We start from the raw sequence: 72,089 nt of genomic DNA on the forward strand, positions 1-72,089 counted from the left end.
CCAGTTCAGAGTCGGCTGGCGGGAGCACCATTATATGGAGGTTCTGCTGGCAGCAAGAAGCGTGGGGGGTGGGAGGGGGGGCCTTTCAAAGTCATTTAACACTTGGCATTTGAGAGCATTTTGGTGCTTGTATTTAATCGTGGGTGTGTCTGGCATTTCTATAATTCACAACACATGAGGGCCCAGTGTGAGGAGGTGGAGAGCTAGTCCCTTTCCCGTCTATTCCTGCCCAGTTAGCCCCTGATTCCACAGGGGGAGGAGTGGTGATGGCCAGATTCCCAGCTGGGGACAGTAGCCCAGGAGCCTGCTAAGAAGAAACAGTCCTCTCTAAGGTGGGGAGGCTCCTTCTGTCTTCTACCAGGAGGGACAGGAGCAAGAGAACAAATGGACTCAACTGTCCTTCCTTCCTGGAGTTGAGCCAGGACAGAAGAAGTTAGGACCCACACTAGAAGATCTGGAGGCCCCTGAGATGTCCCCATGCCAAGGAAGTCCACGGAGACAAAGCAGGAGGCCTGTTTTGTTCTCTGTTTGGGTTGTCCTCTGTCCTAAAGGCTCAGCACAGCCCAGGAACCCCGAGTACCATGGAGTTCAATGCAAGGAGATGCCCACTCTTCCGGAGATGGGATCCATGTGCTCCTAAGGAGAGATGAGGAGAGCCCTTTCCACATGGCCTCACTGGCAGGGAGGAAGGGAGCCAAATCAAAATGGCGGGCACTCCCAGACATTCTGCTCACTTCTGGAAAATTCAAGGTAGACTGGGCGGGCCAAAGCTACACAAACGACACCCGTGGATGTGTTCATAGACATAGGCTAGGGAGATTGGAAAAGATAAAAGGGAAAAGAAGTACAATAGCCAGGATGATTTATATATGAGCACATAAGGGTACACAGAGAAGCCCAGATTTATTCCTAAAGACAGTAGTTCCAGCCCCACATTGGAAGCAGAACAGGGTCAACTCTCACACATCCACAATCAATTATAAATAGAAGGAAAAGGGAAAACAATTTCATATACATTTTACGTATAACCAAAATACATGTGTGATCTCTATATGTTTAGGGACAAGTGTTCTTTTCTAGTAAAGATTGATTAGTCCTTGTGGCATTTATCTTTTTTTAAATGATAATGAGAGAAAAATGAAACCTGTGTATAAACAAATTTACTTGGCAAAAAAAATCCTACCTTGCCAACAATTCTGATTTTTTTTTTCAACTCTGTCTCTAAAATTGAACTGTTCTAGAGCCTAGGACGTGAAAATGCAACACAATTTCTTTTATAATTTCAAGCCTCTTGGACAGATGTGAATTTATATTATGTAGTTTTGTCTCTTGACAGTCAACACTAGGCTGGTGACAAGGGAAGCTGATGTCCTCCAAATATTGTGTGCCACATGTCGTTCCAGACTCTATCAGGGGTCATTAAACTCACAACATTTTTGTATGGTAAATATAAGTTGACCCAATATTTTTTCAAAAAGAAAATGTCTTCTGTTTCTTCCTCTCCCCAGCTTGCCTCACTCCCCTGTTTCACCTCGAAGCAAGGAACCTCTTGGAGGAAACTGGAGCCCCACTAGAGGTGACAGGAGGCTAGAGCTGATAGGCCTGTGAGACGTCCTCCCAAGGTTTGAGAGCTTCATTTCACCTGCATCGTCTCCTGGGAGCTTTATAACTTGAACACAATCTCGTGGTGATGAAGTTAAGATTCAGCTGAGGCCCCTCTGACTTGGAAGCCCTCTGGGTTTCCTGTCTCACCTCCCCTCAGCTATTATTGAGAGTTTCATACACTGAACTTGACAGTCTTGGGTCATCATCCCCAAGATTCTAACTTCCCAGAGCAGAAGGAACCAAGGGAAGGTAGGTGACTTGCCAAGGCTTGCTCAGTGAATTTGATGACGGAGTCAGCCATGCCCACTCAGCCCCCCACCTCCAGCCCCTGTGCTTTCTCTGCTGCCCTTCAAGTGACCCCTGTTCCTCCTTCCTGCCTCCAGACACCAGCCACACAGGGGAAGTGACAGCCACCCTCAGCAACAGACCCGAGTTGAGAACAGTGGCCGTCTTTCCAGAACCTGCCAGCTTGGGTCCCAGGCTGCCGAGGAGGCTCACCCCACATGGCTCCTGCGTGCACAGGCCTGGGAGCTGAGCTGCTCCCTGACAATTGCCAACTCAGGCCATGCCTGCAGGGGTGGGGGCCCAGGGACAAAAGGGCATTGTGCAGGAGAGGGAGGAAGGGAGCCTGGTGGTGAGGCACACACTGGCAATCTCCTCCTCTCCCCAGCCTGCCTCACCCAGCTGTCTCAGGGCCAAGCAAGGAGCCTCCTTGAAGAGGCCAGCCACTCACTGTAGGTGACAGGAGGCTGGCGCTGACTGATTGACTTATGAGATTTCCTCCCAAGGACTGAGAGCTTCATTTCGCCTGCATTGTGTCTCTGGATGCAATGTCCCCTGAGTGTATAGACGCTGCCTTATGGCATTGCCTTTAATTTCCTTCGAATGGAAACCTTTAAAAAGAGTCCAATGACATTTTTTCTGAAAGTCATTCCCCCTGTCTTTTTTTTTTTTTTTTTTAAGAAGAGGAACAGAACCATTTGTTCCCAAAGGGGGTCCTCCAAAAGAAGGGACCATGGGGTGGACAGGGGGCGAGCAGAACCCATTTTAATAGCATCTTCTCTGCTGAATTGTGTCTTCATTTTACACTGTGGCTTTATTCTCTGCCCCTTTGACACTGCCAGCTGCCTTCACATTCCAGCTCAGAAACAGGCTGGCTTCAGGCGGTAACAGGCACCAGCTTCCAAAGCCCTTTCTCTGGATGACTCACATTAGCCTGTGTGAGCCTGCGAGCCCCACGCTGCTCCGCCGAGGTCCTTAGACCTTTGTTCCCTCTGCAGAGCGCACTGGGGGTACAGGGAGATCCTCACTGTCCGCCCAAGTCGCCTGCCTGACAAGGGCCCGAAATAAGCGATTTTGCAGTGGAATGTCTGGATCCTATCTTGTTCAGGTTCATCCTGTTATCAACTTGGCAGACGGAGGAAGTGACATCATGGGCCCAGCTCTCCTTTGAAGCTGGAGGTGCATACCAAGACATTGTGGTAGTGCTCACTAGGGGCAGGAAGCATCACGCTTGGACGTCGGTTAAACTATTAAAAAATAATAATAATAATAGGTTGGGCCATCAGTTTCTGCATTAGAAGTTTAAATGCCATTGTTCAAATGGTGAAAAAGGCCTTTTGTGAATTCTGTTCTTAGCCTGGGAGGTCACAAAAGAAGTGGAGATGAGTACCCCCAGGTGTCATCCATGGAGCAAGCTTCCAGGTAGCAAAGCTGTTTGACACCAGGTACTGGGGATTCTTTCCCGAATATTCCCAGCCCCCAGTCTGTTCCCAGGCTGCTTTTCGACTCCTGTGCTCTCTAAGCCGGCTATCTTGGGTCTTTCTTGGTGAGTGGCGGCTCTGGGAACTTTCCGTGTGGATCTGAACAGCATGCAAAATAATTTCACTTTTAAGACAAAGGACATTCGCTTCCCTAGGTTTCTTCACCATCTCTACCCCTCTTTCCTTTCCACCCTGCTTTCCCTCCCCTCCCCTTCCTCCAACCCCACCGCATTAAATAAAATGCTTAGAAAATGAAGGGCACAGCTGCCCTTTCTTCCCATTAAAACAATCAAGAATGATGGCGAATTTAATATATTTGATTAGAGAAACTCCAATTTGGTGCACTTGAATCAGCTGCCTTTGTCTTCGGCTCCCAATGGCCCGATTTCAGCGGAATGTCCTCTGCTGTCCACTGCCAGCTCACTCGGGCTGGGAGGACACTCGGGTTTCTGGAAGGATTTTGCCTGGCACGCTCAGAAATGGGGTATTTATGCTGCAAAAGATGCCAGACCCACTTTCCCCTAATCAGAGGGAGCGCCACTTTATTAAATCACGGTCACTTACTAGTTATCTTCAGAGTCGTAGCCCCCGGGGTTTGGGGTGGGGGCTGGGGTTCTCTTTAGCAATATTAATTTTTCATGGACTTTACTGCTTTTCTTAGTTGATATTCACCGCTGAAATTCAAGCCTGAATCCTGTACAAACAACCCAGGAGATTCTGATGCTCAACCTGTTTAGGAAGAAATTCAGAGAATAATAATCACATTTACATATGGAGTCTGTTTCATTCAAAAAAAAAAATAGAAAGCTAATGGAAAAGAAGAAAATGTGTCATCATTTTCTCTATAAGGTATGATTAGAAGATTCTGAAATATTGCCCAGGCAGCCCCTATCTTGCTGGATGCTTAAAAAGGAACTGATCTCACGGGGGCTAGAGGCTGGAGAATGCGGTTTATTTGCACTTAAAAGTTTCTAGGGATATTTAGAAGGACTCTCATTATATATTCTAAATAAATGTGTGCGCCACAAGAAAGTACAAGAATGAATTAAGGAGGAGAGTTTAAATTGCTATCAAAGGCATATTAGCGTTCTACAGGCTTCGTAGGGCTTCCTTTGAAAGTATTTCCAACCCTACCATTGCCAAAGTCAGATTAGACTGGAAGGCACCATTTCACAAAGGCTGTTGAACTCATTTGCTTCACTTTTATGAAGAAAAATATCTCATATCTTCTGGGATCCACCCCACAGGGCTGCCTCACTAAGCCCCTGCCCAGTGACTTCTTCCTCTGGGGATCTGTGGTAGGAAACCAAAGCCCAGGGACCAGAGCCAAGTTAGAAATAGCATCCAGATTTCTGGGTCCCAGTGTCCACACTCAGTTTATTAGATGGTCTGTCAAAATCATGGACAAGGGATGCAGAGGATTCTGCTAGACTCAGGAAGTACAGTCCAGGGAGGAGGGCACCCTGTCCCCCCCAGCCCTAGTAGAAGCATCATGCCTGTACCTCTCAGTTGGGGGCCAAGTGCTGCAGGGGAAATACTGCACTTGGAGACCAATGTTGCCATCAGCTCTGCAGGCCTTGCAGGCTGGAGTCCTTCAAGGAGGCCTGATTACCCACTGGCTGCACATGCAAATGCACTGTGGTCATGGGGCAAGAAGAATGAGCATGACCTTCCAGAAGGGAAGATTTCCCAGTGCAGCAGCATCTTAGGGCCACACAGCAAAGGCCTCCAGAAGATGATCTGAGCCTGTTGGGGTGAGAGAGCTCTGGGCTTCTCCTCAGGCAGAACACGGCTCTGTCAGTCGCCCGAGGGAACAGAGCCCAGGCTACAAAGTTTCATAGGGCCCTGCTGACCAATAAGGTAACTTTGGTTGCAAAAACACAACAAATGACTGATGGCATTTTACCTTCCTTGTCGGTGCAGAGTGGAGTCTGAAGATTCCTCTTGTAGAAGAATTAATATGAAAAGAATTTTGTATCCTATTATGGCATTGTGTTATATTAATGGAATGCTCTCCCCTCCCAATCTGGCTTACTGTCTCCCCAACCTTGCCAACAATTATTCAGTTCCACAGCGTGTGAGTGTTGCTGTGGGGACAGCCTCTTGGGCCTGCAATTAAGAAGCCATGAACACTTCAAGCTGGGCAGAGCTGGCCCTGGCCCCGGCCCCCGGCTACACTCAGGCAGACACCCTAGGATAGGCACCCCATGCTCAAACGGTTCTACCCTGCCTCCAGGGCCGAGGTGGACCTGCTCGGGAAGTCGAACACTTGGACAACACCCGCTTTATGAACCGGCTCATTGTCTTTGACGCAACACACAATGAGTTCCAGAAAAGGAAAACAGAATATTCTTTAAACACTGTGGTGCATTCTGTGTGGAAATTGAGAGCCCACAGCAAAGGGCTTTCCTGGACAGCCCAGAACAGGGACACCATGGCCACGCTTTGATTTTACTGCTTAACTACAGTGAAGCTAAAGATCTGACGAAGTTTCTCCAGCATTTTCCAATTAGGTGAGAAGTGCTAGGGAAAAAAAAAAAAAGATTTGCTGCAAAGCCATTGAGTGTCTGAAGAATTCTTAAGGAGGAAAGGGTGACGGGTTCTTTTCTACTTCCATCGGAACACAGCAAGGAGAAATGAACCTTAGCTGCAGCACGAGGGATTCCAGTTAGATACAAGAAAGATCTTCTGGAATGTTTGGCCCTGGAATGTGCCAGTGGAAGAGGATTCTGAAACAATACTGAAGACGGAATGTGTCTGGATGTTTGGCATGTGGTGAGGGTGGAGTCCTTAGGTTCTCCAGAAGTCCCTGGCTGGTGAGGTGCTGATATGGTATTTTTTGTCGGATTCCCAGTTGTTAGGCTCTCCTCCTTGCATCTTTCTCTCAGAATGGCCGTATTTGGAGGGAACGCACTGATTTCCATTTCCTCTTGACCATTTCCAGTCTCCCCGGGCTGTGTGTAATCTTTACTTAGGAAATGCCTTTCAGAGTCACCTCTTCCTTTCCAGCCGTGGCTGGGAACCGCACATCCCCAGTGCTGAACAATGGCCACAGAGGGCGTGTCTGGTTGAATTAGCTGGTGTGCGTGTGTGTGTGTGCGTGTCTTGTGTGTTTCCCCTTAATAGAGTCCAATCCATTGCACGTATGTTTTCAGAGGCCAGGTGGATCCTCCTCCACACAAGTGATATCAGCAAACCCAGGCAGCTTTCAGAGCCAAGAAAGTCCGAGGACCAGGAGGAAGTCATTATAGGTCTCTGTGGCTGATGTGTCCAGGGCATGCACAGGCTTCCCACCCAGCAGCATGGAGGGCGTGACATGGCTCGGGGCTGCCGGATGCTGAAGGCTGCCAGCCAGCCACAGCCAGGTGGGGGCATCAACATCTCCAAAAAAAAAAAAACAGGTGAAAAATGACCTCCATTCTCCAAGATACTCTTGGCACAAGCCAAATGGAAACCAATTATTATTCCTTTGCCTCGAGTAAATCTGGGCTAAGAGAAGGCTTGTCACGCGTCCTTGCCCCAGCCCCTCACCCATACTGGCTCTGTTCAGGGGTTTGTACCCAAGCCCCCGCACCCAGCTTTCTCAGCATTCACCACAGACCCTGAGTGCCAGGCCTGGCAATCGACTCCACTAGCCTGGAAAACTCAAAAAGTCACCCGAACATCTGACTTCTCTCCTCTGCCACTTCCCTCCTTTCTTCTCACCACCAGTTACAGCATCAAAGTCTCTGCAGCTGCTCAGACACAAAGAAGCTAACCAGAAAGTGATCACACCCACTCCTGTCTTCCCCAGGCTGCAGGCCTGCAGTGATTCCATTGTTTACAGGTAGCAAACCTTTAAATGTGTGAAAACATGTTACATTTGCACAAACAGACACACAGACCCTGTTACATACAGAAGAAAAAAAAAGGAATTGTGTAGATGAGTTATCTGAATTAGTAATTGCCAGCGTTGAAGTGGGTTTAGAGGTGTCCCCCCTTAACATAGGGATATGCTCCAAGACCCCTAGTGGATACCTGAAGCCTCAGACAGCTTTAAACCCTACCTATCCTAGGCTTAAAACAGAACAATTATAGCAATAGACGGTAATAAAAGTACAATTGTTTATTGTTGGAATTTCCCATATTTGCAGACCAAGGTTGACCACAGAAAACTGAAACTTCAGAAAGCAAACCCAAGGCTGAGAGGAACCTACTGACCACAAGGTAAAAATGGGTTGCAATGCCATGTACAGCTTTTGATATTGAAAACATTCAAACTTGACATTTGAGGGTAGGTTTCGAAGTGTGACTTCATCTGACCATCACAGCGATGCCACAAGGTCTTGCTTCAGAACTCCAATGAGCCACAGGCCCTCATAAAGGTCAGTATGGTACCTGATGGTCAAGAGAGGGCCTGAATATGACCTTTCTCCAGCTGAAGAGGCTAAGGGCATCCAGCATGTCCTCTGATGCCCAGGAGAAGGCAGACATGAGCCCAGACATCCAACCTGACTCCAGCTGTCGTGAGCCACTCCCTGGGGTGGACCATCTAATAAAACATCTGGTGCTGTCAATCAGCTTCCAATTACTGTAATAAAAAATGCCCAAGAAAATCAAGTTATAAAGAGAAAAATGCTCATCTGGGCACATAGTTCCAGTTCATGACCAGGTGGACCCATTGCTTCTGGGCTTTTGGTGGAGATGCTGGATGGCAACGGTGGGGAGCGCCTGGCAGATCAAAGCTGCTGACCTGGTGGCCAGGAAGAGAAAAGGAGTGGAAGGGGCTGAGGTCCCACAATCCCTTGAAGGGCATGTTCCCAGTGACCTGAAGACCTTCCATTAGGGAGCACTAGTTAAACATTCCTCCACCTTCCAGCAGTGCCAAGCTGGGGACCAGGGCTTTACCGTGGACTTTGGGGGAGTATTTCAGATCCAAACTATACCAGTACATATCAGCCAAATGCCCCAAACTCAGGGAAATACGAATCAAAAAGAAATCACATGTGGTAGCTTTCTTGAGCTAAAAAACAGAGTCTTACTCAACCGAGTACCTTTATTGTATGGCAAACTTTCTCACTATTAACAATAGTTAAGAGATGGTAGTTGCCGAATGAATGCAGGAGTAAATTTTGCCAATTCCAAGAAGGTAAGAGGAGACGAGGACTGGTATGTTAGTGCTGCTAGTAAGAAGACCACTCTGAGGGACCTCAGGTAAGTAGGACTTGGTACCAAATATTTGCAGAAAATGCAGTGAGGGAATTAATTGTGAGTTTACATATATTGTCCAGGACCCATATTGCCAGATGTGCATGATTAAAAAAAAAAAAGCCTGACCCAGCTGCTGCCTAGGATCAGGAGACTCAGGATAGCTGAAACAGGAAGGATACACAAAGAGGGCACACGGAGCAGGCTCACAGAATGTGACCTCCTCCAAACCCCTTTTCATAATCATGCCCTTGGGATAAAGGGACTTCCTTGGGGACGAATGCTATAGGCAGAGTTTGTGCCCTTCTGGGGAAAGGCAGGCATGCATGTACCCCACAAAATCACATATATGTCCATGGATACCTGATCCACCATCCAGAGCACCTGCAAGAGACAGCTCTACCAAAGATTGCTGTCATTATGATCAGAATTATTACCAGTCTAGCACCCAGCACTCTGTGATGTCTCTAATAGAATAAATGGTGACCACAATAGTTCAATAATAATAGTTCCATGTGGCCGATGGAAAAGAAAAACATGGATGGATGAAAATAAATAAAATAATTTAAAAGGGCAGGAAGGACTTGCTTAGACTTACAGACCGTCACCATTGTGATGCAATCTGCCTTGCAGCATTGGACTGTATATTTAGGGGACACTTAATATATGTTAAATATGCATAGATCTTTGCTTCCTGCAATTTTCTTTCCAAACCCAATGAGTGCAGTTGGAACAACTGCAAAATCCACAGAAATTTAAAAGTATGTCAAAATGTACATACTTATTTTTTTAATGTTTAAAAACACATTTGACCCATTACTACAGTGCCAGACACTTTCTCATCTGAAAACCAACCACCGTGTCCTCATCTGCTGGTATCCTACACTCCGAGTGGTTGGGCAAGGCTGGAAAAATGACCAGACCCTGCTTATGCATTAAAAAAAAAAATGTTGATGAGGGACAGAACTGAGCTAGGGGACAGGGTGAGGAAAGAGCTCATAGGGGATGGCATCTCGGTGGAGTCTGAGGTTTACCGTCCATTCCATGGGCAGCATCTTGAGCCTGTGGTAACAAAGAGCCTTTAATGCCTTTGCTGCCTCTCGGCCTGTGTCAGCACAGCAGGCAGCCTCCAAATGATCCCACAACAATGTGGAGCACACATTAAGCACTTACTGCAATAGCCAGACTGCTGAGGGAGACACAGGCAAGGAGGCAGAGCAGCGGACACGAAAGAGGCTTTCGCCTGCGCATGCACCTCTGCCAAGCCAGGGCGCGGGCACTAATGGGCTGCCAAGCGAGGCAGCAGGGGACCAGGGTAAAAGGTGATTGACCACCAAGGTTTGCTGCTGGGACCTCTCTATTTTTAGGCAGAAAACCATACTAAACCAAAAGTGAACTCTTACGTCAGTAGTCGTCTGGATGGTAATGATGTGCCAATGTGGGTTCCGCTGTAACAAGTGGCCCTGATGCAGGACGCAGGCGGTGAGGGTCAGTGTAGGAAGGGAGAGGAGGGATGGGATGGCTCTGTACTCTCCACTATGTTTGTCGAGAGCCTAAAGCTGCTCTAAAAAATAAAATAAAATAATATTCATCCATAAATTTTCAAAGGCAAAGGGAGGAGGGGAAGAGGATGCATTATAGTCTCTGCAATAAATGTTGTGATCTTACTTATCAGTCAGCCTCATCCAGGTGAAGAGCCCCAAGGATGTAGCATCAAACATCTGGATTAAACTCTGAATCAAACCATCCCAACCCTCACTCCAAAGGAAGTGACTACCAAAATTTTTCCTGTTGACCGACATCCAAGTTTTAAAATCACACACACACACACACACACACACATATTTTTACCATCAAACATCTTACAAGAGTAGTTAGTTCACTTTCTCATTATTAGGACGCTTAACAACTAAGCCACATCCCCAGTCCTTTTTTATATTTTTTACTTAAGAGACAAGGTCTTGCTGAGTTGCTCTGGCTTTGCCAACTTGGTGAGGCTGGCTTTGAACTCACAATCCTCCTGCCTCAGCCTCCCGCATGGCTGGGATTTCAGGCGTGCATCACGGCTGCAGCTCTCATTATCAGTTTTACTCTTAGGTTTTAATGGCTCCATACTAATATTCCATTGCTGCTAGAACACGTTTCTGCTGTCAGAGGGTTAAAACACTGATTTGTTACCCTCTTGTAGGTCACAAGACTGGCATGGGTCTCTGCAGACTACCATCAAGGGGTCGGCAGCTGCATTCCATTCTGAGGACACTAGAAAAGAATCTATCTCCCACTCACTCAGGTGATTGGCCACAATGCCTTGCAGCTGCAGGACCAAGGTCCCCATTTTCCTCCTGGCTGTAAATGGAGAGGCATTCTCAGTGTCACTACATTCCCTGGCCTAGGGCCCTCTTCGTCCATCTCCAAGGTCATAAATCATGATGTGTGGAGTTGTCACACCATCTCTGTCTGACCCACTCTTTCTGCCTCCTCTTTGACTTATGAGGACTCATGTGATTACATTGGGTCATTCGGATAATCAGAATAAGCTCCCAACCTAAGGTTTGAACCCTTAGTCACCCACGTGGCCTCTTTTGCAGTAAGGTAACATAGTCATAGGTTCCAGGGATTCCATCAGGTGCGACTCTGAGGAAAGCCCTTATCTGCCTACCACACTCTCCTTAACCTATTAATATTTGATTCTGCATCTACATTGCTTCTGGAATCACTTCCGCTAGAGTCATCCTGAACACTTAAATACTGCATCCTTCCTTCGTCCTTATGCAACTCTTCTGCTGCCTAAAACTACCTTCCATATCCTTCAGCATCATCTCCTCCAAGGAGCTGTCCCCATCCTTTCAAATAAGTTGTCACTCTTACCTCCACACTCTTTGGAGATATTTTGGCTTTTTCTTTCTTTTTTTTTTTTTTCTCCTGGCTGTTCATCTTCCGCACTATGCTGTGAGATCCCCAAGTATGAAGACGGTGCCATCTCTGTCAATGTGGCCCTGGCTTATAGAGTAGCAATATTCTAGCTAACCAAATGAATATCCATCTGCAGAAAATTCTGCTGTATTTTAATACTCTTCTATTTGGGGGTCTCTCTTTGAAACAGAAGAGAGTTGTTTCCTAACCTCTTCACATGATCCCGTGTCTCAGACTTCTGACTGGTTCCTGGTAGGTGACACACCAGCTGGATACAGAGCTAATGGCAAACATCGTTTGATTCTTGCTCACTTATAACTGATGCAGAACACGTCAGTTCATGTACTCGTTCTTTCATCCCTGTGTCTCTTGTTGTGGTACATTCTGCAAGATAAAGAGGCAGACAATTGGAAGCAAACATTTAGCATCTTGTGCTTTTTGCAGACTTTGAGCTTAATAAAAAATTCAAGACCCATGGCCATGTGACCATGATTGGCCACATGAATACTCATTTCACAGATTATTTTGCTTTTCTATCTGCTCTAGGTTAACACTGGCGAATTCTAATCCTAATTTGTGAGTTACAAAATGGCATTAAGTTAGTTAGTGGTAGAGTCTGACATCTTGAAACAAAATGGCAGCTAATAACTGTTCCAGATAATAATTTCTAGTGAAAACTGCTATGTCCACAGGTAAAACAGACATATCATTATACTAAATCCATTTCTTTATATGCTAATTTGAGGTGATAATATGACCTCCTACCTACCACACAGGGTCACTGTGAAGTTCTAAGAGACAAGATAATCCACATGAAAAATAATGCACTTTAAAATTCTATAAAAATGTATACTGGATTGGGGTGTAGCTTAGTGGTAGAGCCTTTGCCTAGCATGAGCAAATCCCCACGAAACAAAACAAACAAACATAATGTATACTGTTTTTATTAATAGTTATTTTTAATGACTCCTTAGTTTTCAAATCTATTCTCTTAAGTGTTCCTTTCCCGTCTTTCTGGGTTTTTTTATCCTCTTCCTTAAGTCAAAGGGATACACACATCCCCTTGAATTAAATAGTAACTCAGGAGTGTGCACAGAATATACCTGTCCACTTTGCTCATTCAGTTTAATCAGGTTGTGAATAAAATGTATACTTTCTGCTCCTCCTTGACATGTGCCTGGCACTATATAGAATCAGACTTAAAGCCACAAAATTGACACCATTTCCTATCATCCTAATACTCCTCACCTACTATAACATATCTCTCATGCAAGGTGGATGTGCACTTGCTCAGGTGGACAGGTGGGCAGGTAGAGGCTAGCAAAACGACGGGAAACAGAGAAGATAGAAATTTAGAACATTAGTTCTCAGGCCTCACCAATATCTATTTTCTGGCTATTTTCTTGTAATGATTTGGTACACAGCAGAGCAAATGATGGAGCCGTTCAAAACTGAACTTCACAAACTTTATTCATCTCCTACTGCTACATTATGCCAGGTTCAATTATCTAAAATTGCCAATTAAAATGAATAATTAGGCTGGGGGTATAGCTCAGTGGCAGTATGTATGCTTAGCATGCTGGGTTCTGTCCCCAGCACCAAAAATGATGAAGTAAATAAAATGAGTCATTATTTTATAACTAGCTTCACCTCTCAACGTCATTTTCCTTATCTACGAAATTAGGCAAACAATGTTGCTTTTTGCATACGTGTTCTTAGATGGAGCGAATATAGGAGAAAATGGGCTCTGAACGATTAAATCCTTAAAAATAGGACAATAATTAAAATAAGAGAGAGGAAGATAGCTGAAGGGCTAGGCCAGCAGAGAGGGACGACTTCAGGCTTAGAGAATCAAGACAGCCTTCTCAGCACCTGGCCTTTGACCAGGGCTGTAAAGAAGCTGAGAATTGTGCAGACAGAGGTGGGTGGGGAGGGAATTCCCGTGAAGAGGAACTGGGGCAGGAGGACAGGCCTGGTGTGGCCAAGAGCAGTGACCTGCAAAGAGAAGTCACCTGCATGGAGCACAAAGGACAGCAGTTGTGCACACAGCCACTGGCTCTGTTAGAAATGGAAAGTGAATAACTGTCATATCTACTTGTGACTTTTTTTTCCAATTATTCAGATTAATGGGTACATACGTTACTTACTGCAACATTCTCTCTGATAAACTTACTTTAACAACTAGCATGAGGCACCAATGTCCAGTAAAGGCCCTGTGCAAGGCAGGGATTCAACAGGGATTAGAGAGAGGGCCACACGGCCTGCCATCAACACAGCATGACTTGATGTTATAGACTGGCCCTTTTTTCCATCAGGCCAGGAATTGGCATGCTAGATAATGTCTATCTTGATAGCTGCCTGACTTTGAAAAGTCCCTCGACCCCATCAAAGTTTCCATTTCTTCATTTAGAAATATCTGCATATATGTCAACCCTCTCCAGAGAGTGTCAGGGCATTTGGTTTGAGAATAGTCCTAGGGAATCCTAAACAAAATATTTAGGAGGCAGGACGTTTGATTTTATTTCTCACTTTGTAGTGAATAGAATTGTTCTAGCCGATACTTTGTTAAATGGAAAAGATAGGGTTTTATGGCATAGAAGTACATTATACCCAGGATAAAAGGCCACGGTCACATTTCATTGCTCAAAACCATGTTCACACACATTCTATGCATGTATAGGCACATGTGCAAAGCAAGTATCCAGTGGCCAATTTTGATAGATAAGAGAAAGGACTTTGAAAGCAAAAGTAACTTGTTCAAGGTCACAGGCATAAGTGCCTAAGAAGCAGATGCAGAATTAAATCTCAAATGCCAGTGCAATGCTGTTTAGACTCTAAGCTCTTTCCACAATCAAGGTAAAACTTGAAATCATCTTCCATACTCTGCCTTTGATAAATGCATCTGCCAGGGCTCACCTGCAGAAAATAAGTAGAGACTTAATACAGGAAACCCAGTGCTATGAAATCATTGGAGAAAATGGAAGATAGACTTTAGTTTGGATATCTAGGAATGACTTCCGGTAGCACACTGCTGATCGAGCCTTCAAAGAAGCTACTCCCCTCCAACCCAGGCAAAAGGTGGGAGTCCCTTGGGAAGCCTGGAGCTCCATGACACCACCCCAGAGCTGTGAGGTCTGGGAACTGCCAGCATGCTGCTACAATTGCTTCTCTATGTACACAAAGCCTTGACTGTACAATAGAATTTTGCTACAGAAACGCGCAGCCTCTTCATGACCTTGCTTGCCAGCAGCAGTACCCCAAGTTGCAGAAGTCTGGTCTTCTTTGTACATTTCCTCTTTTCAAATTTTGCACGGGTGCCTCTAATCAGAGAAACTTCTCTGCATCCACAGCTGAGCAGCAAGAGATTCTGAGAGATATGGAGCTGAAATTGATACTAAACTGCCAATCTACTCCATTTGTGACAGGTAAATTCTGAAACATTGACAGAATGTCCCTAAATGGTTTAGAAACAGGATTCTTCAGTTGTGCTTTCAAGGCAGGCATTACAGGTGATCTGCATCTAGGCCCCATGTATGGTTGCTCAGGTCATACACTCAGGAAAGGAGTGATCTCTTCGTGTTGTGCATTATTCACAGTATGTGTGATCAGAACAACTGCCCCTGAGTTGTTCAATGCCAGCCTGATTCTCAAGAGTTGTCTGCATCAGAGCAGGGCATGGTGATAGCTTTGACAAGGAAAGACAGCTGCATATATGACTAGATTAGGAAGCTACTCAGAAATGGACACATCGTGAGGCCGGGGCCACTGGAAAAAGGTCAAATAAAAGTCTAGCCTGACTTGAGGAGCTGATAGCCAGAATACCTTCCCAGAGAAGTAGGTCAGATGTTTGCATCCAACTTTCTTAATTAGATTCTAGCATAAAAATACCAGAGAATGGAAATATCATACCTTATGATCTTAGACAGCCACAATCAATTATGCCATAATCAGATATGTTTGAACTGACTTTTCTTTGTGTAAAATTAAAATTAAAACATGTTCTTCTGTACAAATGTGTTACATGCATGTGCCTGCACACATACACACACACACACACACACACACACACACACACGTAGGTTCTTTTTATATCTATGATGTTCACTATTCCTCATTTATTTGTCTTTCTGCCTTTTTCTCCGGCTATACTCAGAACATTCTACTGGGTTCTGCCTTTTCCATTTCAGTAAAAACACTGGCAAAGTAGACTACATCCAGAAGGGAGCAATTAAAACAGGACAGGTCTGGACCTAATGGCTTGGGTGTAGCGGTTACGGCATCAGACTGCTGGCCTTGGAAGAGAAGATGGTCATGTTCACATACCCAAAGGGCCATCACTCTAGAAAAAGGGCTTAATTTGAGCTGTGTGTGTCCAGAGGGAGGAACCTGGATAAACAACTGAATGTCACAGGAAGGGTTCAGTGTAGCGGTGAGATCTGGCAGCAAATGAAGCCAGCTGCTTGGACAGTGTCCCGGGTGGCATGAGACACCGCTTCTAATGACATTTACCATCTGATCACTTGTACCTGTTGCAGAGTCTGGTTTGATCTCCCCCTGGACTTGCAGCAACATGAGGACATGGATCATTGCTTTTCTGACTGTGTCCCCAACTTGTCCCATAGACACTAGAACAAGGCTTGATGGGAATATGAATTGACAAATGGGCCAGGGCCCACCAATGCATCAGCAGAGGACAGTCCCTCTGGGGCCCTCCCAGAGAGCTGGCTTAGAGCATAAGCATGGGGGATGTTGAGGGGGTGGTGCCTAAGCCTTGGTTTTGCAGAGAGCAGGTGTAGTGTGTGAATGGAATATGAGTGAGGATCCAGAGAGAGCTTCAACCCTGCTGTGAGCCTGGGTTCCCATGGAAGTTGGCTGGCCAAGAGTGATAGGTGGCTTTGGGCTCAGCTGCTGGAGTGTTTTCTCAGCACCCATGAACGGTGGCTAGAAGTCTATTTAATTTGGACAGCATAGCAGCAGCATAGCTTCTCCATAGTGAGGGGCTTTGTCTGCAGATCATCAGACATTCTCCTAAGACTTCACTCAGCCTGCCTCTGCCCTGCAGACACATGCAGGTAGCTACCAGGGAGAGCCCACCAACCTGGTTTTGTTTGGTTTTACTTTTTAAAACTTATTTGTTCTTTCTAGATACACATGACAGTAGAGTGTATTTTGACATATTATACTATATAGAATATGAATAACTTGTTCCAATTAAGATCCCATTATTGTGGTTGTACATGATGTGGAGTTACACTGGTTGTGTATTCATATGTAAGGATAGGAGAGATATGTCTGATTTTTTCACTGTGTTTTCTATTCCCATGGGCCCCACCCCCCACACCCCCTACATTCTCCTTTGTCTAGTTCAATGAACTTCTAATCTTTTCCTCCCTTGTTGTGGGTTAGCATTCACATATCAGAAATAACATTTGGCCTTTGTTTTGGGGGTTTGGCTTATTTTACTTAGTATGATATTCTCCAGTTCCATCCATTTACTGGCAAATGCCATAATTTCATTCTTCTTTATGGCTGATTAATATTCCATTGTGTATATAGCACATTTTCTTTATCCATTCATGTGTTGAAGGACACCTAGGTTGGTTCCATAGCTTGACTATTGAGACTTAAGCTGCTATAAACCTTGAAGTGGCCATGTCACTGAAATATGCTGATTTTAAGTCCTTTGGGTATAAACCAGTAAGTGGGAGAACTGAGTTAAATGGTGGTTCCATGTTAAAGTTTCTAAGAAATCACCATACTGCTTTCCAGAATGGTTAAGTAGAATGAAACTGAAGTTCTATCTCTCAATCTGCACAAAACTCAACTCAAAGTGGATCAGGGACCTAGGCATTAGACCAGAGACTCTGTACCTACTAGAAAAAAAATATAGACCCAACTCTCCAGCATGTCAGCTTAGAAACCAACTTCCTCCATAAGAGGGTTAAAGTGCAAAAAGTAAATTCAAGAATCAATAAATGGGATGGCATCAAGCTAAAAAGTTTCTTCACAGCAAAAGAAACAATTGAGAATGTGAAGAGAGAGCCTACTGAATGGGAGAAAAGTTTTACCACCAGCACCTCAGATAGAGCATTAATCTCTAGGATATACAAAGAACTCAAAAAAGAAAAAAAAACTCAAAAAAAAAAAAAACAAAAACAAATAACCCAATTGATAAGTGGGCAAAGGAACTGAACAGGAATTTCACAGAAGAAGAAATACAAATGGTCAAAAAATATATTTTAAAATGCTCAACATCTCCAGCAATCAGAGAAATGTAAATAAAAACTGCAATGAGATTACTTCTCACTCCAGTCAGAATGGCAATTATCAAGAATACAAGCAACAATAAATGTTGGTTAAGATGTTGGGAAGAAAGGTGCAGTCATACATTGCTGGTGGGATTGTAAATTGGTACAGCCACCAGACTGTTTTGACAAGTGTATATTAAGTGGCTCCTCTCTGGCCAGCGGCCACCTTAACCACCAGTGACATCAAGAAATGATTTGAAGCCATACTGGTCCCTTTTCCTTGATACTGTGACTCACTGGTTAATAGTGGAATACATAGTGCTATTCACAGTTTAGTAACCTGTTCCTGGGGTTGGACTGAATCAGTGAGGCCAGACAAAGCCGTGGGTTAATCAATCATATATGTGTGTTTTCGATTCAGTGCTAGGTGTTGAAATGTGCCCGCCTCCCACCCCCACCCCAGCCACCTCTCTCACTCACTGCCAGAAAGACCCAAGAATGTCATTCCAGTCTGACTGCTACTGAAGTGCAGGATGCATCATCTGCCAGTTAGCACTCGCCTGTCACCTTATTTATAACACCCTGGAATGCCTTGCACCTCTGCCACTCCAGCTTCGGCACCTTTTTTTTTTTTTTTTATAGATTCTCCCAGGCTTAACTTTCTAACATCATCAGGGAAAGCTCTTCCCAGTCCTGTTGCCTATCACCCAGGGTCCTGCATGCAACCCTCTCTCCTTACCATAGCTCCAAGTGGCCCTGGGCTGCAACTTGGGTTCAGATGAGAAAGGTTTCTCTGTAGATTCACAGGAAGAGTATGCATGCCTTTGACTTCCTGTTTTGACGAACAGTAAAAGAAAAAAGACATGCTTTTTAAAAATTATATATATAGATGCAGATCGATCGATTGATTGATTGATTGATTGATCGATCCATAGATAGATGAAAAGAATGGGCTCCAAATAGGAATATATAAAAAGGAAACTGCTCATTGATTAAAGATTCGTCACCTCAGCCCATCTTCAAGGGAACCACCCATGACACGTGGCTGATGCTGGAGCAGTCATGCTTCTTGGGACACCAGACATGACTGTTGTTAAGAGAGGAAGTGAAAAGGGGTGTGTGTAAAAAGAGTCAGTGAGGTGACAAGTGGACCGTGAGACTGAACTCCAGCTCCTGCTCCGGCAGCTGCCCACCTTTTCCGAGCATCGCCCTGCCCACCTCACTGCTTGGAAAGAACTGGAAAGAGGAACTCACTCACCTTCACAAGGGGCCAGAGGATGGGAATGCAAACCGCAACCCCCGATCACACCTTCTGGCTGAAGCAGAGGTCACTCCCAAAGCTGCGACTACTTGGCTCCCCCAAGGCAAGGGGGCCAGGGCAATCTGTGCCCTGCTTGGTGAACATGTTGAGTAAACTGGCTAGGAGCTGTCACTAGAGATGAAAAGCCCTGACCAGCCAGCAGGAAGGAGAAGGGATCAACATATCAATATATCCATGCCCCTACACTTATTCCCCCTTCAAGCTCTGGCTAACGGATGTATTGGTGGCATCTAGACACCAGGCCAGGCCCACAAAGACTTGCAGTGGGACTTCTTCAAGAGTTCTGGTCCCCTTGAATATGTCATGGATATTCAATGAAGTGAGCCCCACTTAGTAGGTTCTCACTAAGCGCTAGACTGATTTCTTCTCTAGTAAGACTTGGTGGTTGCAGCTGTACAGAACACAGCTTTGGCAAGGATGCTAATGGCTCCACTATTTATTAGGGGGGCAGCTGTGTGCAAAGAACTTCGACAACCAAGGACTCTTTCCTCCCCTGCATCACAAGGTTGTGATGAATTTACTTAATGTATGTAAGACACGGTCCATTGCCAAGGGAGCCCTCAGCAGAAGGCAGGTCAGATCTTTATGTTGTGACATCAGTTATCAACCACCTCGGACTGAGTTCCCACTACCTCCCTTCAGCATTTACCTCCATTCGTAAGAGCTGATTTGTTTTGGTCTGTTTGCCCCCCGCCCAACACACACACACACACACACACACACACACACACACACACACACACGGCAGGTGGGATTCCTTGCTCATTCCTGAATGCCCAGCACATAGGATGAGGACTGGTCTCTAGGAGTATGGAAGAAATGGACATGACTTGGTGTGTTTGGCATCCCAAGCGTTGCACAAACAGCCAACACACAGGGGTGACAAGAAAATGTGCAAGCCCTTTTTATTCCTGGCCTTTTCCTATGGATGTTCAGAGCCATGGACTCCTTAGCTTGGGCCCGGTGTTTCATGACATCTGAGACTTTGCCCGAGTTATTCCTAATCGGAGCCTTGGGCTGGCGCAGGAACTCTGCAGTGTGACACAAACCCCAGGTGATTCTGAAGCCCTCTGAAGATTGAGATCTACCACTAGGTCAGGGAAAGGGCCCCTGGATTGGCTTGGGCACAGCAAGCAGAGATCAAGGCCACCTGCGGCCTCTGACTCGCAGAGGCAAAGTTTCCTTTCCACATTGTACAGGAAGAATAAAGAGGCAATTCTCACACCTGCGAGAGGAAGGGAGCCGTTGTGGGTTCGACAGATGTCACCTGCATGGAGAGAGAACCACACAGAGGGCTGTGCTGTCCAACACAAGACAACGCTGTGCTTCTTTTCTCAAACTCTGTCAGTTTTACTAAACCAAGGCCCCTCAGGAGCCAGTTCCGAGGCCGGATTCCTTCTAGTCATCAGGGAGAGAAAGGGCCCAGCCCTTGTAGCAGTGCCCCTGACAGCCGGCTCCATGTTAGGCCCTTGGCAAATGATAAAGTAGGTCTGGGAAACATCACTTAAACCTGGCAGGGGGGACTCTTTTTCCCCCTGAAGCACACAGGACATTAAAATAAAAACCTACCCGTTATTAGCTACTATGATTCCTTTAAAGCAAGGGGATTCACTTGTTGGCAATGGCACGTTTTTATAAAATGTGTCACTAAAACAACAAAGGCCTCATGCTCCATCCAAAAGAATTGCCACAGCCACAGCTAGCCACACATGAATTCCCCAGGCCTCCGTTAGGGCCTTACTTGTTTAGACTGTCTTGGCCCTCAGCATTGTGTTGGAGAGGGCCCACCAGCGCTGCACAAGAGGTGACAGGAGACTGACAACATATGTTTTCACATGGGACAGCCGCTGGGGAAAGCCAGTGCATGCCCACCCAGCTCTGAGAGATGTCCATCGAAACATCTGGACAACAGGCCCCTCTTATCTGGGAGGGTGCCCAGGGTGTCACGTGGACCCAAAGACAAAAAGCCCATACAAAAACCTTTCCCCTGAACTCTTTCTCAGGATACAAACAGCCCTATGTTCCAAACAGTCCAGCCAAGGGCAGAGGGGACAGGGCTGATGACAGTTAGGCACCAACAGCAGGAGCCTGGGCTCTGCTCTGAGCAGCCTGTCTTAGGGGTGTCCATGGCCCAAGCACCATCCACACCCTGCACAGGGGACATCTCAACTAGAAGGCCTGAGCTCTGCCTCTTCTCCCAGTATGAGAAGGTGGCATGAAATCAGTGACTATATTAATCTGGCTGAATCCAGAGCCTGGGCTGGGACAGGGTGGGAAGTGGTCATCGACGAGGGTAGTTTCACCAAAGGTCAGTTCTTCAAGGGTCAGCACTCAAGTGGGGAACTACCCAGGCTCTCCTCGTCTTCTTTCTGTCAGACATTTTTTTTGAACCTGTTACTTCACCTGTAGACGGAGGAAAACAAACCCTTTCAAGCCTCCACCAACTAATCCTGAAAAAAAAAAATAGTTGAAGGGGAAGATTGAAATGGCCAGCAGAGGTGTGGTGTCACAAGTCCATGCTTCATCCCCTAGGTGTGTCTATGAAGTCATGAACACCGACCGTGGGTGCCCAGGACGCCTTCTCCTTCTTTCCCAAAGCAAATTCAGGCAGCTTCCACGATGTCACAATTCTGGTTTAGGTGCTCCTCTCCAATGTCCTTACAATCCCCTTTCATGACCTGTATTGTAATGCTTATCTAATTGTCTAAGTCTCACTAAAGATTTTGGGCCGTGAGGACAAGGACTATGTATTAATCTACAATCGAGCAGTTGCTGGAATATAGTTATAAAGCAATCAATAGTTATTGGATGCACAATTGAATGAAGGTGGTGAACAATCTGTATGCAAACATAGGACCCAAATACTCTCACACTGTACCCCATTTGGGTCTCTCTTTTAAACACATTGTAGGTGGAGAACAGTGTTGTTCGTGATGGACAGGTGCACAGGGCAAGTCAGGGAGGAGTTAGGAAGAGAGATAAGAGGTGTGAGGCTTCGAAGGGTGCTGAGTCCTCACGCTCTGAGAGTAGTCGGGAACGTGAACAATTTTAATGTGGCACCAGCAATGAAGAAAGGCTTTTAGTATTTTTTTCAAAATTGTCCCCAGGCTCTGCCTCTTGCCTTGCCATCTCAGGTGGACTTTGGCTAGGAACTTCTCACAGGAAACTGCCTGTGTGATATTTTGGATATTCAGAGGGACATCCTTGACTCCATCCTTCCACTAGAATCAGCAAGAGGTTTCACGTGGATGTGGCTTGTGATCTTCTTCTATGGAGAGGATACAAGACAACCAAAGTGTAATCCAATAAAATGAGTATTTCAGAGCCCAAAATTCCACAGTCCTAGCATGCAACTATTTAGTGGTCTGACTTGAAGCAAGTGCAGTTTTCTTAACCATCTAAAGAAATATATTTACTACGAATTATTCAGATATGTCCAAAATGTATTCACTATCTTTACATTCACACACACCTTCATACATTCCCGTGATCTCAAGACACACAATGAAAGAAAGTAGTTTTGACATGCGTGCTTGACAAGATTTATAGCCAAAGTGTGTAAACAACCCCTGCAAGTCAATAATAAGAAAACCAAACAAATAAAATGGACAAAAGACATTTCCCTAAAAGGAGCACACACAGAGCCACCCAGAAGCATTCCTCCCAAAGTGGGCTTTGCCAAGCCTTAATTCTAGAGGGTTGTCAAAGTGAAAGGCAGGAAATTGGGACTTCATCCAAAAATCACTGAATGCTTCTAAGCAGGGATGAGATGATCAATTTTTGATTTTTGAAAGGTCACTCTGGATGTTAGTAGATGTTTCATAAAACAAGAAATGGTCCCATGGTCAAAGAAATTTGGAAAACCTAACCAATCCATTGGGAATCTTTGGCTGCTATATTCCTCACAATGACCCTCTAGGGTGAAGCTCCAAGAGAGGGTAGCATGAGAAGTGCATTTGGCCGAAGGACTTGTTATTAAAGACAAATTGCAGCAAGTCACCATCCAATGCATAGGGCAAAGAATGTTTTTTGACCACCCCCTGGTCCCTCCCACTCAGGTCTGTTTCATTGCTTTATCTTCAAGGGCCATTCCCAAGTTTACTTCTCTCTTACCTGAGCTCCTGAGGCTTTCCGTGCTAGCTGTTATCATGGTGCCCTGCCTCCCCTCCAGCCCACTTTCAATCCATTCCCACCAGATGGAGGTCTCTCTAGTAAATCTCATCACTTTGCTCCTCTGCTTAAAATCCCTCTGCAATCCCCCCACCAAAAAAAGGAGGGTCCGGTTTGTGTTCCTTGTCATAACTCACAAGGCCCTTCCCAACCTGACTCTCGTAGCTCCCAGCATACCCCTACAACTCCAGATTTGAAAAGCTACTTGTGTTTTCTCAAAGGGATGCTTCAACAAATGGAGCCTTCGAAAGAGATGTCCCCTCTCCATAACCCTCGTGAACCCTTACCATCCATCTCGGATCTCACTCCACTCCAGAGCTGTCAACTCCCCAGGCAGTTAGACTTCTCTGGATGCTTTCCAAGGAAGAGCCCCACCTCCATGCCCTCCTCCTGATGCCCAGTTTATCTACAGCACCTGCCACTTTTTACTGTCACTACAGTATGTAGCTATCCAAATGTCCCCTACCAGCATGGGCCCACTTCGAGGTCAGGCTACGCAGTTTATTCATCTTCATGAAAACTGCCCACCAGAGACCCTGTCCACTCCCACTTGTCTTCCAGATCCAGCTTGGAAACATCTCCTTAAGGAGCATTTCTTGACCTCCCCTACCCAGAGGAGCTCTTCAACCATACACACCCACTTCCATTCTTCCCTTTTCTTTTCCTCACGCCTCATCATGGTTAATTATTTTTTTTTAATTTATTTTTTTTATGTGGAGTTGAGGATCGAACCCAGCGCCCCGCACATGCCAGGCAAGCGCGCTACCGCTTGAGCCACATCCCCAGCCCTCATCATGGTTAATTATTGAACAGTGTGATTATTTCATAGTGAGTCTCCCCACATCCATTGTAGGATCCCATCCATTGTACTCCCAGTGTTTGAAACAGCATCTGGCAGAGAGCTAACACTCCATAAATATTGGAAGAATGAAGGAATGGATGAGGGAGAATATGCAATCTACCGTCTGGCCTGCCCAGGATAGAAGATGGCAAAGAATATCCATTGAACAGGGCATCTGTGGTTCACGGAGGTAAAAAATTTTACCAAACATTATATGCTACCTCATAAATAGATACAATATTTATGTTTTTATCGGTTTAAAAAATAAATTTAATTTAATTTGGGGAGAGAAAAATCACACCAAGCCCCACACACCTGGAGAGAAGGGGAGGTGACAAAGAGCTTTTCTTTTTCTGTCCCTGCTGATGTCCGTGGCTGCCTGCAAGCCACTGAGGAGAACATGGCATGCTGAGTGTGTTGATGGAGAAGCCAGGCTGACTCATAGATCGAGGCCTGGCACATCTCCTCCCCTGGTTCCCCAGCACGTATTTAATTACCATTATTATTAATTCATAACAGTAGTTCTCTTTTCAAATACTATAGTACTAAAAATAATGTTTCATAAACATGTGAAAATTGAATCTAAAATTATTCACCAGGTTCCGCGTCCTCCCTAGAACTCTTCATGGGTGAAAATTGATTCAAAGACGACTTTTGCACACATACGTGGCCCACTTTCCAACCAGCCGTGGAGACAGAATACCCTGAAGTTCCGTCTCTTCCCTAACATCACTCTAAACTCCTTCCCTCCGGCTCCTTTGATCTGAGAATCTTTATCTGAAAGCACTTTACATGCAGTCATTAATTTTCACAGCACTCCTGCTAAGAAGATTCTATTACTTCCATTAAACCATAGAGTAAACTGAGAAGCCAAATTAAGTGATTTGCCCACTCAGGAAATTAGTGGCCTCACTGGGTTCAAACATAGCAGCTCAGATGTCTGAGGCCTCCCGGCCAACTGCACCTTGCTCTGGATAATGGGTAAGGACCGGCGCTTCTGAGTCAGCACAACCTGGGTCCAAGTCCTAGCTCTGTAATTTCCTGAGCAAGTTATTCAACTTTGTTAGGTGCCTACAAATTGGTGATAATAAGAACACTTGTGGCATAAGGTTGCTGTGAGGGTTAACTTTACACAGAATCTGGAACCCATAAAGGGCTGTGCCATTCTTATTATACACATCTGGAAGAGTATATTCCTCATCCTGCCCCTCCCACAAACTTCCTCATTACATCAGAAAACGAGAAAGCAACACCTGCAATTGTATGTCAAGCTCTGCTGTACAATACACACATTTGCAGATAAAGTCTGCTGTGGGAGTATTAGGACACCTGAATACATTCCTGGAGAATGGCTATTTCAGTGATTAATCCAATGATTCATTTGTGCACACACGTACATCCACCCATCCACTCACCCATCCACTCATCCATCTACCCATCCATCAATCCACCCATCCATCTAGTCATCCATGCACCTATCCACCCATCCATCTGCCCATTCTCTCCTCCTCTCAACCATCTAATTATACATGCCTGCATCCTCCCATCCATCCTTCCATCCACCCGCCCTGTCCATTTGAGCCGGTACACATAGTCATCATCTACCATGTGTAAGGCCTGGGCTAAGTGCTATGGGATAAACCAAGAGGATTGAGACATGGTCCCTGCTCTCAAAGGTATACAATCCAGACAGTTAAAAGAAACTGTAAAACAAAATGGAATGCAAAAATCACACTAAGAAGATTTATTGAAGCTGAATGAAAGACATCATTACATGGACACATTAAGCATCAGGAGACCTTTTTCAGTCTCGGACTTAATGTCAAACTAACGTAGCTCCAGGACCTCCTCGTGTTTTGGCTTCCCCAAGCATCCAGTAAGGAGACAGAAGTGGAGGATTCCAAGGATGCTTTCAACGCTAACATTCCAATCCCTCTGCCTCTGCATCAGGTGAGATGGCATTCAAACTGGATATTTCTAAGAAAGCTCGTGATGTTGGAAAGACCTTGCCGTATTATGAAGTGGCAAGTGGTACCACCTGGCTACAGCATATGGCAGAAGGAGCCTTGAGAGACAGATCTGGAATATGTTATGAAAGACCACACACACACACACACACACACACACACACACACGCACACACACACAACGGTGATAGAGTGAGACATGACCAGGGCATATTTTTAGAAAGTAGGCTAAGGAGTACAAAGGGAAAGGGTTAATTAACAATGGAAACAGGGAAGCAGGACAAATGGTTTGTTTGTTTTTAACAGTTTAAATAAGCAAGTAATGAGGGTTTGAAATAAAGCAGCAGAATGCAAAGGAGATTAATTCAAGGCACAATCTACAAGAACCAGTTACTCAAAAAAGTGGGGAGGGGGGACTAAAGATAATACCAAAATTTTGATGTTAATGATGGAAAAATACATTCAGCACCTACTGACCACTGCCCAAGGGCCAAGCTTATGCTAGCCCTGGGAATGTCCTAATGAGCAGGTCATGGCACTGCCTCTCTTCCTCCGTTCCTTTAAGAAATCACTTCTAAGTTTGACTAGCACTTACTGAGCACTTACTGTGTACAAAACAGTTAGGTCCTTGCATCCCTGAGAGGAAAGAGCATACAGTAGTGTTGTTTCACCATGGTTGGTGTCCCACAGGCTACCCAGAGCCAGTGTAAATCAGTAGCGCTCACCAAAGAGAGGAAAGAGCCAATCAGAGACATGGCAAAATCAATTACTGTTGAGTAACAAGGCACCTTCTTGTTTCCACATCTACATGAGGAACACTCTCCCCATGTTAACTCCTCCTTTCTCCTCCTGCATTGCTGCAGGTAAGGGCAGGGCCCTGTTGAAGTCGGTTAACTTTGCAGAAATTAAAGACTCCATGCAAAAGAACCCCTGGAAGTCAGCATCTGCATATCAGAAAAAAAAAAATTTGGCCTTTGGTTTTGGGGGATTGGCTTATTTCACTTAGCACGATAGTCTCCAGTTCCATCCATTTACCAGCAAATGCCATAATTTTATTCTTTTTTTATGGCTGAGTAAGATTCCGTTGTATATATGTACCACATTTTCTTTGTCCATTCATCTGTTGAAAAACACCTAAGCTGGTTCCATAGCTGAGCTATTGTGAATTGAGCTCCTTTAAATATTGATGTGGTCATGTCACTACTCACAATAGCAGGAGGGGAGGGTGGAGGGAAGATTCACCGGCTTGGACTGAGCAGAGTAAGGGGAAGGGGAGATGGGAATGGGAAAGGCAGTAGAATGAATTAGGCATAACTTTCCCATGTTCATATATGAACACACGACCAGCGGAACTCCACATCATGTATGTACCACCACAGAATGGGAAGTTAGACTCCACGTATGTCTGATATGTCAAAATTCTACTGTCATGTATAATGAAAAGAACAAATAGAATAAAAAATAAAAAACCCCTGGAAGAAGCTGAGCTGGGATGCGGGACTCTCTGCATTCCTTGTAGGCCCTGTGACGGCAGATGTGGGATGATTTGGGCTGGCTCCTCTGCTCTTCACTGTGTTGTGCACACGGCCCTAGTCCTACTCCTTCAGCAAACCAAACTGAAGCAGCAGCGGGGTGTTTAATAAATAACTTGCTTATGGGCATTGGGGGATGCTCCAGGCACCTCTGAGCAGGAGGGAAGGGGACGCAGTCCTGCCTGGAATGTCCTTCCCACCCATCAGCCTGGCAAACACCTACTTGTACTCTGATCCATAAACCCTTCCTGACGACCCCCAAGTGTCCCAGGAACAGTGGGCCATTCACTCCACCCAATTCATAATGTTAGCAGAATCCATGGTTCTTAATTTTGATCTTATTTATTCATGTCTCTTCTCCTCTAAGAAACTGCAACAATCCCCCAGGCAGGACTCTGTCTTAGTCATCTTTGTCCTTGGGCACCTGGCCTTGCACCTGATGTTAAGTATGATTATACTTCGTGAGTACTGTTAATAACCAGAACTAACTTTGATAGACAGCTTCCCCCGAGGCAGGCACTACCCTCGAGTGCTTTCTACACACTATTCATTGAATCCCCAGAACAACCTTCTGTGCTTGGTGTTATTATTTCCCTTTGTAGTTGAAGAAACTGAGATATAGACAAGCTGAACAACTTGCCCCAAATGAAAACATCATTCTTTTCTGAAATCTCCATCACCTTAGACGAGTGGTAAGTAAAATAATCTAAAATTGGAGAAAGTTTCTGATACCGTTATAAACCTAGGAGTTATGAAAAGAATGATCTAAGCCAATTTTGAGACATCGGATGGGTAGACTCCCATTTGGATTCTCAGAGTTCTGGTTCATCCAGCCCTACAGAGGATTCACACACCAGCCGTGGAGACACATCATTAGGCCCCGTGTATGACTAAGGGTCATCCAATAGTGTAAAGTATAACCAGCTCCTTTCCCTCCCACACTAAGTCTGAGGACATGAATCCAGGCGTATCCACATTTCTCTCATTGACTTCCAATGACCTCTTTCCCACTGTCCCTTTCCAGATTTGGTTCTCAGTAGCCTCTAGACCCAAGCTCACTGGAGAATGTTGTAGGTAAGTGTTCCCCAGAAAGAGAGGAAAGACCCCCCAGATTTGCTGGGAGGTCATACTAGCTGGTTCTACCCACTGCTCCCCTCTGACAATATCCCACTAATGGTCACAAGACCAGGTGTCCCATGGCAGTACCAAGGACATTACATTCCTATTCATCTAAAAGGAGAAAACCCACCCAGCCTGGAGGCTTCTCAGAAAAACAACAGAGAAACAGGGACTCCAGCTAGCTCTGCGGAGCAAAGGTGTACAGTTTAAACAGTTACACAACCACTGCTGCAAACCAGAACATTCTGTACAGTCAGAAGAGGCTTAATTAGCCTGAACCAAAAGTCTAAGGTCATCTGATTCAGAACATTTGACAGCCCGGGTTGTAACATTAGAGATCTATGGGTCATCCTACCAGACCCCTGTGGGCCCGGAGCCAAGCGGGCAGTGCTCCGTTTTCCCCACCCAGGTTTGATTTGAGAATCCTGCAGGGGGGAGGGGGAGTGTTCCCTGTCCTTTCAAAGCCCACATTTGTTCATGCACATGTGTGTGTCTGCATGTGGGATAGGAACAGCATGTGTGTGTCTGTGTGTTCTGTTCAAGTCTATGCCCTGATTGAAGGAATCTCATGACAAAGGGAGATAAATGGAAATGGCAAGGAAGCCATATTGTTCCAGAGTATTATGGAATGGGAAGATTGCTCCATCACTGATATCATTTACTCTTTTTGTTTTCTTTCTTTCCATCAAACTTTAAGGGGATGTTCCTTCAGTGTAGACTCCGTTGCAGAAACAGACCCACCAAGACACACCGTCCCTCTGTCAGTCCCTATTGTTGTAACAAAGTTCCCCAACTCTGGTAGATTAAAACAACATAAATTAATTATCTTGCAGTTTGGAGTTTCGGAAACCCAAAATGGGTCTGAGTGAAAATCAAGGTGTGGGCAGAGCTACATGCCTTCTAGCGGCTCCAGGAAGAATACGTTTCCTTGCCAGTCCAGCTTCTAGAGATCGTCTGCATTCCTTAGTTTGTGGCGCTTCCTCTGTGCTCGAAGCAACAGCATCAGGCCAACCAAGCCTTTTTTTTTTTAGAACTACATGAGGGTAATCACCCTAATTCTTAACAACATAAACCAAGTCCCTTGCACCAAGCCTATGACATACCATATCCCATATCACCAGGATATAAGGTGTTTTAGTCACCGGCTCTGGGCATTGGAACTTGGATCTCTTTGAGGCGTCCTTATTCTGCCTCCCACAGTCCCAGTCTCAAGGGTTTTCATTTTTTATATCTCACTGACACTGACCAACCTTTACCGTCACCTGTTGCCCCTCACTAGACCCCTGGACACGGCCTTAGGGTGTTTTCAGAAACACCATTTCTATACATTGTTCTTAAGCCTCCCCTGATTTCCCCTCAACCATGAGATCTGTGTACTTTTTCCTCCGACTCCTTCCAAGACACCCTATCCAAAGAGATAATTTATAATTTAAAACACATTAGTTTGAATGGAAAACACAAACGAAGGTTAATATCCACAGCTTCCTGAAGCAATGGCCTGACCCTTACTTTTCTCCAAAATGGGTTCTCTGGGCCGAGCCCAGAAGGGCACTTAGATGGTTGGCTTCCCACTCAGAGCTGAATCGCGTCTCCTCTCTCTGCACTGAGCACTCTCCGGGCCCTACCTGTTCCTGGCCTGTTGGCTCATGGCAGCTCAGACCCATCAACGACCTTTCACTTTCATCTCCATTTTGGGAACTGAGTTTCACCTGGCTCTGACTTCTCACCTCTTTAGGTGTGTGGTGGACAGAATAATGCCATCACCTTGCAAAGACATCCCCGTCCTAATCCCCAAAACCTGTAATGATGTCACCTTATATGGCCAAAGAGACTTTGCAGATGTGACTGAGGTTAAGAACCTTGAGATGGGGACAGAGTCCTAGATTACTTGGGTGGGTCTGGAATAATAATGAGGGTCCTTCAAAGGAGAGAAACTCTCCCTTAGAGACCCGAGACAGAGAGAGAGAGAGAGAGAGAGATGATAGCAAAAGGAGGATTCAGCCCCCCATTGCTTGTTCTGAAATGTAGTAGGCCATTTTCAAGGACCAACGGAGGTCTGTAGGAGCTGGGAGGAGCAGGGAAGTGGGTCTTCCCCTAAAGAATCCAGAAAAGAACACAGCCCAGCCCTTGGCTTGACCTCAGTATGGTGGATCCTTGTCCATCTCTGACCTACAGAACTAAAATATGATAGATTCACCCTGCTTTCAATCGCTAAATTGTGGTGATGTGTTGCAGCAGCAAGAGAAATTTCATGCGACGTGCATTCTTTTCAGTCCATGCTGGTGATTTAAGCCCTCGAAATTAATGTGATTCAAAGTCATTAGTGGACTGGCAACATACTCCTCCAGATCATGAGCCAGAATTCAAATAAGCCTTCACAGGAGGGGGACCCCTGCAGAACTGCACCTGAGAATGCCGTGGGTTGAAGGAGACATGCAATTAATTATTACCTTGCATTTCCTGGGCCTGATTTGATATCTGGGCCAATCTGTACCGTTGCTGCCAGACATGACCCTGGGCAGGTTTTATCCTTGCAAGGAAGATCAGCTTCCCTGTCCTTCCTCCCCTGAAGTAGCATCATCCCTCGCCACCCCCTCACTGCCATTACCTCTCTGCTTATGCATGTACACACACATGAACACAGACACATGAACACAGACACATGTACACAGACGCACACTCACACGTCTCCTTTTTTTTTTTTGGGGGGGGGGGTCAGGGATAAAAAGCAGCCCAGATTTTGAAAAAGCTTTGGCCACCCAGTGCTCAGTTGACAATTATTCCAAGGCTTGTGCAAGACTTTCCTTTCCGATAATTTTATTATATTATAAAATGTTAGATATTTAAGAAGCAATAGTTTCAAGCTTTCCATGAAGAGAAGACTTATGTCATATGTTTTCTTCTAAGAAATGCCAAGAACTTCATGGATTTTTGACAATCCCTTTGCCTTATTGGAAATACTTCAGGCCTGAATCCTGGCAAAACACACACACACACACACACACACACACACACACACACACACACACCCCTCAGGATAGAAAACTCAATAATTGAACTAAAAATAAAGTCTACCTGAGAGACAGATTGGAATAAGTCTGTCTTGTTCTTGGTTCTTGATGGAGTGGGTAAAGTCTCAGAAAATATCTGTGTCAGTCAACTTTTCATTGCTGTTACCAAAATACTGGATAAGACAACTTAGAGGAGGAAACATTTATTGGGATTCACAGTTGCAGATGTTCAGTCCATGGTCAGCCGACTCCATTGCTCTGGGCCACAACACTGTGGTAGAAGAACATGGTAGAGGACAGCTGCCCACACCTGAGAGCAAGAGAGAGGGAGGGCGCCCGTGCACAAAGAGCTGGGACAAAATATAATTCCCGAAGGCACACCTCAGTGACCTTCCTCCAACCATGCCCCATAGGCCTACATTTTCCCCCCAGTAGTCCTTTTGAGTTATTAATACATCAAATGGATCAATTCACTGATTATGTTCCAAATCTCATAATCATTTCATCTCAGAACTTTCCTGCTTATCTCATATGAGCTTTGGGGGAACCCTCCATATCCAAACCATAACACTAACTATAAACATACATTTAAAGGTTTTGTGGCTAGAATTCTCTCTAAATATGTAAGCCAAAAATAAAAAGGAATAAGTTCCAATGAAGGTCTCAGAGAATTCCTGCAATAAAATTTCAATTAGTGTTTATAAAGAGAATGAGAAAGTGACCAAGGGGAAAAAAGAATAAAGAAAGATAAATCCCCCAAAGAGGAAGGAAAACAAGCCACTCAAAGAAGAAATGAAAAATTGTAAAATCAGCCCTGAAAGATAGGATACTAGGATTATCAGTTATGAATATAAAATATTTGCTTGATACATTTAAAACAGGAAAGTAGCAAGGTAAAAATCCTAGAGATCTGCTGTACCTTATATAACATTGCACTTATAGTTACAATAATATGCATACACTTAAAAGTTTGTTAAGATAGTAGATGTCACGTTCTGTCTTTTTTTTTTTTTTGCAACAATAAAAAGAAATGAAAGATCGCATTTAAAGAAAAATGTTTGGCAGAGAAACACAGATAGTCAAATTAATCAGGCAACCTTTGATTAAAAAGATCAGTTACAAATTCAAGAAACAAAATAAAGTAACTGGTCAGAACCACAGAGAAAATTAGTGAACTTAAACATAAAGCTGAACAATGACCAGAAGCAATGGCAAAGGGGGAAAAAAATCTAAAATGTATCCAAAGGAACACCAAAGGAGATCATGGAGGAAGTGGGGGAAAAAGGAAATAGTCAAAGGTAATGAATGAATCCTTTCCAGAGTGATTTCATAGCAGCAATCCTTTGATTCATGAAGTTCCCTCACTCTCAGAAAAATTCACACCCAAACACCTCAAAGTGAGCCTGCAGAATCACCAAAGACAAAGAGAAAGTGCCCAAGGAAAAGACGGATCACCCACCAAGAACATCAGCTCACAGCAGACTTAACACAGCAACAACTGAGAGAAAATCATGGTCAATGCAGCAAAACAGTCCTTCCAATGTGAAGAAGAAATAAAAACATTTTGAATTAAAAAAAAAAAAAAGCCTGAATGAGATTATTATCCACAAACACTTGGAAAAAGAACTTCCAAAAGATAGATTTCAAAAGAGAGAAAACAATCTCAGAAGGCAATAAAATTATTTCCAAGAAAAATTAGGAGTAAAGGAAATAATAATCGGGCTGGGGTTGTGGCTCAGCGCAGAGCGTTTGCCTAGCATTTGCGAGGCCCTGGGTTCGATCCTCAACACCGCATTAAAAATAAACAAAATAAAGGTTTTGTGTACAACTAAAAGATAAATATTAAAAAAAGAAAATAATAATCATCTGGGTAAATATTTTAAGCTACAAAATAATAAATAGAAAGTCTAATTAGCAAAATTTTAAGAAAAGAGATCAGCAAAGTACTAAAATAATATAAAAGAAAAAGAAAATAGGACATGTTATATGAAATGCTAGGAACATCATCACTTGCTTCCCCTCCATGAATAAATAGCAGCCATTCTCAAAAAGTGTTTTTGGACTCTAGTTTGAATCTACCTCAGATAAATTTTTGATATCTTGCTCAAAGATTTAATGCTTGCATTTTCTATGAATCAAATTTCCTAATTGTAGCACTTTGCTGCAAACCCAGCACATTTCAGGAGCTCGATCCAGGGCAGCCTATCCAAACCCTCCCAGATTTTTGCTTTTTCCATTTCTGTCTCCATTTAATTTCTAAGAGTGATGAGATAACTGCAATGACAGCAATCTAAGTGGTTATATATTTTGTCTAAAATGCCCTGAAATCGTTCTGAGTTATTATGTAAATACCCAAATCTGCTCATTATGTTGTTATGGGGGGGGGAGGCTCAACAGTCCTCCTGCTGATGCTATTTCTTAAGATGAGATCATTAGAAAAGGATTAGTGGTGTGATGTCTGAGGGGCTTAAACAATAATTTGAGTCTTTCAGATGTGCACACGGTAATTTTAGATGAATTCCAACCTCTTCTGATGATAGCCCTCAATTCAATCATCACTGCCTTTAAAGAAATGCTAATTGGATGAGGTAATTTTTAATGCAAAATTTGACACATAGGATGCCCTCAGTAAATAGTAGCTATCACCATTCTTAGTATAATTTCTGGGTAGAAATGAAATGAACACCCAAAGTTTGGCCACCATGACAGACTTCCCAAGTCTTGGCTTCCAAGAGTGATTTGAAAAGTTTCAAAGTCACAAAACTTGAGAGGTCGAGAGATATTTCCCTAGGGATCATATTTGATATCTGGGGATTTCTGATTCTTTGAGTCAGTGAATGTTTGGAAAGCACTTGGCATTTCTGACATAAAGATAAATAAAACATGATCCCTCCTCTTAAGGAATTTGCAGCTGGCCACTGTGATTATTAAGATGGGTATTTGAACCAAGTTTGCTGGGCATCTTCTTCACAGTAGGCACTGTGCTAGGCTCCAGAGACACAGAGATAAATAGGTTATATGTCTTCAGGATCTTCCCATCTAATGGAGAATACAAGTGAGTTGAAAACCAATTAATTACCAAGCTTCACCACTGTAAAAGAGCCATGGACAAAGTTGGAAGGTACAGAAGACAGAAGAGCGAATCCTAACTGGAAAAGTTGCAAAAAAAAAAAAAAATTTTTAAGGATCTGGCATTTGAAACTAAACTTGAAATATGAACATGCAAAAATCAAGAGCATTCCAGACAAAAAGTAGCGTGTGTAAATTTGGAGCCACAACAGAATATCCCAGGCTTTCGGAATGATAGACAGTTCTGTGTGGTTTGATTGTCAGGTTAAAAGTGAAAACTGACAAAAGTTCATTTGGGACAAATCTTGCAACCCTTACCACTTATCTTGAAACAATAAAGATCAATAGGAAATTTGAGGCAGGAGATAGCTGTATCCAATTTAAAAAAAAAAAATTAAGGAGGGCCATATGAAAGTTACTCCAGAAGTGAGAAAGACTAGAAATCAGGGGACAAAACAGCTTAGAAGCTAGAGCAATAGTCTAGACTAGTCATGATAATGGTATGAATCAAACCAGAGCAGGGGGAAGGTTGCAAGTATAGGAGAAGAAGTTTGACAAGTTGGGCAACTAAATGTGGTAGGAGAAGAGGAGACATCAAAGATGGGGGAAACTGAGTGAGCCATTTCACTATTATCTGACAGAAAAGAAATGTAGGATATAGAGCAGGTTGCAGGGGGTGGGGAGAATAAATTCTTTTTATTGTATTTTGAGACACTTAGGAAATCTCAGTAAGGAAGCTGTATCTAGTAGACGACTGAAAACATGGCGGCAATGTTTAGGTAGAGATAAACATTTGTTAGAATGATGAGAGAAACTGTAGATATCATCTGGTGAATTCAAGATTTATTTTTTTTATGTAGAAAGAGATAAAAGGAACCTGAAGATTTGTCCAGAACAACTGACGTTCATTGTAAGACCAGTCCATCCAAGGGAACCCACAACACACTGCACTCTGCCCGTAGCCATGGTAGAAGATGACCGTTAACAGGCAAGGGGTCCCACCTCTTCCCAATCTCTCCTCTAAGTAAAAAATGCCCATGAAACATTTCTACATTTCTTCTACTACTAATTTCATTAAGTCATGAATAGCAACAAACTTGTTGTCATAATTCTTGAACTGTCCTTGACATCCTCTGATTGACAGGAAGCCTTTGAGATAAGGAAAGGAATAATGAAGAAATATAAGAAAAAAAAAAATTGGTACACTGAGAAGGCACAGAGTTACAAAATCCACCGGGACCCTTCTGAGAACTGTTCCCCTCTGTCTGGTACTCGCTAGTCAGGGTACATATCCAGGCACTGCACTGACTACCTGTGTCAACCCACCTGACCTTAACTTGCCTAAAGAACATGCTGAATTAAGACTGTGTTTGCTATCTCCCCACACATAGGTTCTTTTCCTATAACTTCCTTGACATCTCTGTCTTTCCCTTTGAAGACAAAAGCAACCAAAGACAATGGCATCGTTAAAGCAGGTCATATGCTCTGCTTTCCTCTCTTCATCTACGCCCTTGAAATATCTTCAATATAAAGACAATGAGCAAGATCCAAATTCATGTCCCCAGCCTATTCCCATCTTCCTGGAAAACCTCCTCTCTACCTGCTAAATGATGAAAAGTTGGGGTAGCAGAGAAATTTAAATTGATCTTTTAGATCATCTGCTCTGTATCAGCGCTTCTCCAAGTGGGAAATGAGGCACCCAAGGATAGGAGCTGTGGGTCAGATGATTCACAAAGCCACAAGGTGAAACTGTCGATTCTCTTGGAAACGTCCAGTTTTACTTGAAGATTTGAAGGGGATTTTGTCTTAATATTAAGTAAGCACAAATATATTAAAGTATAGACTGCCAAGTCCATGTGTAGTTTTTTTTTTAAAGATAAAATATGAGACTTCAAAGAAATTTCAGACCTCTAGACAGACTCCTTCCAGCCCCCTAAATCCAAGAGACAAATACCCTCTCTTCTCCCGTGGGGGTATTTGAGATGCTCTGGGGAGATTCTTGTTGCCTGGAAGAATAAGAGGAATGGAGAAATCCCCATGTCAGTCTGGTGAAACTGTCGGGAGGATTAAATACAGTGAGGATTCAGACCCTACCCTGCTTACAGTGGCTTCACTGACGATTTTTCAATGCTCTGGCGGTGTAAAAGTGATACACGTTCAGTAGAAGTCATACCTCAGATTTTGAATTTTCCCACGCTGGTGCCATGGAGCCTGATCTGTGGAGCTGCAGTTGCCACCATCAGGACAAGTAGCCAGCATTCTCCAAGATGCTGCTCTGCTGAACTTGGATGTTCAGTACGTTGCATGAATTCAGTGTATTCTGTTGTGTTTTTGTTTTTGTGGGGGGCCGTACCAGGGATTGAACTCAGGAGCCCTTGACCACTGAGCCACATCCCCAGCCATATTGTGTATTTTATTTAGACACAGGGTCTCACTGAGTTGCTTAGGGCCTCACTAAGTTGCTGAGGCTGGATTTGAACTCGAAATTCTCCTGCCTCTGTCTCCTGAGCCACTGGGATTACAGGTGTGCACCACTGCACTCAGGCTAGGGTCATTCTTTAGACTGGATGGAGGACCTTACTTGGACCCAGGGGCTCCCCACATTGACCAGCCTTGCCTGACTCCAAAGGCTGTAATGTCCAATCTATCAGCCTCTTAGCCACACGGGGTGACTTACATTTAAATTCAAATTAACTAAAACTTTAAAATTCAGTTCTTCAGTCACACCAGGCAATTTCAAATGCTCAGTAGCCACATATTGTTTAGTGGCTACCAAACTGGAGATGACAGATACAGAATAATTCCACCATCCAGAAAGTACCATTAGACGGAGCTGCATAAACATTTGAATATGTGGCCCCAGGCTAGATGACTTTTGAGTTTCCTCAACCTTAATATTCCATATTTTTTTGGTGGGGAAATCCCACCAGAGGGATTGTGAGGTCTCTTTTTAAAAAAATCTCCCCTCCACCATCTAGCGCTGTAGTTGGAAAGGATGTCTAGAAACATCATTGAACCAAGATCACACGTGGCTCCCGCAGGGAAGGACAGGTGTGTTGATTTGGTCTCAGAAATCAAACTTGGCGGTGGCAGCTGGATGCCAGAAGCGGAAACCAAAGCTGACAGGTTTGTGAGTCCACAGTCTCCAGTCCAGGCAGGGAGTCCTCAGTTCCACCTCTCCCTGCAGCTTGAATTGGCCCTAATGCATCCAAATAAGAATGGCAGCTCCCAATCTCTTCTTATGCAAAGAGTAATTAAGACAGATATGCAAATGGTCCCATTCCAGAGGTGCTCCACTGCAAAAGAATTAGGCAAATCTAAAAGCGATTAGCTATGGACACAACATAATTAAATAAGCAACAGAAAGTTTGCCCCCAGGCACAGAGGCTGGCCTCTGAGACACTCGGGAAGGGGAGCAGTAGGTGTGAGCAGCACTTTAGTGGTGCTAATGTGTAATTACAAATGCGCCTGATTCCTCCATCTTATTCATTACCTCCAGCCCCTTCGGGAGCACTATTGGGCAAGAGTTAGTTAGCAGTTAATAAGCCACATTACCAGGCTGCAGCAAAATTGCATTTTCCTAACACTTTCATTTATACTGGCCTTTCTCGACTGGATCGGCACAGGGGAGATTACCTGTTCTCTTTTACACAGACTCTAGGACTCAAGTTTGGGAAATATCATGCCCAGCCTTTGGGAAGAGGTGATTTGATGATCAGACACTATAAGACTCTGCCTATCCAAACAGCAGCACCTCTCAACCCAACCCCCAGCTTGTGAAAAAGTACCAGCCTCATCCCAACCCAATTAGGTCTGGATCCTGGGAGGAGGGCCCAGGAAATTGATCAATATTTGATGTAATAGCTATGCTAATGACTCTAATTTGATCATTCTATAAAGTAGACACGAATCGAAATATCACTGAAGCTTATAAATAGATACAATAATTATTTGTCCATTAAAAATAAAATCAAAACTAAAAATTAGTTAAAGTAAATGTTAAGAAAAGTCACCCTAGAGAATTTTTAAGAAGTAGCAGGATTGAGAAACACTACTTTTCTGCAGCCCCTCGACTGCACTGAACATATTCAGCTATCCCTTGACCTGTAGCAAGAGGATTTTCCCCTTCCTTGGTCTCTGTTGAGTGAACAGTTACAGCACTGATATCACATGGTGGTCATGGGACATCCAGTCATAGGACAGCTGACTCATGCGCAGAGGGTGAGCATCCACGACTCCAGGTACCAAGAGCCTGGAACTTTCTCTACCTCTAGCCCAAGATCCAAGAGGAGCCCACCCCCTTTCCCCATCCTCCCACTTCCGGGGATCCTGAACTTGGAAGGGAGAGTGGGAGATTTAGCTAGAGGAATCATGTCATTATGCCCTGAGTATACGGGCCAGAGACAGACAGAAGGGAGGTGATGAGAGGAATCCAAGAAGTTTGGGGAGAGGAAAATAAAACAATTAGCCATGCAGCTGTTAAGCCATGAAACCCGCAGGGATGGGGAGAGGAGAGGCGGTTAGCAGTGTTGGACGTGACCAGGCACAAGTCCGGCAGCCAGGAATGGCAACAGCTGCCCATTTTCTGTGCATGGCACCCAGATTAAGCACGTGTCTTCACATGTCCAGTGCGAGGCGCCTGACAAGCACAGATGTCAGATGAAACCCTCCAAGGGCCTGGGCTTGCCTTGCCACTCACTGGCAGGAAGGGCCTCTTCGAGAAACCCCCGTCAATTTCTGGACAGTTTTGCAAAACGCAGTAAATAAGCATGGGTCCCACGCCTGGCGTCATCCCTGCATATCTAAGAAGTGGAGAAATATGGGACATCTAGAATTACGAGCTCCCGCACACATGGGCTGGCTCAGTGGCCTCGGCTGTACAGCTGTCCTCTCCTGACCCGGGCTTAATCTCTCCCTAATGAATTTTCTCTTGATATCGCAAACAGATGGCTCAACCGGAGAGTGAGCACAGTCCCAAATCTGACAGCGTGACTCTGTAGACACAGGAAAATATGGGTTTTGTTTTGGTTTTTGCCTTAAAAGAGAGAGAGAGAGAGAGAGAGAGAGAGAAAGACAGAGTCAGAAGTGTCATGAATACAATAGCGCCTTTGGGCCTCTCCAGGCCTTACCAAAAATAGCCTGGCTTTTCCAGGACCTGGACCTTGCTCTTCGGGTGTTCTTGGTGGCATTTGCAGTATGCTGACTTTCTGCCCATCCTGAGGGACATCTGAGAGCTGTATCTGCATAGTGAGGAGGTGCATGAGTCATATATCTCCCTGACCCCGGGGCTTCCTCCATGCACTGTGCTTTAGGCCACTCACCAGGCCTCAGTTGAAAGTGGGGAGTCCAGAGCCTCTTTCTTGAAAGTTCACCTCCTTTTCCAGGGGAAGAGAATAAAATGCACCCTCCTCTTAGTATAGTTACCATGTAATGATCGGCACACTCAGAGGTGCTTGTTAAAGGCAAGTCTCTGGGCAGAAAGGAAAGTTTGGATTCCATACAAAATGTTCTATGATCCTAAATATCCATCAAGTATTGGGTGGGATGGAGCAGACACGGGCCTTTCCTTATACACAAGACTCACAGACTCCAGGAAGGTGGAGAGAGGCTTCCAAGAAGATCTGTTCCCGTGGCTTTCCAACCTGGCTGCATAGGAGAACCACCTGGGGAGTTTTAAAGACGCTGATCTGGCTCTCCGCCCAGACCCAGAATCACAGGTGTGGGATCCTGGCATGAGTTCTTGGTTTTCTTTTATTTATTTACTTATTTTTTTAGTTCCCATACTATGCAATTTTGATGCTCAGGGGCTCTTGAGTGTAATAATGCTGAAATCTAGTCTCCTCCTCCAGAGTGTCCCAAACTTGAATATGGACATGAATCACTTGATGAGACTCTCATTAAAGTATAGATTATGATTCAAAGGTCAGGGATGGATCTGAGATTCTGCATTGCTTGAAATGGTCCTGAGTAAAGCAAATATTGCTGGTGGTCCTTTGATGGCATCAGGCCCTGACACTAGTCCTATAAATAGATGAGTCGCCTGCCTATTGACCTTTGGTCTTTCTAACATCAAGATTAGAAAGCCAGTGTGGGAGGGCAGTTGTATGGGGATGACCCTTGCTTTTTATCCTGATTTGGGGGCTTAATTGCTGTGTAATCTTTAGCAAATCACTTAGCCTCTCTGATTTCCTTGGGCGTTAAAATAAAAAGGCGTTTAATGTGTTTGATGAGACGTGTGACATTTTCCTGTAAATGGTAAGGCACAATAAAGTATAAAAGCTTATTATCAAATTGTCTTTTGAAGGATACCAATATTAGCTTTTAAAATGTAGGTCATTTATATGCACGATCTCATTTCTGTAGTCCTTGATTTCTGCTAACAGGAGCATGTGTAGGTGGGCATACACACATAACTGAGTTTTACTCCTAAGTCTCTATGTACATGTGTGCAGGTGTGTGATGTGTGTGTGTTCTTGCCCCATTGCCTGGGATGGAGGCACTTTAACCAGGAAGATTCAAGTATGCAGAGCAAATGTTCAGGGGCAGCAGCCAATTTGGTAGCTTCTCTTGCTCCCTTCCACGGCAGGAGCATGCTCCTGGCCAAAACAAGATGGCAGCCTGCCCTGGCCAGTTCCATCTCCATGTTCTCCGTGGTTGTGCTTCCTGGCTGAGGTGGGCACGGGAGCAGTGTCCCCTGTGGAGTCCATCCAGGGAGATTGTCTCCCAGGACCCTAACTCTTCTTGAGGGTTGAGCCCCCAGTTCACATGGCCATGTGTGGCCAATACCAGTCATGCCATCCGCGTACGTTCATTCCCCAAAGAAACGAAACCCTCAACACATTCTTGAACCGCTCTCTGGAAGCTGCTGACGGGGTTGCGCAAACACATTTGGCACACGCTCCAGGGACCAAGCAGTTCTCTGGGTTGAAGCGCAGAAACAAAATGTACTTGTCCTACTTCCGAATTGGTGTCTGAGGACTTGGCTCCCTCTGCCAGGGAACGGCCTCCTCACTGATGTCATCCTCCGTTGGAAGGCAAACATCTTTGGGTTCAGCAGTTCAGGACCAGGAGTGAGGGGAGACGGAGAAGCTTGTGGGAAACACACACACATACACACACACACACACACACACACACACACACACATACACACGGATTCTTCCAGCTGAATTATTTTAAAATGAGAAGTACTGGCACAGTTCGTGGGGAGGGGCCACCCAGCTGCAAGACCCTCAGGCAAGTTTACTAGTGACAAAGCCACCCTCATGAGGTGGGGTTTTACAGGGGCTCCAACTGCTGCCACACGCCTGCAAGAGCACCAGCTCCCAGAGGCCCAGGGCGATATTGGACACCCAAACTTAGGGATGGAATAATTTCCACGTAGCACCCAGTCCTGCCTTTCAAGTCCCTGTGTAATATCTCAGACATCCAGGGACTGCACTCTCTCCGCCAGACTGAAGCTGATCCTGCTGGACTTGAGTACATTTCTCAACTTTAGGTTATCTCGGCACACAAAGTCCTGAGGTTGCTCTGGGTTGCTCAGAGGGTCATTCTGCAGAAGCAGTTTCTTTGATTTGGGAAAAGAAGAAGAAGAAGGAGAAGGAGAAGGAGAAGGAGGAGGAGGAGGAGGAGGAGGAGGAGGAGGAGGAGGAGGAGAAGAAGTTGTTCATCTTTTCCACATCCATATTTTTCACTTATAAAATCTGGAATATTTATGACCAGATCAGACCTCCCTAGTGCCTAAGGTTCCAGATCCCAGACTCCAGGGGGGTATGTAGCCAGAGGAGAAGCCACCATTATGAAAGCAGTTCTTGTGGTCAGGAGGGTCAGATGCCCCTGAGATGACAATGTTATTCATAAAGTCTTTAAAGCAGAGGAAGGTTCCTTTCCTTAAGGACCGATCAACAGTTTGGAGGCTTGTCCTTGGCTGCCCACCAGATTCCCTTTAAAGCATTCTTCAAGTTGCAGTACCTGGGACCTTCACCAAAATATGAATTGGACAGTGAAGGGTGCCCCACTTCGGTATTTATAAAGGACCCTCCAGTGATTCTCATACCAGCTGGGACTGACAAAGTACTCTTCATTCGGAATCACTTTTTCCTAGTGAATATTTTAAGCCCCCAATTCAAGAGTTTTGATTGAGGTCAGACAGGTCACTAGGGACAGCCCAGCTATGTCGGCTGCTGGGCCAGATACACTGACAGATATCACTCCAGGGAAGTAGAAGTATGTGATTTTTATAGATGGACACTCCAGGGGGCGGGGGTCATCTCACAAATAGTAAAGAGGGAGGCTGCTGGAACCAGCCTCTTCTGGCCTGCTTGCTGAAAGAATTAATTAATTAATTAATCAATTAATTAATCTGAATTTTAGTTCTGCTCCCCTATATGAGCCTTGACAAACCACTGAACTTCTCAAAACTTGTTTCTTGGGATATAAGATAGGGGTGGATGGTGTCTGGGGTGAGGAGGGGGTAATAGCAATAACTTCCTCCTGGAATTGTGAGCTTTCAATGAAATAATGTCCATAAAATGTCTAGCACAGTGCTTGGCATGTAAATGCTTGATTATGTGTACTATTGTGACCATCCGTGTCACAGATGTACTGATACAAGCCCTCAGGCTTCATGGTATTAATTTCTGAAGCCAGCAGCATATCACATGTAAGAGGTGGGGTGCGGTTGGCCTACAAAGACACTCAGCCATAAACACACAGGACGAAGACACCACAGTCCAAAAAGACACACCCTTTCTTGACTTCCAAGATGATTTACGGGTTTCAAGTTCAACCACTTTGCTTGGAATGAAGTTCCCAGTCCTTGTTCCATTTTGGGGCTCTTTCAGTCATGCAGTCTCTGTGTTTACCAGGCATGGGAGTAGAAAATGGAAACTTTGACCCTTTATCCCTCCAGAAAAAAAAAAAAAAAGCTGAACACTGTAGGTCATGAGGATTTTCCACCCCAAGAACCCACATCAAATCCCAAGCCGCAGCACAAGAAAAAATAATTAGGACTAGAATATCCCTCTGCGAAACCTCCTCCTGATTTCAGTATCTATATTGTAGACTATTTTAGTCAGCTTTTTCACTGCGGTGACCAAAAGACCCGACAGGAACAATTTCACAGGAGGAAAAGTTGATTAGAGCTCACGGTTTCAGGGGTCTCAGTCCATAGACAGCTGGCTCCATTGCTATAGGCCCCAGGTGTGGCAGAAGAGTGTGGCGGAGGAAAGTGACTCAGGACATGGCCACCAGGAAGCAGAGAGAGAGCTGTGCTCAACAAGAACAAAATATACATCCCAAAGACACACTCCTGATGATCCACCTCCTCCAGTCACACTGACCTGCTGTCAGGTACCACTCTGTTAATCCCTATCAGGGGACGAATGCCCTCATTAGGGTAAAGCTTTCATAACCCAATCCTTCTACCTCCAGACTTTCTTACATTTTCTAACACATGGGCTTTGGGGGACACCTTTTATCTAAACCATAACACTGACTCCATCATTTCTTGTTCACCTTTATTCAAAATTTTACTTTCCATGCATTCCCCGGGAGCCTGTTACACATGCAGAATCTCAGGTCTCGCCCTAGACCTATGGAACTAGAATCTGCATTTTAACAAGATCTCCAGGGAATTCGTGTGCACATTTAAATTGAAAAGTGCTAGGCTGATTGATGTTCTCCTTTCCAGGTTCTGCCTGTTCTCTTGTGCTCTGTGGTATTGCCTGATTAACTCACTGAAGTGCTGCTTCATTCCACTTCCAAGTTCAAGACCTTCAACCTTCTCTATTGACTACCAAACCAGGTGATGCTAATATTTTATATGTGTGCATACAGGGTTTTCAAATAAATAATAGAGCCTTTTTACTTAGCATTTTTATCTAATGTCGCATATAATCTAGCAACAATTTTATGGTGAAATCCCAAATATCACAAAGCCAACCATGTTGTATTAGCATTTTCCAGAGAAACAGAACCATAGGAGATATATAGGCAGAAATAGGATATAGATGTAGACATGCAGATATTTATGGGTAATATAGAGACCAAGAGACACAGAGAGAATGATTTATTATAGGAATTGGCTTACACGGTTAATAGAGGCCATGAAGTCTTGCCATCTGCTATTGTAAGCTAGGGAATCATGAAAGCCAGTAGTGTAATACAACTTGGATCTGAAGAACCTATGAACCAGGAAAATCCAATGGTATAAGTCCAAGTCCAAGTCTCCAGGGACCTGGGGGAGAGGCAAGGTCCCCAGGCAGGCATGAGAAGATGAATGTCCCAGCTCAAACAGGAAGATTCACCTTTCCTCCACCATTTTGTTCTATTTAGACCTTCTTTGGGTTGAATGAGACCCACCTACTTTGAGGAACCCATCTTCTTTACTCAGTCTCCTGATTCAAGTGCTGATCTCTTCCACAAACTTCCCCAAGGACACACCTAGGAAAAAGAAAATGTTTTACCAGCAATGTGGGAATCCCTCAGCCTAGTCAAATGAACATGTATGAGTCACTATTGCAAATATGTCTGCATCCCCACAAGCACCTTATTTAAGCCACCACCATTCCCGTCCTAACTTACCACAACAGTCTCCTATCTGGTCCTCTCCTCTTGTTCTTGTCGCACTACAATTCTCTGCTCACAGAATAAACTGAATTGTTTCCTTTCCCTACTTTAAACCAGCCAGCATTTCTTATTGCTCTTGGAATAAAAAATGAACTTCTTTCTCTGGAGCACATGATCTAATTTGAGCCATCCTGACCACCTTAAGGAACCTGTTCCTTCCTCTTCCTTCTGCTCCCCTTCCACACTGGCCTTTCCACCAATCCTGGAATATGGGATTGCTGTTGCCTCTTCCTGGATCTCTAGTCCCCAGATCTTCATGCTTCTGCTTTATCTCCACCAGTTGTCCATTCTCCCATAAAGCCCACTCTGACCGCCATATCTAAAGTATGGAACCCCAGCTCTCCTACCCCTGGCTCATTATTCTTTACCCACTTGTCAGTTCTTCCCCTTCATAGCAATTATCACTATCTGAAATTATCTTATTTCCTTTGGGCTGGTCTGTGCATGTATTACCAAGCTCTCTGCACCAACATGTCAACTCTTGGGAAACAGAGCCCTGTATGACTAGCTCCCTCAGTAACCTTAGGACCTGGCCACTGGATTAATGTTTCTTGCAAAAATTAATGATAAACATCATTTCATTTATTTTGAACCTCCCTGTAATCCTATGACCACTAGTCCAGACATAACCCCACCACTTTATTGAGGAACCTCCAAGTATTTAATGATTTGCCCAGAGTTAGTCATCTAGTAAATCATAACATTGTAACTTGACTCAGATCTTCTCACTCCAAAATTTATGGCCTTCTCTATGTATCATACTCCCTTTCACGTCAATTATTAAGCCAAATATTTCAGGACATCTATGATCTCTACCCAATTTACTATTTCTCATCTTTCTCTAAAATGATTTTTCAACATATTCCCATATTACAACTAAGCTCTCTGCTTACTTTTCCCTGAACATGCATGCCCCACACTTTCTTGAATCTCTTTTCTTGCTCCTGCTAGACTGGTTACCCACAACATTTCCCTTTCTCTTAATCTCTCATGTATGTTGAAATCATACCTCTCTTGGAAGTTCCATAGAATATAGTCTCCCCTGCACAAAGAGTATAGAACCCAACATACGCTTTCTCCAGCCTAGATTCTTAGAAACTCCAACCCCTCCTTTTAACTTTCCTTGTAATACAACGTGGTAATCCATTTTTATTTGTGGATATGTGGTTCATTTATGGTTATACTCACTTCACCAGCCAGGATGGACTGGTTCCTATTTAAAAGGCAAGGCAGGTAACTGTGTCAGTGGCCACTTTGGAGGACCCACTTTTAATCAGCTGAAAGAGGTGCCAGTTCTTCGGTGCAGTGGCTTATCCTTCTACTTAGAAAACTTAGAATCATCTATTTGGGGGCTTTATCACAAACTCAATGGTTTGTAGAACAAGGATTTAACAGGTTAGGAAAGATAAAAATATTATATCGAAATCACAAAAATAACAAGGCCAAGGCAGTCAGTGTATTGATTCATTAATTCATTCATTCAGCAAGGGTTTACTGAGCACCTACCAAGTGCTAGAGGATATATCCATGAACAAAACAGAATCACTTAGAACTGAGTGACACGAGATGAGAGAGAAAGCGCATGCACAGGATGAGGGAGATTTGAGCAATGGAGTGAAAGAGGTATATGTTCCCCCAAAATAGGCATTTCTCTGGAAGTACCTTAACGTACATCAGAAGGGCCACAGCAAGGGATGGGTCCAATGCTTCCAAACAAAAGCAGGTATACCTACAACCACAAAGAGCCGCTCAAACACACCACACAGTGACACCATAGCTCAGGTCCCGGATGTGCCTACTCAACCATACAGTAAATAAGTATTTTCTAAAATGTAATTTTTTCCAACCAGAGAAAAGATTTTATTGAATGTCATTTAAAATAGATTTTCATTTCGTGTCATTTAATTGACTTAAAAAGCAATGGCCATAAATTCCATTTAATAGGCGGTTCCACTGGGGAGGACTGGTCGGGCAACTGTCAATTAGGTGTTGCATAAAAAGATGCAAATGTCTCATAAAAGTGATGGAAGGTCATATTATTGCATTAACCATGTCACTCTTGCCACGCTGTTACACACCGTAGAATAATAACCGACGCATTTAACAGGTGGAAATAATTCTGAATGTGCTTTTAAACTGTGTGTAAATGCAAACTGTCTTGAATCTGTTCTTAGCACCTTTGTCAGACACTTTCAAATCCTCAAGTGCTGGGGAAAATAATTGATAGGCAAGGTTTCGGATAGAATAGGTGATGGGCTCTACCAAGACACTTTCCAATATGTGATGTTTTAACCGCTGGTGCTTTTTGAAAGCAGGGTTGTCAAATCTATAAAAATACAGACCTGATTTATCCCATCCATAAAGACTTCTAATGGTGACATGCTTCAACCTCTGATTTTCCCCAGCTTCTGAGGTACAGGATTTCAAAATGTCAGCAAAAAGCTCTGGCAGGAGATGCACAAGAAGAATACGAAGCAGATGTGAAAGAGTCAGAGGCAGAGAGAGTGAGGACTGAGAACTGTGGACGGTGCTGGACTGAAATGAAAGGAGAGGGTGGGTTGAGGATGCCCCCAATAACTCAATCAAAATAACAGCCAACCAGAAAAATCAGAATCAGTGCTGATAACTTCACATTTTAAAGTGAATTTAAGAGTCATGAATGAGGGAATTCGCTGGCAAATACAACTTCACTTTGTGCCCCCCAAAATTCGATTGGCTGGAACTCCTCATTGAGATACCATGGACAATCCTGCTAGATTCAAATGAAACAGCTTTGTTGGCAGAGGAAGCAAGGCCCACCACATGTTAAGAAGAAATACAGGGCTGGGGCTCAGTGGTAGAGTGCTTGCCTCACACATGTGAGGCACTGGGTTCCATCCTCAGCACCATGTAAGAAATAAGTGAATAAATAAAGACATTGTGTCCATCTGCAGCTAGAAAATCAATCAATCAATCAGAAGAAGAAATACACCTCTGAGAATATTCTTCATCCTGAGGCAAAGGCATGCAAGGATGTATGTAAAACAAAATGGAGAATAGGGACAGAACATGACAAAAATCCATGCTTTTATGGGATGGGGGAGAGTTAAATAAGCAAAACATAATACCTTGAAAAGGAGAGCGACAAAGAAAAATAAAGCAGGGAGTGAGCTTCAGGGGCACGGGGATGGGGTTGCTGCAGGAGCCTCGGCGAGAGGGCAGCCTCTGGGCAGAGGACAGAGGAGCTGAGGGAGTCGGCCCTGGTAATGTCTGAAGAAAGGGCAGAAAGAACAGCAGGTGCAAAAGCATAACCTGTCAGGCACTCGGGGACACAACAGAAGAGCTGGCGTGGCTGGAACAGGACAGGAAACCTGAGTAGCACAAGAAGCTGAGGTGGGGCAGGACAGATCACGAAGAGCCATTTAGGTTGGGTAAGGACTCCTCTGGTCATGGGAGGGTTCGGAGCAGTGGAAAGGCTGCAGTGTTGAAAGCAGACTGAGGTGACAAGGGTAGAAGCAGGGGGACCAGTGAGGTAGGTAGCTGATGTAAAAAAAATGCAGGGAGGGACGCTGGCGGCAGGGACCAGTGGGGTTGTGATGGATGGGAAGTAGTTGGGTTCTGAATATTTAAGGGAAATCAACAGATTCTACCAATGGATTGGCAATGGGGGCTGAGAGAGAGGGACAAAAAGAAGAAGAATTCAAAATTGTTGACTTGTGCATCGGAAAGAATGGAATTGCTTTTACTGGGCTAGAGAAGATCTTAAGTACATCAGAGTTGGAGACAGAACTAGCCAAAGTTTGATTTTGATTTTTGAAAGTTTGATATGTATAACATACATTCAAGTGAAGAGCTTGTTTAGGTGGTTAGATATAAGAGGCCAGGCTGGAGACACAAACTTAGGAGTTGTGAGCACAACCGTGGTTGGTAAAGCCATGAGACCTTAACCTAGGCAGTGATCTGGATAGAGCAGAGGTCCAAGGTTTCAGCCCGACGTGCTTCAGTGCTTAGCAGAGTGAAGGAAATTCAAAAGGAGTAAGCAGTGAGGTAGGAAGAAGTTAGAGGAATATGGCGACCTCAAAGGCTAGTGAAGAAAATGAACCAAGAAGAACATGAATCCAAAGCATCATTGAAATAGTCAGCAGACTCCAAGGAGAGAATGTGTAGAGAAATTGTTTGCTAAGGGACTCACAGCCTTGTGATCTCCTTGTGTACCCCAAGGGGTCTGAGCTGCAGACTGACGTCCACCGTCCAACATGACTTCCATACTTTCTCCTCTTTCCATAAACATCCAACAACTCCACCACTTCCTCTGGATTCCTCTTTCACAAGAAAATAGAGGCAGTAAGCAGCTTTCCTTATGCCACATATGAAGGGAACCACATCTTCCCCTGCAATCCAATGGTGCCCATGCACTCTGCTGCCCCTTATGTTAATGCGGGTGCACATCTTCATTCCTATCTGAACCCTCTCAAATGGTTGGTGGTAGGGATGGGATGGAGTACTGAGTAAAGAGGGGGAGGAAGAAAATGAATCAAGATGTTAACAGTAGTTGAATCTAGGTGAAGAGTATATAGATGTTCGTTGCAAATTGTTTATTTTTTTCAAAATAAAATTTAGAGGAAATATATGCCAGCTCAATGCTGACCATAAGATGTATTTTTAAATGCCATTCTTTCATCTTTAATGATTACTTACCAAAATGCATAGTTTTTACTAAACATCTACTAATTAATTATTGTAAGGATACCTAACATTTTTAAAAAATCAAACACTTAGAGCATTATAATCAGGACATTTGAATCATTTTTAATTTAACCATATTTTTGTTGCAGTAAAGTATAACAGGGTAAACAATAAAACATTTGGAATTAGAAAATGTGCTACAAAATTTTAGATTATTACTGAAGTAATAATAAAAAATAGTTTCTGCATTTTCAAAGGGGTAATGGCAGATATTAAATCAACATGATATTGATTCCTTCAGAGTCACTCAAAAGAGCTTTGCCATTTAAAAAATATATATAAATGTTTATAATACACTGAAAAGATTTTCACTATTTAAATTTCGGATGAAATTTCAAATAGTAATTTAAAATACTCAAGGGAGAAGAATATCATTTTGAAAAATTATTTTAGGGGATTCTCAAGCAAATGGATTTGAATGCCAAAAGGGTTGGATAGCTCTCTGAGGGAAATGTTTTATGAGTGCGAGGTCACTTGGAACCTTCTTGAATTAGTACCCACGTGCTTAAAGAAAGACTAGTTAGCCTAAGTCACTGTTCTCCATATGGATGTAGGCATAGGGAAAAAGAGAGTGGAATTTAACCATTTGAGGGTTTTTCCAAGCAAATAAAACAAAAGGAGAAAAGAACCGACAGTTCATGGCATATCAGGTGTTTCTAGTGACTGACCATCTGGTGAAAAGGAAGGCGTAAGGAGATGGTGAAGAGGGACATGGAAATGTGGTGAGATCAATGGACTGTAGTATCCGATGAGTTCAAGATGTTACTGAGGACATGGAAAAACAAAGGAAGTGAGTTCTAGACGGGAGGCAGTGTTTTAAGAATGGGACTCTAGAAGTTAAGAATATTGAGACTGTGGCAGGCCAGCTTTGGAAATATGACACCCACTCTCCCCACAGGTGACCTGGGCCTATCGATAATCTCCTATGGAGGGCGGAAAGGACCTTTGGATACTTGGCTATGGCTCAGATGATCAGGCTATTTCTATAGCGTGGATGACTTTAAGGAAGGGAAGAAGACCTCTAATATAGAAATTCTCCATTTCTCTACAGAATTTCTCTACAGAAGAGAAATTCTCCATTTTCAGCTACAAAGATTTAGGGAGCCATGCATTAAGGAATGTGAGTGGCCTCTTGGAGTTGAGAGCAGCTCCGATGGACAGCAAGGAATGAGCTCAGTCCACAATCACAGTTAACTGAAGTCAGCCACAACCACATGAGCTCCCAGTAAAAACTCCCCCTGGTGATACCCAAGCAGAAAATCAAAACATATTCATGCAGATTTCTGACCAACACAACTCTAACAAATGGGCATATTTCCCTTCCAATCCTTTTTGCTACTGTCAAATTCTAGGACATGGCCAAAGGATTGAAGGTTGAGGTTGGGCGATGGACAATATATTGGAGAAACTAAAATGCTAGAGCAATTGGGAGTATCTTCTTCTATTTGAAGTAACTTACGAGAAAGAACTAGTGTAGAAAGAGGACCTGGGAACCAATAGCTAAAATCTGTGAAGAATCAGGAATGATCAAATGGCTGCCACTAGGGGGGATGGGTAAGGGATACACTGGTAACATAAGATACAGAGAGAGGAATGAAGGGGCCAGGAGGAAAGAGAGGAATGGTGTCCAACAGTGATATGGGGCAAGAAGGACACTACCCTACTTTGGGCTCAGTGATAAAAGGATGGTAAGAAAGGAAACAGTCTCCACCTCAGGAAACTAAAGGAAAAAAATGTTTACTCCAATAGAGAATTAAGTTTCAAGTAGAGGGAAAAGATGGAGAGAATTCAAAGAAGGGATAGAGATGTACGAGATCTTTGAAAATAACTGACCCAGAACTCTGTAGGACACTGTAGAAGAATATAGGGGACAGATAGGGATCAGAAAAGTGCATTAGGGACCGTTAAGTGTTAAGAATCAAGAAATGAGAAATGACCTGGGAATTCTAGGGGTCCAGTGGTGACTAATACAAGAAATGAAGATAAAAAGCATACCTGGAGGATGGATCTCAGGATAGATAATGCTGCTCGGGTTTTGAGAGTAAAAGAGAATCTTTGTCTTACCGAAGAACAAGAGGACTGTATTCCTGCTCACACAGTAGGAAGCTGGGAGGGAAGAAGAGCACCCAGCCCAGGGGGGATCGCTCTTTACTCCAGGTTTCAAGGTAGAGGTGAGGTTCCATGGACACACGCCTGAGGCCCTGTAAACTCACAAGAGGTAGGCTGCAGATCTGGTTTTGAGCTTTCTTGAGCCAAATCAAACAGGAAAATATGAATTTAAGTCACTCACAGAGTCCATAAGATAATAAATGAGAAAGCCCACCAGAGGACTTTATCCTAAGAACTAAAAGAAAGTTCTCCCTAGGTCTTGTAAGAGAATAAGGAGTGATGAAACCAACTCTGTTGTCAGCAATGTATTATAGTAAACACAGCAGTGAATTCCACATGTCTGTTTTTTGGTTTGGGTTTGGGTTTGGGTTTTTTTTTTTATTAAAGTCTTCAGTGTAGAATTTTTTTATATATTTTTTTAATTTTTATTGTTGGTTGTTCAAAACATTACATAGTTCTTGACATATCATATTTCACACTTTGATTCAAGAGGGTTATGAACTCCCATTTTTACCCCGTATACAGATTGCAGCATCACATCCGTTACACATCCACTGATTTACATATTGCCATACTAGTGTCTGTTGTATTCTGCTGCCTTTCCTATCCTGTACTATCCCCCTTCCCTCCCCTCCCCTCCCCTCTTCTCTCTCTACCCCCTCTACTGTAATTCATTTCTCCCCCTTGTTTTTTTCCCCTTTCCCCTCACTTCCTCTTGTATGTAATTTTGTATAACCCTGAGGGTCTCCTTCCGTTTCCATGCAATTTCCCTTCTCTCTCTCTTCCAGAACTTTAAGTCTTTAGTTTAAACCAAGGAGAGATCCCAGCCTATTGAATAAAAGGGGTCACATGTCCTCTCTGCAGTCATTCCTACATATTGCCTTTCTTATTTATACTTTTCCTTAAGTATTGGGCAGCAATGAGTTTGAGGTTATATTAAACAACAAATCCCTGTAAAGGAGCTCTGCTCTGTTGAAAGTTGGGGCATGATCATTGTTTACCAAAAACATATACCTCATTTCCAAATGGGAGTGAGCCAAGGAAGATTTTGGTTTTCTTTCAGTGTAGATCTGTCCTTACATACAAATAAATGGATGATTGAAGACTTATACTAAAGAGCATGAACATAATAATTTTAACTTAAGTGTTTTCAACATGTTACCAGAAATAATAATAATAAGGAGGAGGAGGAGGAGAAGAAGAGGAAGAAGAACCCATTTAACTTTGAGTGATAGAACTGTCTGGTAAAACTTCCATAAAAATTGGTTGCACCAGGTATCGTGGTGTATACCTGTTATCCCAGCAGCTCAAGAGGCTGAGGCAGGAAGACCATGAATCCACAGCCAACCTCAGCCACTTGGTGAGGCCCTAAGCAATTTAGCAAGACTCTGCCTCTAAATAAAATATTTTTAAAAGGGCTAGGGATGTGGCTCAGTGGTTAAGTGCCCCTAGATTCAATCCCTGGTACTAAAAAGTTTGCAAAATGTGATGTGAACAGAGTCAGAGGTGTTCTTTTTGTTGTATAAGGTTATTATTTGACAAAAGCTATTGAGAAACAGCTATAAAAATGATAATTGGCTTTATAATTGTCAATATGAAGCCATTCTTTGGGAAATGATAGATGGCAAGGCCAGTTGCCATTGTCTACAGTAATTTACAAAAATGGAGACTGTGGGATTGTGTCATAGAGAATACAGCCATTCCTACTGCACATCACCAAATGGCTCTAGGGAATTATGTGGCAATAGAAGAGACACTCCAAAAGTCTGGGTATCTGCCAAAAGGGGCATTCTGCTAAGAAGAGATTAGACATGTTTCCAGAGCTGCCCTGCTGACAATTTCAACTTGAAGCCAATAAAAGAAGCAACCAAAAAGGACAGGTTCTCTGAACCTAATTGAGACACACCAAGAGGTTTTCAATGATGCATTGAAAATACTGTGTATGCAGGACCAGTAAAACTCCACACCACGTCCAACCACAAGAATGGGATCCTAATTAGAACAAGTTGTACTCCATGTATGTGTATGATCTGTCAAAATACACTCTGTGGTCATGTAGATCTAAAAAGAACAAATTTTAAAAAGAAGAAAATGCTGTATATGTTAAGGAGAAGCAAACGTGTCATATTAGAATTGCTGATAAGCAGGAAGGCAAGACTGGTCTCAGGCAAGCACGGGCTTTCCACCTGTGACACTTTGCTCAAATAGTTTAATGGCCTGAGATTCTATAAACAGTTGAGAAAGACAGGCAGGGGAATTGAGGGTAATGACAAGTGCCTTGTACCTACTATATTCACATGTTTTATATACATGATTTTGCTTCCTGTTCACAACAGGCCTGTGAGAGGGGACATTTTCTGAAGATGATGGAGATGTCACATAACTCATTAACAGTCATAAAGACAACAAACAAAGGATAGCACCAGGGTTGGGCTGTCCAGTTCCACCACTGACCCTCTACCATGCTCTCTCAGAAAGGCCCCTGTAGTTTATACTGTGGAAAAACACCTAATAATGAAGTTTCGGTGGTGCTCTCTTAAGAAATTAGTGTATTTATACAAGGAACTGACCAAAAAGTTGAAAAGTATTAAGAGCTGCTCTAAAGAAGGGAGGGAGAACACATAATCAAGACAAGGAGGGACAGGATCTGGAGGTTGGCGCAAGCTCCTCATTAGCTAGGCTAGCTGAGGATGCATAGGAAAACTGGGGGAAAACTTGCTTCGCCCCTTAGAATATGACAAACATGGAAATAAGTCTTCTCAAGGCCAGCAAGAGAATGACAGAGAGAAAGCGAAATTCCTCCGCGCAAGTTTGCACCCATCTTTTCCATCCCTAGAGAGATCCAGGGATTTTTTTTCTGCTAAATGCTTTTAGCATTATGAAAGTCCTTCTTCTGTCTGCACACCAGACAGATACAATTTGCTTTCTTACAACATTTGCCCTTTTAACAACTCCTGTTTAAGCTGCCTTACTGGTTCCCTGTCTGCTTCAATTACTCCTACTTAGGGAGAGACTGGCGTAACCATGTGTGTGAGTCTGTGCATGCATGTGTGCCATGGAAATGCCCGTTTTTATAAATTACTACTAAAATGGGAGGAACACAGATGAAAATTATTACTAGTCTCTTAGGAACAGAAGTGACAGGTTTTTTTTCCTGATACTAGGAGAGAAGTTGAGGGTTTGGCTTTTATCTCCACCTGTTGTCTGCCTGCAAAGCCCACTGCTTGGTATTATTGCTGTAATTTTGTTTTATTTTGATTCCTCTGAGAGACTCAAAGGATCATAGAAAGGTTCATTATAATTCAGCAATTAGTGTGTCTGCTGCTTTCCTCTCCTCCCGACCAAAAATGCAAGGTCATTTTGTCCCATGAAAGTCATTTTCTGCTGAAATCTTACACATTAATTTGCTGGCATTAAAATCCAGAGGCAAGAAAGAGCAAAATGTCAAAATTTCCAGCAGGTTTTGTGCCTGGAACAGTAGGAAAAAGTGAGTGAAAGACACCTCCCAGGCAACTGCCCTTCTTTGATCCAAAAAAAGAGTGTTCCTTCCGTTTTTATGTGTGAAAAAAAAAAGGAATAGTTGAAAGGCACCAGCTTCTGAAAGACATTTCACTGGAAATTAATCTTTCTGAAATGCCAAGTTCACCTTGTCACTCTCCAGTTCTCGAATCTTCCCTATAGGATGATGTTTGCATCTTCAGCCTGGCTTTCAAGGTTCTCTCCTCAGTTGCTCATTCTGCCCCTGAAGGTGATTTCTCTTCCTCACCTACAGGGCCTGCCTACCTACTCAAATTGTTTTATACCAAGAAAGTTCTCATTTCCACCCTCAATACCACTTCCTAGGCTAAATCAGGGTCAGCTTCATGGTTCTGTAGGGGGATGTTTGCACAGGGCTCTCTGCCTCTAGAAGAGCCTAGCACTCAGAGTTTGACAAGTGGTTGCCATCTTGAAATTCTTAATAAATATGCCTTTGAACCTGTGATTGTCCCTCCATGGGTCCTGGAGGACAGACAGAGGCTAGGATCCACAGCTACTAACAGCCCCACTTCCCTGAGATGGGTTTCTGGTCCCATTTACTAGGGACCATAGTATGATCAGCCTTGAACCTTGATCAGAGTATGTAAAACTTCTGGAATGGAGAATGTATTCCTCAAGAGTCACCCACTGCTTTGTATCAGATAGTGGACTTATGTGAAACGGAGATTAATTTCCCTGACCTGGCTGATATCCTGCATTTTCACTTTACACTGGACCTGGCTGATATCCTGCATTTCATTTTACACTGTATTATTGTGGTCTGAATGTCTGTGACCCTCTAATATTCCCACGTTGAAATCTAGTACTCAATACGCTAGTAGTAAGCGGTAGGGCTTTTGGGAGAAGAGTAGGTCATAAAGGTGGAGGCTTCATAAAAGAGATCAGTTCTCTTACAAAGAGACCCAAGGAAGTTCATTTCCCCTCTTTTGCCAAGTAAGAACACATAGAAGGCACCATCTTTGAAGTATAGAGCAGCCCTCACCAGACACTGAATTTGCTGGCACCTTGATGGTGGACTTCCTGGCCTCCAGAACTGTGAGCAATAAGTTTTGTTATATCAGACCAAGTGAACTGAAACATGTAGCCTAGCAGGTCTAGAATAATAGGTTACCTGTACTTCATTTTTCATCAGGTTCATCACGATAATTTTAGTTCCTTATTCAAACTGTTGAGATTATTTGGAATTATAATAGTAACATCATGAATGCTACACATATGGGCTTTTTAAACATTTCCTTAAATTAGTGATATAAAAAGTAACAGAACTAAAGGTGGAGTTTTGTAACACCCATTAGAAGCCTCCTGTTCAGTTCACTCACTTATGCATTATTCTTGTTATTAGCTCATTGATCTGACAATCTGAATATATTATCTATTCATCTGACATCTATTCCTCTTGTCCTCAAGGAAAACTATTGTGAAGTGCCATTTCTTTCTTCCTTTCTCTGCCACCCCCAGCCCTCCACAAACGAGACTCACCTACACCTCCCAGCCCCAAAGTTTTCCTCTACCTCAGTCTATCAGACCAATGATGACTTGAATTCTCTTTCAAAGATAAATTACTCAAAGGACACTTATTTTAAAAGATAACACAAGCTTATTTAAAAAAAAAGAATGAGGGCTGGGGTTGTGGCTCAGTGGTAGAGTGCTCGCCTAGCATGCTTGAGGTACTGAGTTTGATCCTCAGCACCACATAAATGTAAAATAAAGATATTGTGTCCACTTAAAACTAAAAAATAAATTTAAAAAAAAAGAATGAAATTGTGGCATTTCCCAGCAAATGGATAGAAATGGAGAACATCATGTTAAATTAAAGAAATCAAACTCAGAAACTCAAAGGTCAAATGTTTTGTCTCATATGTGGACGTTAGACTAAAATAAAGAAAGAGGGGAAGGGAGAGGAAGATAACATAAAGGACCAATCCAGTACAAATTAATAGATGAGCAAAAGTAAGTCTAGTAGAGAAAGAAGAAAGGGAGAGGGGAGGGAGGACAGGAGAGAAAAGGGGGATCATGAACCAAAATGGATTTCCATGCATTATGAATTTGTTGGGATGAACCCAACTATTATGTGTAAGTATAAAGTATAATTAAAAAAGGAAAAGAAATAAAAGATAATATAGGCTTTATTCAAACTATTGCAATAGGGGAGAGAGACTCCAGCATAAACTCAACTCTGCTGAAACAGAAGGCAAGAGGCATTTTAAATGCTAGGGTGTACTGAAGGGAAAGTCCTGGAGGATGCTTGAGAGAGACTGGCCAGTGTGGTTGGGCCATCTGTGTTTGTAACTGGGCCTTCCTGGCCTATCCTTGATGATACACTGGAAATGTTATCTTCTAGGCCCTGGAGAAAGACATAATATATTTATAGAAGATACATATGAAAGGAACAGAGAGAAAAAAGGTTATAATTCAAATTTTCTAAGGTAAAAATTTAGGTCAGAGGCCTATAGTCAGGTTCTGGTAGGAACAAACTAAATTATTTTGGCAGCATTGAGCTTTCTTGGGAAGGTATTTGAGAGAGTTGGATTCTCAGGCTAGGGATGTGGCCTTGAGCTAACAGAAGTCATGTCAGGGTTTGATCAAGTATCCTAGTTAGTGAGAGGGAATGTTGGGTGTCATTCATTCCAAGAATTTCACTGTTCTCTTTATGCCATTCAACTGCTCACAAATTCCCTCCCTCATTCATCCAGACAAGGATGCGACACCCCATTGGCCTCCCTGAGTTCCAGCTCCTTTGACCCCATCATGGAGTAACTCTGTGGTTTCCAGGAGCCCAAGCTGGAATCCTTTCCATGAAGTTTTTGGGAGCAAGGACCTGTGTCATTCTTTCTCATTCACTGATGCCTTGCTCTTGGCTACTCACCTAGAATCAACAGCAGGGTGAGCAGTAGAAACCTACACAGAGACACCACTTGCCTGTTATATCCCTTAGTCCCTACCAGAACCTTCTCTATCAGTGTTGTCCACTCCCAAGGATTTCCCTGCCTAGAACAGTGGATCTGGGGCTACGTCCACATTTCCATGAAAATCTTACCTTATGCTGAGCACTTTACCCACATCACATCCTATCTCCCACCACAAGAGAAAAAGGCTCACTGATGGTTTTGGGTAATGTGAATGATATGAGGAGTTAATAACTGCCTTTTCTTTCTTTCTTTCTTTTTTTTTTCTAATCTTCTGCACCAAGGATAATGAGACTTGAACTTGAAGAAGCTGAAGCCCCAGAGAGATGGAGAGATATTCAGAGAACATTTGGTGGCTTAAAATGAGAAGTGTTGGGCCCCCCAAATTACCACCAAAACCATCATAGAAATAATAGAGAGCCACATTAGTGGTCTTCACAGAACCCTGGAGAACGGAGGTAATGCCCCAAACAAACCATTTCCTAATGATCATAAAAGGGAGAATTAGTTGTTCGTAGCTGTGTAGAGAACTGCCAATCCATATGCTTCCTGTTGATTTCCTGATATCCCAAACTGATATTGAGCAAACCTTGTTGAGTGTTTTAGGAGAAAAAGTCACTCTTTCCACTTTCTTGCTTGTTAAACTAATAGGTGAAAAAAAAAAGCTGAGAGAGAATATGAATTCAGTTGCATTCTAAAGCATCAAAAAGAAACCAATATGAATCAAATTGATTAACAATAAATTTTTGTTTGGGGGTTGAAATAACCACTTACAAAAGCATTAGAGGAAGAAGACCCGTCTTGACAGGAAGTTATATTTAAAAATCTGAGATTAGTTTCAACTCACTGCCTTCTTAGCCAATTTAAAGCAACAAGTAAGGCAGCCACCAAGTTAGCTAGCACAACTCTATGCCACATTAATTAAAGTTGATGAAAATACAACAGATTTCCAATACACTCAACAAGACTACATCTGGAGTCTTAGGATGCGGGATTGTCCAGTATGATATTCATTAAAAAGGATGCTATAGTTTGGATCCTGAATGTCCCTACAAGGCTTACTGGCAATCTGTGGCAACCCCAACATGCTACAATAGTATTCCAGTGCATAACTTCACGTGAACACGTTTTCATTTCTATTGCATGAATACCCGTGTCTTGGATTGTTAAGGTGGGTGGTATTTAATTTTACAAGGAATGGCAAACCTGTTCAGTAAATTTTGCTATCTAAAATGATAGCAATCTACAAGACTTACAGTTGCACCATATCCTACCACTAGTTGGTATTATCAGTCATTTAAATTTCTTATTATAGTTTTTATTTGCATTTCTCTGATAACTATTAATGAGCATAGTTCCAGGTACCTGCTGGCCATTGGTATAACTACTTTATGAAGCATCACCTCAACTATATTTGGGTAGAGTATAGATATATGGCATATATTTTCTCCCACTCTGTGGCTTGCTTTCCATGATGGTAATTTTTTTAAACAGAAGTTTTTATTTTGATAAAGTTCATTTTATCAAATTTTTATCTTATGGCTTTGTATTTTGTGTACTATCTAAGGAATCTTTGCCTACTCAAGGTCACAATGATCCTATCCCATTTTCTTCTCCAGACGCTTTATGATTTCAGCTTTTACATTTATTTCCATGATTCATTTTGACTTAATTCTTTGTGTGTCATATTAGGTAAGTGTCGGAATTCATCCTTTTCCCTATAATAACTAGCACCTGAACTAACTTGGCATCTTCGTCCAAAATTATTTGGCCACATATAGGCAGGTCCATTTTAGGATTCCATATTCATTCCATTGATCTATATATGTCTTCTTATAACAATGCTACACTATCTTGAACACTTCAACTTAATAGTAAATCAAAGAATCAGATTGTAATTCCTCCGGTTTTAACCTTCTACAAAATTGTGTTGTATTTGCTTGTTATGAGTTTGTCTTTGAATAGGTAATATATGCATACAAAGAGATTTTCAATGAGAAATAAGCCTTCCTGCCACCCTTGTTCCTCATCTCCCAATTCTCCTCCCAAGAAGAAGCCACTTTTAGAAGTTTCTCATTGTTTTCTTCTTCAGAGATTACAACTGAATTTTACAAAATTGAGTCAGACTTTAAAGGCATATTATTTACACGCACTTTTAGAAAAGAAAAACAATGCCATGATATTATTTTCCATATCAATTCAAATTTCCAGTAAGTATGCTTGTTTCAAGCGAGGCCAATCAATATTAGGAAGATTCAGCTTTGCTAATCATGCACTTAATTTTATCCCACAAGAAAGAGGAGCAGGGACATTTATGTGAATCACCCAGTCACCTTAATTCTGTTAGAGTTGTTTAAATATGCTGCTTATTTTTAGTTTAATTGCAGCCTAATTATATAACACCAAGTAATCAGAGCTTGGTGATACTAACAAATTGATCCACAAGACAGATTCAGAAGCCTAGTTAGGAATCATCCAAGTACATGACTCAGAGGTCACCCACCTCAAAGATCAAGATGTTGCAAAGCTACAAGTGCAGATAGAATTCAATTCAATTCACAAGTCCTTGTCAGTTATCGTACAATATGAATTCTTGTACTGGATAATGTGAGAGAATACAGAGAAAAAACCCTTCTAGTGCCCTCTAGGAATTCACAATCTAGACAGGCATGAACATCCCTGATCCCATTGAAAGTTCTAGAACCGAGAAAAGTCTGTGGAAACTTGAGTCTTGGAGGGATGCACATTCTGGAAATTAGAAGATGACTCTATTTAACATTTTATTGAATTCAAACCAGTCATCAGTTCAAAGCTCTATAGACTTGCATTTCATTCTTATTAAGAGGAATTATTCGCTCTCTAAATAAGGTCAGTGGTTCTTCAGAATACAGACATATCAAAAAGAAGCCTTTGGGAGAGGCATGGGGGTAGGAAGGAAAGTAGAATGAATGGAAATTATTACCCTATGTGCATATATGATTACATTACCAATGTAATTCTACATCATGTACAATCACAAGAATGAAAAGTTATACTCCATTTATATATAATGTGTCAAGATGCACTCTACTGTCATGCATAACTAATTTGAACAAATTTCTTTAAAAAGGCATTATTAGAAACTGGAAATCTACTTTTTTGTTTAATTCCTGCTCCATTGATTGCTGTATTGATTATGTTTAATTACTCTCTGGAGAACACCAAGTAAAAGTCATAATATCTTTCTCCTCTGCCGAAATCAAAGTATTTGGTGCCTTGTTTTCCTTGAAGGAAAGGAGAAAAGTGGTAACTGCTGAGAAGTGAAGAGATAATAAATAGTCCTACTGGGGGAAATGGAGAGAGAATTCCAGGCTTTCTCCAAGACTTGGCATTTCCTCCGGATTCTTTGGAAATCATGAAGGCTTGACAGAAAAGGAATTGTATGTCAGAACCATGTGTCTGATTCAGAAAAGAAGTAGCATTGTGGGTAGAATACAGGAATTTATGGGTTTTCATCACCCAGAATTTCTTATTTATATGTATTACTGACACTCAACGATAGATACGTGTGTAATGGAATATTGTAAGTTAGGTGGAAGGTGCATCCCCTGTAGATAGTAAGGGTGTTCCTGGTACAAGAAGAGAGAAGGATACACTTTATTAAACAAGCTACCCTGAAGAAGTTCTTGAGAAATTATTTCATCAAAGTGCATCTGTTTGTGTGTCTCTTGATGGTTTGATCAGTTACTAAATATTCCAGTAAGTATCCTGCAGATCTCAAAAGTCAGAACTAACAAAATTTGAAGCCTGATTCATTATTTTATAGCTAAGCTCATAAAATATAATTTCAACTTGAATTTGGATTTTCTTTCAACTTGACTACATAAAAGACTAGTGATTTATCAGGATTAGAAAGCTAACATGAAAGGCAAAAATTATCTTCCTGGTCTTACCCTTGACTGCTTATTGTAGCTATATCAGTTAAGAATGATTTCAGCTGCAAGTAACATAAAACCCAACTAACAGTGGTTGAAAGAGAGATTTATTTTTCTCATGTAACAAAGGAGTCCAAATAGCACTGGTTCAGCTGTTCAGAAAAACCATCAAGAACCTGGACTGTCTTATTCTACCATCACCAGCATTCTTAGCATGTTGACTTTTTCATCTTTACAGTTTCACTAGTCAAAAATGACTGCAGAAGCACCAGTCATCTTATCTGCATACCAGGCAGAGAATAAAGGGAAACGTGGCACCAGATTAACTATCCCCATTATCAGGGAAAGCAAAAGTTTTCCCTAAAGCTAACAGAACTAACCCTCATGGGCTAGAATTGAGTTATATTGTCGCCATAGGCTGCAAAGGCAGTTGGGAAATTAGCTAATTCTCTATTGTAGAAGGCAGAAAGGAAAAAGAAGGCAGAGGGTAGCCATGAAGCTAACCACTCGATGGTTCCCATCACAATATATAATTAAACTATTACGCTTCTTTAGGCTTCGATTTTCACAGCACCAAAAAGCAATATCGAAAGGCACTGCGACTGTAACTAAATCAAAATGAGGAGAGGTTCACAGATGCCTGAATGTGTAACCAACATTTTGGACCAATTAACTCTGTCTCTGGCTTAGTTGGAAATTTCGCCCTTTCTGCATGGAAAGATAACCTGGTAAATCACAGCCCCGGGGGGCCTTGTTTGCTCTGCCGCTGGAAATCAGAAGCCTGAAATAATACAGTGCTGCACGGAGGGGGGAGTTTCCTCTCTTCAGCGCACCCCCCACCTCACTTCAAAGCCTCGGGTTTGGGGCTGCAAGCCTTTGAAGCCTTTTGGTCCCAAACTGAAACATCTCCCAGCAAAGTCTCTGATTTACACAGGTTCAAAAGTACGACGCGCTAGCATGCATTCGGCACGGGAGGACAGTGCTCTTTTGAGTTTGCAAACTTCTACGGTGGGTGGCTGAAGTGTGCTGTATCCATGTGGGGGTCGTGGTGGTGGTTATTTAATCCCGTGTTTTGGGAAATGACTCCAAAAGGCACCAAGTGCAATGGGATTCATTTTCCACTGTTCTGCACCTTTGGGACTCTCCGGTGAATCAACAGTCTTCGTAACAGGACTGCTGAGATAAGCGAACAATAGGTAGGACTGTAAAAGATAAGGTGTCGGTATAGTTTCCATTTTTTTTTAACCTAAAATGATAACCATGACTCTTTTGAGACTGTATGTTGAAGACCAATGAGAAAAAGAATCCAACACAGACTCAGCCTTGACACACAGTGAAAGCAGAGTGCTGTTCAGGGAGCAGCATCAAAACCTGAGGTTAGATAGAAAAATGGATAAATGATAGACAGATAGATGCACAGACAGAATGGGTGAAGGGAAAGAAAGAAGGGAAGGAAGGAAGAGAGAAAAGAAAAAGAAAAATAGAAAGGAAGAAAGAACTGAACTTGAATTTTGGTTTGGCAAGAAGACGAAACAAATGGTGAATATAGTTATTTGGTCTCAGGAAACTTAAGCTTTAAAATCCTGAAATGATGATCTTTTGGTACCATTTTTCCATTCCCCTCCAACTTTAGTAATACACCCTGGGCATAAAGGTATACTTTAAATCCTTCTGTATAGTCTTGTAAGATCTTTCCTGAGCCGTGTGACGTTACCCTGAGGATGGTGGTAAGTGCAAAAAAAGACATGATCATTTTCTAAAAATCCAGTACAGTTCACAGGAGTTTGCTACAGCAGGAACGAACACTATACATCAGGAAATATAATGAAAATATAATTTCAACTTGGATTTGGATTTTCTTTCAACTTGAGTGGGTGCTGTAATGCACACCTGCAATCCCAGGGATTTGGGAGGCTGAGGCAGGAGGATAACAAGTTCAAGGCCAGCCTGGGCAACTTAGGAAGGCCCTGTCTCAGAATAACAAATGAAGAGGTTTAAGGATGTCACTCATTGGTGAAGTACCCTTGAATTCAACCCTCAGAATCACACACACACACACACACACACACACACCAAAAAAAAAGGACCATTATTTCCATTACAACTACTACTACATATAAACATATGTATAAACATTGGTACATCTACAGGTGGTACTTTCCAGAGTAAGATGTCTGAGATTTAATGACATGTGACAATGTAAGCACATTATTTTCTTGTGGGCTGTAATCATTGTAAAAGAAGAACCGTGATAATTCATAAAATTGATCAAAGATATTCAACTAAGACCATAAGACCATAAATGCCAACTTGACACAGCATTCTACCTTGCCAGGAACATGATATTCTGTTTAGTTTTTCATAGACCATCATCGGAGTTGGTCCAATAACACCTGTATGATGGTGGGGCAGAAAACACACAAACCTGGAGCCAGAAAGCCATCCAAGTCCACCATGTTCCATTTGTTGCCTTAGGTCAATTATTTTGCTCCTTGTGCCTCAGTCTCTTCATCTGAAAAATGGAAAGGATAACATTCATACTCAAAGAATAATGGTCTTCCATGAAGTGACATACAAAAATGTACAAAATATCTGGCACACAGCAGATACTCAAATAAATGGAAGTTGTGTTTCCTACCCATGGTTGACAACATTGATCATCTGCCTTAGAAAGAGTCCGTTTCCAGAGATTTATGACATGCCACAGGTATGGCCATAAGTGGTGGCCCTCCCTCTGCTCCCCTCAGTCCTCCAACAGTGACACCTTGTAAGCTTACTGACCAGGATTAGACATTTTCGGACTGCCACTAAGCTTACCTACCAATAGAGACCCAAAGAAAGTGAAGTACAACATGGCCAGGTGAACCCATCGTCTTCACAGCAATGAGAAGATTCTTCCTGTTTGGGTTCATCTACAGCTGGAAGCAGAATTGACTTCTTCCAAAGAGTTTCTACATATGGGTCTCCTTAGCACTGTACCTTAAACAAGGGTCAGGAAACAGCACTCTGCCAAACTGACTTTTGTAAATAAAGTTCTATTGGCACACAATCATATTAATGCATTTAGACAGTGTCTGCGGATGCTCCAACGCTCCACCAACCGAAGCAACGAGCTGCAACACAGACCATATGGCCTGCAAGCCTAGAATATTTACTATCTGGCTGTTCGTGGAAAAAGTCTGTTGAGCCCCAAACTACAACCACAGTGAGGTTTAGGTACTGGATTTTTCTGTGCAGCACATTTCACAGCCCCAGCATTGACTTGGTATTATTTACATGTAAAATGGACACCAGTTGGTGACAGGAGGCTCATGACCATATAAGCAGACTGGAGTACAGAAGTAAGCAGAGTTAACGGCAAAGTACCCAGTTATATAATGGGGGCTGCAACCGATACAGAGAACCCTAGAGTGAGAGAATTCACGATAGGCTAGAGTCTTGAGGAAAGGCTCTCCAGAGGAATTGGGGGAGGAATTAAAATGGAGAGGAGGATAGAAAGAGCCATATAGAAGTGGGGAAAAAGGTTTCCGGGCAGGAAGAGGCAGAGCAGAAAGTCACACAAAAACGAGAAAGGGCACGACGACCAGTAAAGAGAGGAGCCCAACTGCAGGATGTCCTGGCAGAGGGCAGAAGGGGTGGCAAAAATGGGTTCTGCAACTGACTGGGTGAAACTGGGAAGATCTGGGTCTGGAGAAGGTGTAGGTGACTCATCAAGAAAGAGCTAAGGCAGTTCCACCGCACCAGGGAAGGAATCAATCTTGGGAAAACAAGAGATTAGCGATCAGAACCCTATCTGAGTTTTTCCCTATAATTCTAGCAGGATATAGAGACACTCTTATTTGAATAGAAATGGAGAGGAGGAGACAGATATGAGAGGATTTGTAAGCCAAAGCTTGGTGACTGCTCTTTATCATAGGTAATGGACTGGAAAGGGTCAAAGAAGATTCTAGAATTTCTGATTGGAGTACCTAATTCAATGGTGATACCATCAATAGAAAGGAAAAGCCCATTCCAAGCCTGTAGTCACAGCTGAGGCAGGAGGATCCCAGGTTAGAGGCCAGCCCAGGCAACTTAGTAACATCCTATCTCAAAAATCAAAAAAGGGCTGGGGGTGGAGCTCAGTGATAGGGCTCTTGGCTAGCAAGTACGAGGCCCTAGATTCAATCACCAGGTCCAATAACAAAAGAAGAGGGGACAATTTAGAAGAATATATTTGAGGACAGAGATGTGGCTCAATGACAGAGCACTTGCCTAGCATGTGCAAGGCCATGGGTTCAATCCCCAGCACTGCAAAAAAGGGGGGGGGGGAGATGCTACAAGGAAATATTTATGCACCCTTTTTTGCCCCTCCACTTTTTTACTGAGGTAAAAAGAAAAAGAAAAACATAATATAAAATTTACCATCTTAACCAATTTTAAGTGTACAGTTTAACAGTGAGTATATTCACATTGTTGTGGAAAAGATTTCCAGAACACTTTCAACTTGCAAATCCAAAACTTTATACCCCTTAAATAATAGCTCTCTTTCCCCTCTTGTCCCTAGCATGTATGCCCCTTTTAAATAAACTTGGCATTACAGAATATTAAGTACAGTCAAGCACCACACAATGCTGTTTAGGCCAGAGATGGACCATGTATACCACAATGGTCCCATAGTTTACATTGCCCAGTGACATAGTTATCTTAGTTTGTGTAGATACACTCTGTCATGTTCACATGACAAAATCACCTAATGATGCATTCTTAGAACATATTCCTATTATTAAGTGATGCATGCCTCTAATAAAAATAATGAATTGAAAGATTTCAAATCTCACACTTCTGAGATTTGCATATTAATATACATCATCTACTCTACACATGCAGTCACTCAACAAATGTTTGTTTGGTACCAGTTTGTAAGTTTAGGAGGAAAGGTGCACTTTGAAAAGTAAGGGAGAGATAAGATGAATGCAGAATGGGACACACCAGGTGGAAAGGGTGAGTAGCCATCAGGTGACAATACGGGTCTGAAGTTCAGGAGACAGATCTGGACTAAGGATACCAATGGTAGTGACCTAGGAAGTATTAGCATCTATATGACTTCATTTAACCCCCACAACCATCCTATGAGGCAGTTGTTAGCCTCATTAAATAGCTTAGAAAACCAAAGCTTGCTTAGTCACAGAGTTGGAGAGCTGAGATTTGCTCCTTGATATGTGTTGGTCCAAAGCCCCAAAGTCCATACTCTATTACACCATATTGTTTCTTTCCATCAGGAACCTTGTGACCCCCAGCTAGGCATTTTTTCATTAGTCCAACCTGTTCTTTGTCATGCATAAGATGTCAAGAAAATCGATCAGCATTGTTGCCTGGAGAAGGACATCATTTTATAAATCAATGTCTTCCAGATTTCCCAAGAAATCTGGTTTCAGAAAGAAGGCCATTCCTTGATTTGTATGATAACAAGACAATGAGGGAACAGCCTTCCCAAGCCCACTCTGGAACCCAGGGAGAAGGCCTTATAATTGTTTTATCTTGAGTTCACATTACTAAGTCACATCTCTAAACAAAGAGTGGACACAGGAAGGTCCCACGGCTCTCAGACAAGGCCCCCAGGATTCAGAAGAATAACAGAATCAGTCTTTCATAAAACAACCACCACCCTCAGCTAATGGGCAAAATCTACTTCAGACACACACACACACACACACACACACACACACACACACATACTACTACTACTACTACTACTACTACTATTACATTTATTGGTATTTAAGCAGATTTATTTCAAAGGTACTAAATCAAAAAGTGGCATAACTTCATCTCCTGAATTTCACATGAGGGAAAAAAAAGAGGAGAATAAATGGGCAATTATGAAGGATAAACAGCAGAGCTTGAAGATAATAAAGAAACAAGCCACCCCAAATCCCAGCATCTGTGCACAGCTGTCCCCAGGTGCTGGACAGAGTGTCAGATATCCAATTAAAGAGACTTTCATGTCAGAATGGCACAGCAATCTGAACTGTGAACCAAAGCCTCATCCTGCCCCATCCTCATGTTCTGGAGGAGCTCAGGTAAGAATTCCCCACCTGGCTCCACTCAGTCCAAGCTTCAACCATCCCAAGCAACCTGGAAGTCACAGGGTCTGAAAAGCCTCCTTGACTCATAATACTGGCCAGAGCTGCTGGAAGAGGCCTCATCGACAGCTTAGTGCTGGCTCTCAGATGGCCTGACCTCCCAGCACTGACCAAATGACCCAGACTGCAAGGCATCTCTCGGTCCGGTCATGCTAGCCGTTCGATGAAAGTCAAAGAATGTGATGACTGTCCTCATCACCAGGGCCTTTGCCACTGCCATCATGTTCCTAGATTCTTTGGATCTGTCTATGTGAGCACCCAGGCCAAGCCATAGCTGCTGCAAGTGCTATTCAGACACCATCTCAAAATCTGCCCCCTGGTCCAAGTCCCACAAGTTGAGATCGCTTGTTAAGCAAAGGTCACGTATGTGAGGGTGAATTTTTCTGAATTTTTCTCTCCCTCACCCTCATCTTCATTTGCATCTGTTATTGCCCCAGCCCGCTACAGGATCCTTCCTGACAGCAGTAACCATTCAGCCCACAAGCCACTCTCCTGGGTGAGAAGACAGAGGTATGGCCAAAGACATGTCTAGGTACAGGATCTTCATTAGAAATGGTTAAAACATAAGTTAGTAGAGTGCAGACCGTGGCCCCTGCATTTGGGGAACTGGATTCTTGTTTCAGCTCATGAAGGCGAGCTCTAACCTGAGTTCCTCAATGACAAAGGTAACACCTACTAGTTACCCCTGCCATCTGTCCCATTAGCCTTTTACGAATAAAAGCAGGATAAAATGGAAGTAGGGATGCAAATATGATTTCTCAAAGTCCAAAATGAAACAGTGTCACTAGTACAGATGAACATGTCTGCCCCATGTATCACATCCAAACTTGACTACATTTTTTATTATTTTTTATTTATATATGACAGCAGAATGCATTACAATTCTTATTACACAAATAGAGCACAATTTTTCATATCTCTGGTTGTATACAAAGTATATTCATACCAATTTGTGTCTTCACACATACTTTGGAAATAATGACAATCACATTCCACCATCATTTCTAAGCCTATACCTCTTTCCTTCCCCTCCCACCTCTCTGCCCTATCTAGAGTTCGTCTATTCCTCCCATGCTCCCCCTCCCTACCGAACTATGAATCAGATAACTACATTTTTTTTAAATATTTTTTTAGTTGTAGATGGACACAATGTCTTTATTTATTATTTTTATGTGGTGCTAAGGATTGAACCCAGTGCCTCACATGTGCAAGGCAAGCACTCTGCCACTGAGCCACAACACCAGACCCATGACTACATTTTTTAACGAATTTATTTTTTCCACTCCAAGCATCAGAACCTGGTTCTAATTGTCAGTACCTGAAGGGGGCCTTTCACCAAACACCTTATGAAATTGACAATAAGATTTATTGAGATTGAGTTTATGTTCCCTAATGATGACTGTTTATTTTATTAGCTATTCTTAAGTAATAAAACCTGATCCTAGATTTTCTGACCCTTTAAAACTAGTAACAACCCTTAGCCAGTGTAAGCTATGACATAGCTCTCTCCTGGACCCATTTTTTATTTCTCTGTATCCTGAAAAGTCTCTACTCTAGGACACTGGCTTTGGTTGGGAGAGCTCTGAGATATGCACCAAGTGCCCACAAAATTCTGCACTGTATTTGAGGGTCCCCAAAAATACAAGATGTTGAAACTCCAAAGCTGAGTTTGCCCAGGAAGCTGGATCCTTCCATAAGGGCCATAGCCTCGGGGTTATAAACCTCTTTGGCAGAAAGAGCCCTTCCTGCTGGTGTCTTAGCTGAATATGGATGGATCCTAATTGCCCAGAAAGCAGGATGGTACAACAGTGGCAATGTGTCCCTAGAAATGCCACGTGAGGGAGCAGCTCAGGGTGTTCCTGTTCCCAGGATTCTACTTCTAGAGCCTTCTACACCCATCTCCATGGTAAGCCTCATACATATATCAACAGTTCCTTCTGAGAATTCACCATGTGCCAGGCCAAGGGCTGAGAACTTTGCATTTAATCCTCTTAACAACTGTTATCATCCACTTTGTACAGATGAGGCAAAAATAGCTCAGGAGGATTAAGTAACAAATCCTAGATCACGGGAGGTAAGTGGTAGAGCCAGGATTTGAACCCAAACTGACTCCAAAGACTCCCACAGACTGAAGAAAGTGAAGTACAACGTGGACAGGCGAACCCATCATCTTCACAGCAGTGAGAAGATTCTTCCTGTTTTGGTTCATCTACAGCTGGAAGCAGAATTGACTTCCTTCTTTAAAAAAAAAAAAATCTAGTCTGGTCTCTGTGACTTAGAAAAATAGTCAAGTGTTAAATGAGCCACTCTGGGCCAGGAGGATAAAATTAACAAGCATGACACTACTGTTCTTTTTAAATGTCAGCCATGTTTCAGGTGTTGAGAAAGACCCTCATTATGATGGGCACACACAAGATGTTCCTTCTTCCCTCGTGGCTCTGAGTGGTGTGGGGACACTTAGGTAGAGAAGGGAGACTGCAAATGTCATAAGCACCCAGGCCATATCACAGAGACGCAGAAAGGAAGGACCTTGTTCTGTTCCATGAACCCTGATGTCCAAGCCAGAGAAAAGGGCCAGGTGTGTCTCCTGCAACCTCTTGGGTTACCTGCAAATGACACTGCAGCTTTCTTAACAAGTTTCCACAGAGTCACCCAGCTCAGAGCAAGGCTCAGGTTTCTTGCTTCCTATAACAGAAGCAGGGAAGGGAACCTCAGATTTCTTCATCAGAGATTCAGAGAGAGAAAAAAAAAAAAACCTTCTTTGTCAGAGGCTTATTTGAAAAGGCATGCACAGATGAGTTAGAATCTGGGACTGTGTCCAGGTGGAAGTCTTGCCTGGAATTCCTAATGCATTCTTTCTGTTATTAAAATAATATAGGGAACCGGGTGGCTTGTTGCTTCTCTGCATGTAGTCAATTTGGCTCACGCTGTGTGACCATTTAAAATCTGACCTCAAGTGGTGCCAGTTTAAAAATCTTTTCATTCTGGGTATGTTGCCATTCCACACAACAAGCCCATGGCTCTTGCCTAAAGTATTTCTGCAAGCAAAGAGTAACTCAGTAGAACCAAGCCTCTTGCCAGAAATGATGCAGTCAGCTGGGTTGCTCAATGTCCCTTTCCCCAGGACCCGCCCCCGGCCCTGCCCACAGCCAGCTCTCTGATCCACTCTTCTGGTCTATCTCCTCTCTTCTGCCGACACAGACTTCCCTTTGTACTCCAGGGAAGATGTTTCCAGGTGGCTGGGTGCTCATGATACTTTTGCCTTCTGACAAGGAAAGAGCAGCCCTGCCTTACCTCCCCAGAGCTGAGTCACCACCACACAGGAGGACAGAGCAAGGAGTGGGGTGGGTGAGGGGAGGGGGGAGACATGCACCTGGATTTGCTTTCCAAGAGCCAATTTG

General features: G+C 43.2%; 1 long non-coding RNA gene across 1 annotated transcript; it reads left to right on the forward strand.

Moving 5' to 3' along the window:
• Positions 1–39,965: 39,965 nt before the first annotated feature.
• LOC308639247 lies at positions 39,966–59,067 on the forward strand. Its single transcript, XR_014020026.1, has 3 exons — positions 39,966–40,463; positions 44,438–44,551; positions 58,937–59,067. It is a non-coding gene; the product is annotated as an uncharacterized lncRNA (long non-coding RNA).
• The last annotated feature ends 13,022 nt before the right edge of the window (positions 59,068–72,089 follow it).

The sequence above is a fragment of the Spermophilus citellus genome (genome assembly GCF_964194105.1).
Source record: "Spermophilus citellus genome assembly, chromosome: 1".
NCBI lineage: Eukaryota > Metazoa > Chordata > Mammalia > Rodentia > Sciuridae > Spermophilus > Spermophilus citellus.